This window comes from Pygocentrus nattereri, chromosome 1 (assembly GCF_015220715.1).
Source record: "Pygocentrus nattereri isolate fPygNat1 chromosome 1, fPygNat1.pri, whole genome shotgun sequence".
Taxonomy (NCBI): domain Eukaryota; kingdom Metazoa; phylum Chordata; class Actinopteri; order Characiformes; family Serrasalmidae; genus Pygocentrus; species Pygocentrus nattereri.
The window spans coordinates 21117242-21189330 of NC_051211.1; the positions used below are offsets into that span (position 1 = coordinate 21117242).

Here is a 72089-nt window from a genome sequence, read left to right on the forward strand (position 1 = left end):
TTTTTCTCCCCATCTCTCTCTGCCACATTCTCTCTCTCTCCCTCTTGTTTCTCTCTCTTTCTCACCATTTCTTGCCCCATCTCTCTCTGCCATTCTCTCTCGCTCCCTCTTCTATTTCTCTCTCTTTCTCACCATTTTTTCTCCCCTTCTCTCTCTGCCATATTCTCTCTCTCCCTCTTCTATTTATCTCTTTCTCATTGTTTCTTTACCCTTCTCTCTCTGCCATATTCTCTCTCTCTCTCTTTGTACTGTGGCATTTAGAGTGGATTTAAAGTTAATGGTTGTTTATGTGCTCCTAAACCAGCCATTAGGGGTGTACTTTGGGTACTTCTGGTGCCAGTCCCAAGCCCGGATAAATGGTGCGGGTTGAGTCAGGAAGGGCATCCAGCGTAAAACTTGTGCCAAAACTATCATGCGGATCACAAATATGATTGCCATACCGGATCAGTCGAGGTTAACAACGACCGCCTCCGGTGCTGTTGACCAGCAGGGTGCCGGAGGAAATTGGACTACTGTAGGTCGAAGACCATCAAAGAGGAGAGGAGGAAGGTGGGTTAGAAGGCAGCGAGAGAGAAGGAAAGGCAGGAGTGTGGAGGTTAGAGTAGGGACTCTGGGACAATGATTAGGGACAATGACTGGTAAAGGCAGAGAGCTTGCAGACATGATGGAGAGAAGGAAGGTAGATATTCTGTGTCCAGGAGACCAGATGGAAAGGACGCAAGGCCAGGAACATTGGAGGTGGATTCAAACTGTTCTATCATGGTGTAGAGAGGAAGAGAAATGGAGTAGGGATAATCCTAAAGGAACAGCTTGTGAAAAGTGTTCTGGATGTAAAGAAAGTGTCAGACAGGATCATGAGCCTGAAGTTGGAGGTTGATGGTGTAATTTTGAATGTGGTCAGTTCATATGTACCACAGGTTGGTTGTCAGTTAGAGGAGAATACATGTGTGTGAATGAGAAAGAGGCAGGTGGAAAGGTGAAGATGCAAGGAGTAGAGGTCGTAAAGGTGGATGACTTCAAATATCTTGGGTCAACCATCCAGAGCAATGGACAGTGTAGAAAAGAGGTGAAGAAGAGGGTGCAGGCAGGATGGAGTGGGTGGAGATGGGTGTCAGGGCTGATGTGTGACAGAAGGATAGCAGCAAGAGTGAAAGGGAAGGTTTACAAGACAGTAGTGCGTCCTGCTTTGATGTATGGTTTGGAGACTGTGGATCTGTCTAAAAGACAGGAGGCTGAGCTGGATGTGGCGGAGATGAAGATGCTGAGATCCCTGGCACTGATCAAGATTCTTGTTTCCTCTAATATCTTTACCCTCCATCAGCTAGTGGAAGTTGCAGGACATGGTATGGACTGTGCAAAGAACCTGGCGGTGTGCTTGAGAGTAAGGTCCTTGTGTGTTGTGGCCAAACTCTTACAGTGCTGGAGGTCATTGCTGTCCTCTGAGGAACATGCACTGATAAAGTACTATGGTGCAGGGCTGCTCAGCCCTGATGAGTATGACCCCTTCCCCAAGGTTACCATTGACCCTGACCTGCAGGACTGTCAGGGCCACCTCCTGGACTGTAAAGAGGAGCTGAGCATGGACCTGAGTTCAGTCTCTGGCAAGCTGCTTTACACAGCCTCTGTAAAAGTTTTCAGTAGAATGAGACTGGAGAACAGAACTGATACACCATGGCGTGATGCTCTGTTTCTCACTGACTGTAAAGCCACAATGGAGAGCACTGTATAAACCACCATTAACCAAAAAAGTGCCAGATCTGCAGTGGAGAATTTTACATGGCATTGTTTCTGTTAACTCTTTTATTTCTATTTTAAACCCAGAGGTTACTCCAGAATGTCCTTTTTGTTTTAAGAGGGAAACAGTGTTTCACGGTTTTAGGCTGCATTCCCTTTCTAATATTTTAAAGACGTGTTTCTGTCTTTTAATGTTATTTTACAGCTCATACTTTTATCCTTATCCAGAGAGAGAGGGTCAAAGGGCAGTTGCTTAATTTTATTCTTGGTCAGGCCAAACTGGCAGTGTACGTGAGTCAGAAAAATTGTGTAGCTCAGGCAGCTGACTCCAACATAATAAGAGCCTCCTCTATGCTGATAAAATCAAGGATTCTAATTGATTTTAACTATTGTAAGTGTATGTCTGATCTGGAAAAAAAGTGGTGTGGTGCTGCGGGGATGATGCTCGGTTTAAGATGATGAACTTTGCTTTGCACCTAAATTTTACTTAATGCAAAGTGAATTGTACTTTTATGAAGCTTCTCTGTGGGGGGGGAATTCTCAAACACAAGACATGTTTTTGTGATTTTGGTAAATAATTCTGTTCTAATGTGAGTAAATTTGGTACATTTAGTCAGAAAGTGCAGCTCTGTCTCAGGCCTATTCTGTTAGCACTGCTGGCACAGTCTTGGATCCTTGGGTAGTCAAGACTTCCTGTGTCTGTCCGTGTCTATGGCCAGACGGTGCTGAATGAGTGTATACTTCATCAAGGTGGACCTCAGTTTAGGGTCAGTCAGTGTGGTCAGGTAATCTGCTACGCTGTACTGAACGATTTAGGGTCAAATAACACTGCATTTTGCTCTGTGAGTTTGACACAGTTTCCTAATAGGTGAGGTAATTCAGTCTGAGCTGTTTTGTAATTTGGTTCACTCTAATTAGGTTTCCTGGTGTGTTCTGGTCCTGAGCCCGTGAAGTGTTAGTGTGTATTTGTGGGCTGTTAGTGTGTCTTAGTGAGGTGTTAGTGTGTGTTTGTGTTGAACTGTGCTTCAGGACCAGCTGAGTGAGGGGGCTGTTGTCTTTGCTCAACTCTCGGTACTGCAGGGCTTTATAATGACATGAGTGGGGGTCACTGTCTTTTAAATGTGTCCAAAATTTGATCGTCCTTTTTTGTATTTTTTGTATTGTCTAATTCTGCCCTGTTTGCATTGTTAGTGGTGTTTCTGTGCACCTTTAAAATAATTTCACACATCTCTGCATGCAGGGTCCCAATTGGATGTTTGCCCCACTTGTGAAATTCCTGATTAGTAAGCGGGCCCCACACTTCACTGCCATAAATGGCAATTGGTTCAACTACTGATTCAAATATTTTGCCAGTTCATCATAGTCTCTTTTTTTTAAGCTTGTTCCAGTTCTCCTAGAGCTGATTGGTTCTGATTGACTCCTCGATTAGTGTCAGCTGTTTGTGAGTGTACTTTTTTGGCTCTGAGTGTACATTTATATTGTTTTAGTGCTTCACAGTAATGAAGGCGTATGTTAGTGTTGTTTGGATCTCTGTGCTTTTGATTTGACATTTTCCTGAGTTTGTTTTGCATATTTTTGCAGTCTTGATCAAACCACTCACACTTTTTCAGTGTAGGTTTTTATATAAATTTTCAGTTTTGCCTTTTTTTGCTGTTTTTTTAAAGATTGTATTTAGGTTCTTTACTGCCAGATTAACACCTTCTTTACTGTGAGTGTATGATGTGTCCAGAAAGCTGTCTAAAAGTGTCTGAATTTGTGGTCTCTGATTGCTTTCTGGAACTCCTCTGTGCTGTTTTGGGCCCATCTATATGTTCTCCTGATGTTGTACAGCTTACTGGGCTGAGTGTGTGCAGTGTTGTTCATACAATCTACTGTGCTGTTCCCAAGAGGTGAGCAAAATGTGTATCTTCCCAAAGAGTCCCCTCGTGTCCTACCATTGACGATGTACAGACCCAGACTCTTACAGAGCTGCAGAAGTTCTTTTCCGTTCCTGTTTGTTACGTTGTTCGTGATTGTTTCTGGGGGGATAAAGGGAAATGTTGTTAATAAAGGACATTTTCTTTGTATTAAGCTAATCTTGTGCATGTAAGAATCAGATCAACACATTTCCCTAGGCCTGGAAATGGCACGCCTCTCTCTCCAGTTCAGAAAACGTGTTCAGAGTAGTAGGGGGATTCTGAGGCAGGGATGTATGCAGCACAGAGGAACAGGTCCTTGTGTGAAAACACTATGTTTTTTTTATTTTAAGCCAAAGAAGGTATTTTTCTGTTTTTACAATGTCTATGTACTGATGTAGATTTGATCTATACCAAATAATTAGTCCTCCTGAGCATCTGCCATGGTGTACTGTACTCAGCTTTTGGGACGGTACTATAATTTCTCTGTATTCTTTGGGGCAGTGAGTGACCATGTCAGCCTTGCACCACGTCTCCTGCAGGATGATGTCAAGCTCTTTGATAAAGTTTTTAAAATCATAATTAATTTATAAAATCAAAGGCTGATGAGCTCATGCCTTGGATATTCCACAAATTTACTGAAAGTGAGGCTATTTTAATTGAATTCTTTTCTATTTAAAATTAGATGAACTCTGAAAAACAACCAACATCCTATGAATCTAAATAACTTATACAACATTTGCCAGTCTTAATACAAAAGAGTAATGCACAATGTACAATGAATATTGTGGCTTTTTTGTCTTTTCTTGGAGCTCCTGTGCAGTTTTTATATGAGTTTAGTGAAGGTGTACTGCAATAATTGCTTGATCTTACCCATGTCTTGAGTGGCAGGTGCTCTTCTGAGGGCATCAGCATAGCTGCGGTGCGGCTGTGGGCTGTGTTCCTGTAGTCGGGTGTTCGTACCTCTGCTGTCTGGCTGGTTTTAAAGTGTCGGTGACCTTTCTGGGTGACGAAGTGCTGCTCTGTGTTGTGAAGGGTTGTGCTGTTGTGCTGGCATAGTTGCTGTCCTGGCTGGGATCTTTGGGGGAATTTGTGTACTGTTGCTGTGTGCTCTCCTCTGTATTTGATGGTCATGTGAGTTTGCTCAGTGCTACACCCTTCAGTGTTTTAGCAAACTCTTTGACTATATGCCTGTTTAAGTGCACAAGGTCGTAGAGGGTTATGCTGGAATGGTGAGCCAGGTGTACATTGGAGAGGAGGGCACGTCCTCTGGAGAAATTTGCATTAACTCTGCGAATGGTGGAGGGATGGAAGTCCTTTCAGGGCAGGATGGTGGAGACTATGATTCTGGTGCTGGAAAAAGTCTCTGCAGCTCTCTGTGCTACTCTGTAGACCAGTCAACCAACTCTCTCCTGCTCTGCTCTAAGGTCGTTTGTGCCTGTGTGGAAGATGATGCAGGTAGGCTTGTCAAGGATGTTGTCAGAGAGGATTTGATGGGCATCTTTCATTCTTGGGCACTTTATCTTCAGAGTTTTCTGGTTTGGGAAGAACTTCTTTTCTTGTAGGAATCTTCCATTTGAATAAATGAGGACTGCAACATCAGTGTCTTTTTGCAGTGCACCTGTCCTGCTGGTCTCTGAGTCTTGGATTTGAGTGATGGGAGTTTTGTCTGTTTGTTAATGGTTTGCAGGTCCACACAGGAGGCAAGAGGAGGAAAATGGTAATGCTGGGTCTGATGTAGGTGCTGCTGTGAGTGCAAATGTTGGTTGGGGGAGGCCACTGGGCCTTCTCAGGTGGGCCATGCTGGAGCTCTGATGAAGCTGCCTGCAGTGTCTGAGCTAGAGAGCCAGAGTGTGGACAGTGCAGTGCCCAGTACAACATAGAGATGAGTGATATGAATGAGAGGACAGCTGAGTCTAGCACTGCTGGTTTGAATGATATTGAATCCAGGTTGGATGAATCCTTTTCTGATGAAGGGGGTGCTTGTTCGCAGGAGAGTCCTGGTGAACTTAGGGCTTTCCAATAGTGGCTCTGCAGTGGTTTAGAAGTTAGTTCTCAGGGAGCTTCACAGGTGGAGCAGTCAGTTTACACTCTGTGGATGAAGTTAACAGTTTTTTAGATGACACCTATGGAAACAGGTTAATGTGAATTTTTTTTCCTGATATGGAGAAGTTTGTCAGGTAAGTTTCACTGCTCCTGAAGACTGTGGGTCTTGATCTTTTGAATGAGAAAAGGCGCTTTAAAGAAACTAAAGAAATATGTTACACACATACGTAAGTGTGTTTGATTGGTGAAGAAAAAGTCTTCCAGTCACCTCTGATACTAATGATCATGTGTCACATTCTGTCCTTCCCTTCTAAGTTACTGTTCTTTCTCTTGGTTCTCCTCGTTTTTTTATGGTTTATTTATGGAAGTTTTAAGAGTAGGTTCTTTTAACATAAATGGGGGTAGAGATAAACTGAAACATGCTTTAATATCACATGCTTTTAGAATCACTGAGGCTTTCATTTCTCCTGTGGGATTTTCTGATCACCACTTGGTTTCTATAATGGTGAGCTTGTCACGCATTTCCAGTACACCTTCATATTGGCATATTAATGTGAAGCTGTTGCATGATGAAGTTTTTTTTGTGCAAGGTTCATGTGCTTTTGGGAACAGTGGAACACCTAAAAGGTTAATTTTGAAAGTTTGAGACAGTGGTGGGAAATGGGCAAGGCACAGATAAGAATGTTTTGTCAACAGTACACAGCCAATTCAAGTAAAAAGCAAGAATGACTTCACAGGCTCTTGAGAGGGAGATATGTTCTCTGGAGCTTGGATTGACTACTACTCGTGACCCTGTTATGTTGGGAAAGTTGCAGCAGAAGAGGAAGGAGCTCAGTGTCTTCTTGAATGAGAGGGTGCAGGGGGCCTTGGTGAGATCCCGTTTTACAACACTTGCAGGCATGGGTGCTCCGAGTGTCTTCTTCTTTAATTTGGAATGTTCAGTAGCACAGCATAAGCAGATGGTCTGTCTTTGCCTTCCAGATGGACCAGTCTCTACTGATGTCAAAGACATGCGTAAACAAGCAGTGGATTTTTATTCTGCTCTTTACACTGCAGAACCCTGTGCCTTCACTGTGTTGCACAGCTTCTTCAAGGACTCAAATGACTGGACTCTGAATCCAGAGCTGAGCTAGACTCTCATCATCTCTGCAAGACCTCACTGTTGTCACTGACAGCTCAACACAGGATGGTCTCCAAGCATTGATGGCCTGCCTTCTGACTTTTATAAGCATTTCTGTGACTGTATTGGGGATGATTTTTATGAAGTAATCTGTGAATGTATCAGGGAAGGGGTTTTATCTTGTTCATGTCAGCATGCTGTGCTGTCTTTATTGGCAAAAAGGGGGAGCTCTCTCTTTTAAAGAATTGGAGACCAGTTGCTCTTTTAACCACTGATCATAAAATTCTTTCCAACCTGGAAAGAATAAAATTATTTGCTCATGTGAGATGTCTTGGATCTCTGTAAGGGTTCTGATAAAAGTGTTGGGCTGGTTTCTCTTGATTAAGAGAATGCTTTTGACTGTGTTGATCACTAGTACCTTTTTAATATGCTTAAGGCTTTTGGTATTGGGGATTGTTTTTTAAGTTTGGTGCAGTTACTATATTCTGGTGCTGCATGTTTGGTTAAGGTGGGGGTAGGTTGAGCAGACCAATTCCAGTCACAAGAGGTATTAGGCAAGGCTGTCCTTTATCAGGTCAACTATACAGTCTAGCTATTGAACTGCTAATCATCTGTCTAAGGAAGAGATTAGTTGGCTGTCATGCTGCACAAAGATTTAGGGGTCCAGGGGTAGCACTTTCTGTCTATGCTGATGATGTAATGGTTTTTATCAAGAATAGTCAAGATGTTCAGGTTTTAGTTGAGTCCCTCAACTTGTATGAGAAGGCTTCTTCTGCCAAAGTTAACTGGGAAAAGAGTGAAGCTCTTTGGGTAGACCAGGGACAGATGGAAGAGCTACCATGTCTGCCTAGGACCTTGAGGTGTTGTAGACAAGGGCTGATAGTTTTGGGGGTCTTCTTGGGGACAGATGATTTTCAGAAGCAAAACTGGGAGGGTTTAATGGAGAGAGTGTGCACCAAATTGTCTCATTGGAAATGGTTGATACCCCAGTTGTCGTACAGGGGGAGGGTATTGGTGGCAAATAACTTGGTTTCCTCCACCCTGTGGCACAGATTCAGTGTTTTACAGCTGCATGCAGGACTAGAACAGGAGGTGCAGAGGATTTTGATGACTTTCTTCTGGTCAGGCCAACACTGGGTTTGATCAGCTGTTCTATACCTGTCAGTACAAGAAGGAGTACAAAGACTGGTGGATATCAGGTCCAGGATCATGGTGCTTCATCTACATGCTGCCTGGCAACTACTGTTCCATGTAACAATGGCTTGGAAGAATACTGCCACTGTGCTTTTAAGACGAGCTGGGGGAATGGGGTTTGATAAACACCTGTTCTTTATGACAGCACCAGAGGTTGTGTTGGCAGGACTTATACGTTTCTATAAATCGATGGTGGAAGCATGGAAGGTATTTTTTGCCTAAAGGACTGCTGAAACGACTGCTGGTATGTGGTTGTTGGAGGAGCCATTGTTCTGTAACTCCTTTTTACCATCGGCTCTTTTCTCTTCAGCAGGTTTGTGCTCCTGTTTGGTGGCCGCAAGATACATGAAGCTGGGCCACCTTATGAGTACTGGAACAGCAGCTATGAGTGAGAGGACTGCGATCAGGTTTGGTTGTCTGCTGGATCAGGTGATGGCAGAGGTACAGAGGTCACTACCAGGTGACTACCTGGGCTTCCTGAATGACCCATCTGTCATCGCGCAGTAGAGGGAAGGCTGTCAGTATAATTTTCTTGAACTGACTGTTAGCACTGTTAGCCCTAAAAAATAAAAGTTTTTTAGGGAACACTTTGCTTTACAAAATCCTGCATGTCAATCTCCACCATGAATGGATTTCAATGATAAAATAAATTTTCATCAAAAATGTATAACAATAACTCAGGCGCCAGGCAAGCATGTCACTGCTGTCTGAAGAAAACCTCCAAAATGGTAACTTCACAGGAGAAGGAAAAAACTTACTTTACTTTTGATGTAATTTAATGGAACCAGACTGCTTTCCAAGTCATTTTGGGCTATTTCTTTTGGTTCATTTATCATGAAATTTACATACAACGTAAAGAGAAACAGGCATTTTCAAATAATGTGAAAACATGAAAAATTACAAAAATGGAGATTCCGACAGCAGTGATATTCAAAATCATTTTCACATGGTAATCTTCTGTGAGGAAGTTTTTAGAGTTATTACATGCTTCAGACATCTGGTTCCTATTAGCAGCATTGTGAACAATTCTGTCTACTATTCAGCTACTCTGAATAACTTTGTTTACATCTTAATGATTTATTTATGCAGACAGATTCAGTGGGAAAATTCCTCTTCATGCAACACTGAAAATGACTGCTTGAAATTGTTGTGCACATCAGAATTATAAGCACGTTTGTGCTTTATTAAACCTAGAGCTACTGCTGACATTCTGTTATGAATACCTGCTGGCTAGCTAGTTAATTTAGCTAATCTGGGCTAAGCCAATAGGCAGTAAAAGTTTGTGCCTCAGATATGAAACAGAAATATGTATAACTAATGTACTAGCAGAATATACTGTGATTGATCTTAGCTCTCAGACTTTCTCCTTCAGGATTAATGAAAGATTTTAATTTATTTTTCTTTGGGTGTTTTATTTTCGGTGATATAGCTAGCTAACCGGGGGATGTTTTCACAAATAAAATATGAGTCAATAAAAAACTTAATTACTCTTACTTTTTTCTCAATTAAAAAAAAAAAAATAAATTATTACTTTTTGTAATACAGTACATCATTTCTTTAGGGTTTTTTCTAATGTAGTTCAATTTATAATACTGTTCCAGATCATCATTACCTCCTACTTCTTTAATAGAGAGTTACCATGTGTTTCACATTATAATACTGTTCCACATCATCATTAACTCCTAGTTCATGAATAGTGAGTTATCATGTGTTTCACTTTGTAATATTGTTCCAGATCATCATTAACTGCTAGTTCATGAATAGTGATTTAGCATGTGTTTCATTTTATAATACTGTTCCTTATCAACATTAACTCTTAGTTCATTAAGGGAGTTACCATGTTTCACTTTGTAATGCTGTTCCTGATCATCATTAACTCCTAGTTCATTAACAGTGAGTTACCATGTGTTTCACTTTATAATACTGTTCCTGATCATCATTAACTCCTAGTTCATTAACAGTGAGTTACCATGTGTTTCACTTTATAATACTGTTCCTGATCATCATTAACTCCTAGTTCATTAACAGTGAGTTACCATGTGTTTCACGTTATAATACTGTTCCTGATCATCATTAACTCCTAGTTCATTAACAGTGAGTTACCATGTGCTTCACTTTATAATGTTGTTCCTGATCATCATTAACTCCTAATGAAGAACAGCAACACCTCATTCAAACAGACAGTAATTACATAATCACTTGGTAATATCTAGAGCCAAGTCAATTTGAAGGCAGGTCACATACACATTCAGATATTTCTGTGAGCCCTCTCTTCAATTGACCCTGCCCTCAAAAGGACATTAAAGGAGAACTACTGTTCAGAAGAAACACTGGCACATGCGCTCCTGCAGAAAAGGATGATGTTTTCATTTCTGATGAGAGGTAAGCAGACTGGTCTACTGAATACTGAAGTATTTCAGCATTTGTCCCATTTGTAGGCTGATGCGCAAACTGCTTCACACAGCCAAATATGAAGATGTACATTATACTTTTAAAGTTTCTGATCAGAACAAACACATAAGAGACACCAGTCATTACAGTGTGGTGTGATTTCCCAGCTTTCTCTGAGGATACGTGTTTCTGTGAATAGAAATGGAGAGTATAATTAATTATATTGTAGAGACTGTACACTGTGTGTAGTGTATTTCACTACTGTTGGAAGGGTTGGAATACACTACATCAGTTAATAGTTCAAAAGGAACCTTGTCAGACTCAGCTATTGAGCAATTAATGTAGAAATGATCAGTAATTTATCAGTAGTGAGTCTAAGAAACCATAGTTACTAAGTATTTCTCTATGAGACTCAGTATTTATGGTTTAGCTAATAGTGAACTACCTTGATCATTAGTTCACTATTACCCACTGAGTAGTTAACTAGTAGTTCTTGGTAGTCAAGAGCAGTAACTTAAGCACTAATGCAGAACTACTTATTTGTTCCTGCTTATTTCCTGATTAGTTACTTATTAACTATAAAACAGTATTGTAAAGTGTTACCAAATAAATTACATCAACACAGCTCACTTCTTTTTACAAGAATTCACATAACATGCTATTCAAGCACAACCTCTTTTAAATTTTAACAATGTTGCCTCTGGCGGATTGAACTGACACTACATTACTCTACTTACACAGCATAATGTACAAATACAGTAGAGACCAAAATTAACATCACAAGCCAAAGAGAAGAATTTTTCAAGTGTTTCAGTGCAAGTATGTACAACAGATGTATAAAAAAAATCCAACACTGTAAACCCCGTACAGCACCAAGGACACAGACCTCTCTCTCTCTCTGTCTTTCCCTCTCGCTCTCTCTCTCTCTGTCTCTCTCTCCCTCTCTCTCTCTGTCTCTCTCTCTCTCTCTCTCTCTCTCTCTCTCTCTCTCTCTCTGTCTCTCTCTCCCTCTCTCTCTGTCTCTCTCTCTCATTCTCTCCCTATCTCTCTCTCTCTGTCTCTCTCTCCCTCCCTCTCTCTCTTTCTCGCTCTGTCTCTCTCTCTCTCTCTCTCTGTCTCTGTCTCTCTCTCTCTCTCTGTCTCTGTCTCTCTCTCTCTCTCTCTCTGTCTCTCTCTCTCTCTCTGTCTCTGTCTCTCTCTCTCTCTCTCTCTCTCTCTGTCTCTCTCTCTCTCTCTCTGTCTCTGTCTCTCTCTCTCTCTCTCTGTCTCTCTCTCCCTCCCTCTCTCTCTTTCTCGCTCTGTCTCTCTCTCTCTCTCTCTCTCTCTCTCTCTCTGTCTCTCTCTCTCTCTCTCTGTCTCTGTCTCTCTCTCTCTCTCTGTCTCTCTCTCTCTGTCTCTCCCTCTCTCTCTCTCTCTGTCTCTCTCTCCCTCTCTCTCTGTCTCTCTCTCTCTCATTCTCTCCCTATCTCTCTCTCTCTGTCTCTCTCTCCCTCCCTCTCTCTCTTTCTCGCTCTGTCTCTCTCTCTCTCTCTCTCTGTCTCTCTCTCCCTCCCTCTCTCTCTGTCTCTCTCTCTCTCTCTGTCTCTCTCTCTCTCTCTCTCTCTGTCTCTGTCACTCTCTCTCTCTCTCTCTCTCTCTGTCTATGTCACTGTGTGTGTTTCACTTTATGAGCTCTGCTAATGCAACACTTTTAAATTTGTCCGTAGCAAATTCGTCCAGATGTCCGCTAAAACAGGTCTGCATGAATCACACGGCTGAGACGGACACGAGCTTAAACACGAGCTTAAACCACGCTTTAGACTCTGACCTAATTGAGCCTCATCAGTGTGGCGGGTAGACTACAGTAATAACGTCTCTCTCTCTCTCTCTCTCTCTCTCTGTCTCTCTCTCTCTCCTCCTCCTCCTCCTCCTCTTCTCTTCCTTCTTCTTCACTGCTCTACTGAGCTCGCGCTTCCCGCGCTTTTCTCGTTCCCTGTTTGTCCATTCAGCCGCTTCTTTCTCCGCAGTGCCGAGAGGAGCGAGCGAATGAGTGAGTGAGACGAGGGCGACGTGAGTGGAGAGAGAGAGCGAGAGAGAGAGAGAGAGAAAGAGAGAGAGAGAGAAAGAGAGAGAGTGAGAGAGAGAGAGAGAGAGAGAGAGAGAGAGAGAGAGAGAGAGAGAGAGAGAGAGAGAGAAAGAGAGCGAGAGAGAGAAAGATAGAGAGAGAGAGAGAGAGAGAAAGAGGGAGAGAGGGGGAGAGCGAGAGAGAAAGAGAGAGAGAGAGAGAGAGAGAGAGAGAGAGAGAGAGAGAGAGAGAGAGGAAGAGAGCAAGAGAGAGAGAGATAGATAGAAAGAGAGAGAAAGAGAGAGAGAGACAGAGAGAGAGAGAAAGACAGAGAGTCGGGGAGAGAGAGAGAGAGAGAGAGAGAGAGAGAGAGAGAGAAAGACAGAGAGTCGGGGAGAGAGAGAGAGAGAGAGAGAGAGAGAGAGAGAGAGAGAGAGAGAGAGAGAGAGAGAGAGAGAAAGACAGCGAGTCGGGGAGAGAGAGAGAGAGAGAGAGAGAGAAAGACAGAGAGAGAAAGAGGGAGAGAGGGGAGAGCGAGAGAGAAAGAGAGAGAGAGACAGAGAGAGAGAGAGAGAAAGACAGAGAGTCGGGGAGAGAGAGAGAGAGAGAGAGAGAGAGAGAGAGAGAAAGACAGCGAGTCGGGGAGAGAGAGAGAGAGAGAGAGAGAGAAAGACAGAGAGAGAAAGAGGGAGAGAGGGGAGAGCGAGAGAGAAAGAGAGAGAGAGACAGAGAGAGAGAGAGAAAGACAGAGAGTCGGGGAGAGAGAGAGAGAGAGAGAGAGAGAAAGACAGAGAGTCGGGGGGAGAGAGAGAGAGAGAGAGAGAGAGAGAGAGAGAGAGAGAGAGAGAGAAGGGAAGCGGCGAAATCGACCGAGGGTTCCTGAGCTCCGGAGCTCTCTCTGCGCCTCAGAGGGTGAGTGTGTGTGTCCGGCTGTGTGAGTGTGTGTGTGTCCGGCTGTGTGAGTGTGTGTGTGTCCGGCTGGGTGAGTGTGTGTGTGTCCGGCTGTGTGAGTGTGTGTGTCCGGCTGGGTGAGTGTGTGTGTCCGGGCTTTGTGCTCGGAGTTGTGGAGTCGGAGTTGAGGCGGATGGTGGATCATGTTGACTCAGTGCGTGTGTGGCCGTGTCGGAGTGTGTTAGAGAGCGCAGTGTGTGTGTGAGCGGAGTCACAGCGGAGAACAGGCTGAGTTTAAAACAGCGCGATGGTAACGGAGAATGACGCCGATATGACGGCGGGAAATGCTTTAAAGGTATGTGACCAAACTCGAGCAGCCTCTCTCTCTCTCTCTCTCTCTCTCTCTCTCTCTCTCTCTCTCTCTCTCTCTCTCTCTCTCTCTCTCTCTCTCTCCCCCTAAAATAGTCTCACTCTCGGCTTCTCTGTGACATCGTGCCGCAGTTGTCTCGCTGTGCTGGTCTGAGCCTGGCGGCTGTGTGCTGAGCTGAGGCTGGGCGGCACTGCTGTGTTCTTAGCGTGTGTTTGAGGGAAAGTCAGCGTGTTTCTTGCTGCTAGAGTCTCATTGGGCTGCCAGTGCTGCAGGAGCGAAGTGCGGATGTGTGTGTGTGTGTGTGTGTGTTTTAACTCTTTAAGTTCGTTATAATATTGAGGAGGTTGCAGAATTCCCATATCCTGCCAGGCTGTACTGGATTTCAGCACTGAACAGCTCCTTGAAATGACATTCTTCTATGAATTGAATCTCAGTATGCGAGCGTGTGCCGTGTGTGTGTGGATGTGTGCGTGGTGTGTGTGTGTGTGTGTGTGGGGGGGGGGGGGGGGGGTTACGATAGTGGGGGGCAGTCTGAGGGAAAGTGACGTGGAGAGTGGCCGAATTAGAGGCTCGCGATGGTGATATATGTGTAGGGTATTAAGTGAGTGCGAGGCTTTTCTCACACTCGCTCTCATGAATGAAGGCTGTGTGAACGGCGAATGCCTGAATGTGCGCGCACATGTGATTGCATGTGCGCGTGCATTTCTCTCTCTCTCTTTCTCTATCTCTCTTTCTCTCTCTCTCCTCTCCTTGTCTCTTTTTATCTTCTCTTTCTGTGAATCTCTCTCTAAGACCTCACACTCTCTCTTTCTCCAATTCCCTTTCTCTCTCTCTCTCTCTATCTATCTATCTATCTATCTATCTATCTATCTATCTATCTATCTATCTATCTATCTATCTATCTATCTATTTATTTCAATTTAATTCTGTTAAATTTCAACTATACATATTTTATTTCTATTTCTCTCTCTGTCTGCACTCTTTCTCTTTTTACTCTCTCCTCTCTTTTCTTCTCCTCTCCTTGTCTCTTTTTGTCTTTCTTCTCTTTCTGTGAATCTTTCTCTCAGATCTCATATTCTCTGTGATTCCTCTCTCTCTCTCTGTCTCTCTCTCTCTCTCTCTCTCTCTCTCTCTCTCTCTCCCTCTCTCTCCCTCTCCCTCTCTTTCTTTCTTTTTTCTCACTCTCTCTCAGACCTTACGCTCTCTTTCTCTCATTCTCCCTTTCTCTCTCTCTCTCTCTCTCTCTCTCTCTCTCTCTGCAGTATGTGTGTATGCACATGTGCATGAGAGAGTGAGAGAGAGAAAGAAACTGTCCTCTTAGATATTTTTGGGCCAAGGTCTTTCCCCCCCACCCCCCAATCTACACACACACACACACGCACACACACACACACACACACACACACACACACACACACACACACACACACACACACACACACACACACACACACACACACACACACACACACAGACAAATGCACAGACACACAGACTGAGTGTGTCAGTCCCTCTCCATCATTCTTTTCCACCTCAGATCTGATGCAGACTCTTCTGTCCATTTCTTGGTCATGTTTCACTCTCCTTGCCATTTCAAACTCTGCTCATGCCAGTTGGCCTAACCTGCTGACAGGAGAACATATTGCCTTCTCAACAGAAAACTACACCCCCCTGGGCCCTTGCTCCCCACTCAATTGCACACGCCATCTGTGGAGTCTCCAGTGCACCACGGGTGCTGTAGTTTTTAGACCAAGTGTGTTTGCAGCCCATCTTCACCATGCTTTAATCTCCATGCTCTTTGCCAGCAGTGCATTCAGAGATTCAGTGAACCGTAGCAGTAACTCTGAGAAATGAGGTGTTCCAGTCCAGTTACACTTAACAGTAACATTATAGCTGCAATTTTAGTATAAAAATTGCTGTATTGCGCAATGCTACAGTGAAGTTCAGCACTGGACAGCTCCTCAAACTGATTTTCCCCATTCTCTCTCTATCTCCCTTTCTCCCTCTCTCTCTTTTTAGTTAGCCTTTAACCCTTAAATCCCTTTTTACATACTAAAGCTTAATATTCAGTAACTACAGAAACTTCAGTACAAACTGCCTGAGCTACTCCTAGGTTATAGAAGTGCATAATACAGTTTTTCACCTGCCAGTAGATCCTGCCCATTTAAAGGGTTAAGAAGGCTGCATTCAGAATCCACATTTTATAATGAAATTCCTTATTGTGGAGACTAGATATGTCTAGGAATTAATAAACAAGGTCATGTTCATTATTTGCATACTACATACATCAAACAGATTATATACTATATATTATATACTATATATATATTACAAGACAGTAGTGCATCCTGCTATGATTACAAGACAGTAGTGCGTCCTGCTATGATGTATGGTTTGGCGACTGTGGCTCTGTCTAAAAGACAGGAGGCTGAGCTGGAGGTGGCGGAGATGAAGATGCTGAGATTTTTGTTGGGAGTGACAAGGATGGACAAGATTAGAAATGAGCAGATCAGAGGGACAGTGAAGGTGGAGCAGTTTGGAGATAAAGCCAGAAGAAGAAAAAACTTACTTTACTTTTATTGTAAATCAATGGAACCAGACTGCTTTCCAAGTCATGTTGTGGTATTTCATTTGGTTCATTTATCATGAAATTTACATACAATTTAAAGAGAAACAGGCATTTTCAAATAATGTGAAAACCTGAAAAACGACAAAAATGGAGATTCCGACAGCAGTGATATTCAAAATCATTTTCACATGGTAATCTTCTGTGAGGAAGCTTTTAGAGTTATTACATGCTTCAGACATCTGGTTCCTATTAGCAGCATTGTGAACAATTCTGTCTGTGTAAGTTTTAGAATGGAGCATTTCACATCAAGCTACTCTGAATAACTTTGTTTACATCTTAATGATTTATTTATGCAGAAATATTGCAACACTGAAAATGACTGCTTGAAATTGTTGTGCACACAAATAAAATAAATTATTCTGGCACAGCTCCTTTCTTTCTGCAAGAATTCACATAACATGCTATTCATCTCCAACTCCTTTTAAAACATGTAAATTAGGCACTATTTTCTGTAGCTAGCTGGGCATCATGATGAATTGATATGTAGTTTGTTTAATTGACCTAAAATATGTGACATAAAACTATTCTATAAAGTATAATACAAATCTGCATCATTTTTTATTCTGCAAAAAATCCAACACTGTAAACCCCGTACAGCACCAAGGACACAGACTTTGCTGTGGTAGGATCCTGGGCTTCAGCACCACAGTGATGGACAGCTCCCTAAACCCTCATTGTCACCCTTATCTCTCTCTTCCCCCTCTTTGTGTAGCTGTTTCTCGTCTGTCTTTGTCCTCACTCTCTTTGAAATAGGCACCTGTTCATACCTCCTATATATAGCCTGTACTTAATGGGAATTGAGCCACTAGAATTGCTGAAAATCCATAAAACCATAAGGCACTTTACCTGAGCTAGTTTTCAAAATAAATTGAATGTGATGAATTTTGAATCTATCACTGATAACCAGCGATTTGGTGCTTGTGACTGAACATTCACAAAAATGTGACTTCACAGAGTTGAGACTTGTTGGTGTTGGTCCTATTAAGGCTTAGTATTCAATAACTACTCACTTAAAAAGACAGCTCTTCAGGGCTTCTTTGGTAAAGAGAATTTGTCTATTTAGAGCCATGAGTTTTCTATAGAACCATTTCATGCTTAAATGGTTCTTTACATGGTGGAATAGTTTTGTGTAGCAATGGTTCTTCTAATGTTACAAGTTTATATATATATATTCAAAAAAGTTGGGACACTGTGCAAAATGTAAATAAAAAAATGCAATGATGTGCAAATCATTTAAACCCTATATTTAATTGAAAATAGTACAAAGACAAAACAACATGTTGAATCAAAATCAAATCAAATTTATTTGTAACGCTTTTTACAATGAATGTTGTCACAACATTGGGGGGACCCATCCTCCTCTGGTCAAACTACAAACAAATGATTATACTACTAATATTAATAGCAGTAGTATTAGTAGAAGTAATAGCTCGGAGTCTATGGGGTGTAGGGTGGGCAGCTAGTCCAAGGTAGGTGGCGGTAGCTGAGGCGTGGGCAGCTGGTCTGAAGTGGGTAGCAGGAGAGCTTGACAGTCGTCCTTCAGTGTCCAGCCAGACACGTGGGCAGTTGTATACTCGGAAAAAAGGCAGGGAGAGGGAATTAGTTTTAACATGTTCCAAAAAAGTTGGGATGGGGACAACAAAAGGCTGGTAAAGTTGCCTAATGGTAAAAAAAACAAAAAACAAAGGTTGATTGGCAACAGGTCAATAACATGATTGGGTATAAAAAAACAAAGTCTTTCAGAAGTAAAAATGAGGAGGGGTTCACCACTCTGTGAAAGACTGTTCAGGCAGATAGTGCAAAAATTCAAGAATAATGTTTCTCAGTATAAAATATCAAAGAACATTTACTTCTTATCATCTTCAGTACATAATAACGTTAATCGATTCAAAGAATCTGGAGAAATCTGTATGCAAGGGATGAGGCCAAAAACCTGTATTTGCTGGCTGTGATCTTTGGGCCATCAGGTGACACTGCATTACAAACAGATGTAATTCTGTAGAGGAAATCACTGCATGGGCTCAGAAACACTTCTGAAAACGACTGTAGGTGAAAGCAGTTCATCACTGCATCCTTGTAAATGCAAGTTAAAAATGCAAAGAAGAAACCATATATAAACAGAATCCAGAGCTCATTTAAAATGGACTGAGGTGAAGTGGGAAAATGTCCTGTGGTCTGACGAACCAACATTTGATGTTCTTTCATGAAATCATGGACACTGGGTTCTCCAGGCTAAAGGCCACCCAGCTTATTGTAAGTGGCAAGTTCAAAAGCCAGTATTCATGATAGTTTAGGGGTGCCTTAGTGCACATGGCATGGGTGGCGTGCACATCTGTGAAGGCGCCATTAATGCTGAACGATAGCTGTTAAGATGTTATATAAAATTAAAGACCCATTTTACAATCTACAGTGCCAATAATATATTCTCTTCAATTCTACACATTTTAATGCCCAATTCTATCTATCTATCTATCTATCTATCTATCTATCTATCTATCTATCTATCTATCTATCTATCTATCTATCTATCTATATATCTATCTATCTATCTATCTATCTATCTATCTATCTATCTATCTATCTATCTATCTATCCAAAAGTATTCGCTCATCTGCCTTCATATGCATATGAACTTGATTGACATCCCATCCTTAATCCATAGGGTTTAATATGATGTCGGCCCACCCGTTGCAGCTATAACAGCTTCAACTCTTCTGGGAAGGCTTTCCACAAGGGTTAGGAGTGTGTTTATGGGAATTCTTGACCATTCTTCCAGAAGCACATTTGTGAGATCAGACACTGATGTTGGACGAGAAGGCCTGGCTCACAGTCTCCGCTCTAATTCATCCCAAAGGTGTTCTATCGGGTTGAGGTCAGGACTCTGTGCAGGCCAGTCATGTTCTTCCACACCAAACTGGCTCATCTATGTCTTTATGGACCTGCTTTGTGCACTGGTGTGCAGTCATGTTGGAACAGGAAGGGGCCATCTCCAAACTGTTCTCTTGTTCTCTTGGTGCTGAAGTGCCCAAGTTGGTGCCCAACTCCTGAACAACAGCCCCACACCATAATCCCCACTCTACCAAACTTTACACTTGGAACATTGCAGCGAGACAAGTACCATTCTCCTGGCAACCGCCAAACCCAGACTCGTCCATTGAATTTCCAGATGGAGAAGTTTGATTCCTCACTCCAGAGAACACGTTGCCACTGCTCTAGAGTCCAGCGGTGATGTTTTACACCACTGCATTCAATGCTTTGCAATAGCTCTCTACGTTGTTCTTGAGCTGATCTGAAGGCCACATAAAGTTTGGAGGTCTGCAGCGATTGACTCTACAGAAAGTTGATGACCTCTGCATACTATGTGCCTCAGCATCCGCTGACCCCAATCTGTCATTTTACATGGCTGACCACTTCGTGGCTGAGTTGCTGTCGTTCCCAATCGCTTCCACTTTCTTATAATACCACTGACAGTTGACTGTGGAATATTTAGTAGTGAGGAAATTTCATGACTGGACTTGTTGCACAGGTGGTGTCCGATCACGGTACCACACTGGAATTCACTGAGCTCCTGAGAGCGACTCATTCTCTCACAAATGTCTGTAGAAGCAGAAGCTTCAGGCCTAGGTGCTTGATTTTGTATACTTGTGTCCATGAAAGTCATTGGAACACCTGAATGCAATGATTTGCATGGGTGAGTGAATACTTTTGGAAATATAGTGTATCTATCTACCTATGTCATTTCTGTGTGTACTGTCTGCAACTGCTCTCTGTTCTTGACCACATTGCTTCTCTCACCATTTGTCAGTTATTCCATTCATTCTTTCCAGAGTGCCATTCTTCAACACTTTCTGTCTCTAAGTTTTGTGGGCATTGTTGTTTATTTTACAGGTGTCATAAATGTCATAGTAAGGGTGCTTCCCTGAGTCCAGCACCAAAAGATGTCATGTTTCCACAAGTGTCTGACTCACTGGCCACATACTGCCTATCAATGAATCATGGGAATAGTAGTTTTCTCCATGGCTGTCAATCTGCTGTTCAGCCTGGCATTTCAGAGTGTGAATGTGGAACATGTAGGCCTGGCTCCCTCTTTCTCTCTCTCTCTCTCTCTCTCTCTCTCTTGCTTTCTCTTTTAAACAATTTGGTAATTTTGTAGCAAGCAATTCATATATATCCACACTGCATCATCACATAATTGGGCAAAAATAACCAAAATGGTTTGTTTCCATTCTACTGTGTATTTACAGCAAATAAACAGAGAACTTGGCCTCACCTGCGCCTGAGATCCTGTCATGTTGAAGGTGTTTCTTTAGGATGTGTTAAAATAAATTAAAATCTGTGCAGATGTGCCTAATTTTCATTATCCCATTGCTTACTTTCCTGACGTCACTGTGATAATCCTTTTAGTAACACACCTCTGTCAAGGACACTTTTCTCTGCTTTCTTTTTCTTTCCTGTGTTCCTTCATCAGTGAGTCATACAGGAGCTGTGAGTTGTATTCTAGCCAAAACTGTGAAAGACTGTTAGAAAGCTCTACATGTGCCAATCTGTATTTGAGCAAAACAGATAAAAATGGCAAAATTTCATAATTTGAGTCACATCTAACAGTGCCATTTGATATTGTACTGTACTGTGTACTGCATTCTACTGCACGGAAAAAGTGATGCAATGAATGTGTTCCTTATGAACCTATGACACAAATTTCCATTTATCCCACACATTATCAGTCAGCTAAGACATGTCTGTTTCTTAGGTTTTAAACTAGAACCATGAGGCAATCTTTGCTCACAAACACTGGAAGTCAATAATCACCCAAATCTTTTCTGTAAATATATCTGTAAAACGTCTTTCAACATGTCCAAACCACATTCAGCTCTTTGTTAAGGTCATAGCTGTAGGCTTGTAAAAGTGTTTTAGGCCACAGTATGACTTACTGAGTATGTGTATAGCTTTATCATGTAGCTGAATGCAACAGGCAGCCACTTTGAACACAATGATTTGGGTGACCATTAATTACTATTAATATTAATTAGTGTTTGTTAGCAATGTTAGCTTCACAGCTCCAGCACTTAAAATAAAGAAGCAAGAAAAGGGCTTGGCTGATTGACAACTACTGAGAATAAGTGCAAAATTATGTAAATGTAATTTGTAATATAAATGTAACCATTACATGAACACGTCTATTGCCAATAGTGAGTAAACCAAAATATGTAGCATGAAAAATTATGTACACAGTTCAAGTTAATTCAATTCAGTCGAATAACTGTTTGTCAAATGCTGAAAAACTTTCACCTGATGGAGTTTGTGTAGCAATGGCCTGACAAACTGCATTCTTAGAAATTCAAACAAGAACCATTTTTTTCGTCTCATGAAGGACGTTTCAATGCCGTTCTGTAAATTAGATCTGCAAGTGTAAAGAGCCTTCTTAAAGCCATGTTGTTTATTGTTTATTTTTTAAAGTGTAAGATGCCAAAAGATATCTTTGGAGTGATTCAATAGAGCAGGGGTGTCAGTCCTGGTCCTGGAGATCTACCATGCTGCAGAGTTTATCTCCAGCCCTAATCTCCTAGACCTGATCCAGTTAATGAAACCCTTCAGGGGTGTCTGAATATCAGAGCCAGGTGTGTTGGATCTGAACTTTCCAGGATTATAGATCTCCAGGACCAGGACTGGGCACCCCTGCAATAGAGGAACCACTTTTTCTCCCTAAGGAACCATTCAGTGGTTGCTTCTTCCAAGAACCATTTTGTTAAATCTGTATAATGTGAATATACACATATATACACATATACAAATATACATTCTATAAAAATAAAGGTTCATGGCTTAGAAGCATGGTTCTAGGACAAACTTTTACTTGATATACAACCTTCATATAAGGTGGAGTTTTACAAAAGTTCATACTCACACATCTCATTTATACAAAATCATCTTAATATCCATTTAAAGATCTGATCCCACTTTATTTGGATAGCTTTCCATAGATTATCTGCAGATTTGTGTTCAGATTATCAGCAATATATGTCATGCTTCCCGGTTCTCAGTCCAACTCTCATTCCATTGCAAACTCCACTTCCCAGAATACCTCAACTTGTCATGTGACTCAACTAACCAATCATACACCAACCACCTGAGTATTGATTATCAATACCTGTGTGGTTGTGTGTATAAACCTGTCTGTTTGCATTCTTACCTTGTGAAGTATTGCTTCTGCTCTGTCAGACCAAACCAGGCTGTTCTCTTATTTTCTAGCTATCCTGTTTATGACCTTGCTCTGTTTCTCGTTGCTGATTCTTGGACTTGTCCCTTTGTCTACCTGTGTATTTATCTATTTGTTGCAACTCTTGCTTGTTTATCTCATTCTGTGTAGTGTGTTTTGTTCATCTGGTTTCTGAACTGGTCTTGTGTTAAACCTGTAATTTCAGCTAATCCTCTTTTTAATAAACCCTAGAGTTTATCTTTTGTCTGTGAATGTCTGATTTGCCAACCCAGCATTACAATGTATGTTTTAAGTTGGATTTAAGGTTGGAGTTAGGATTAAGGCTTAAAGGCTTAAGTTTAAAGTTGGGAAAAGGGGAAATTATTTGATTTTAATAGATATTTACAGTTGCGAAAAAACTGACAATCAGTGAGAGTCATATTACATTTTGTTGATTTTGTAAGTGAAAATATGTTGACGACTCAGTAAATGAACAGAAATTGTGCACTGGAGTCCATATTTAAGTTCCTTGTAGACCGTGTGTTAACATATTTTAACTTGGAAAATCTACAAAATGTAATTTGACTGCTGGAATTTAAATGTAGCTAAATGTGAGTCAAATGCAAGGTAAGTATCTATGAAGCATCTATAGCACAGGGTGGTTCTTCTATGGCGTTCCTCTACTCTTTTGGCACCTTTATATTCCAGAGCTTCTGGTCTTGATTATCCTGCTGTCCATTTTGTCCTTGTGTCTGCGTAGATGAGCTCATTCAGCACACGGGCCCTGACGCTCCTCTCCTCCGTGTTCGGGGCATGCGGGCTGCTCCTGGTGGGTGTTGCTGTGTCGACGGACTACTGGCTGCTGATGGAGGAGGGCATTGTTCTGCAGCAGAACCAGACCACAGAGGTGAAGATGGCACTGCACTCCGGCCTCTGGAGGGTCTGCTTTGTGGCTGGTATGCTGTTTGTCCTACATCTCATAATGCACCAGGCTTGTTCTCCATCAATACTCGGTTTGACTGATGTCGTTTTCCAGCTTTATAGCATTATAAAAAGGCAACTCACTAACAAGCCTAGAGTTTGAGACATTAAGCCTTAAAAATCTACTCATTACTGTTGCTTTGCTGTGCTACTAAAACGTAATTATGTAATTACATAATTAATTACATAGTTATGTGACGTCCTATATTTGCAATCAATTCAAATTCTGTACCAACAGATTTAATTCTGCACTTCTAACATTTCCATTTGTTTTGAGGTCAAGAAATGTCTGTCTCCCTGTCTCTAACTCACTAAAGAAGATTGCATAGTTCGTAAGCTGTAGCGAAGGTGGATGTCTGCCTCATCAAAACACCTGTTTGCAAAATGGTCACAACCTTTCTTTTATTTAAAAACGAAATACAATATTGTTGATATATTGAACTACATAGGTGCATTGCTGTACAGCTCTCCTATGAAAACTGAAAGTGTCATAATGTTTGTGTGGTGTAGTTTAGCCCAGCAATCTAGCTAAAAATGGGAAACATTAGCTTACATATTGACTTTTCCCCCATGATTATAGTGTGGCTCAGCAACAGTAAACTGGGTCCAGTGATGCTCCCTGAAATACAGCAGCAGTAAAACCTGCAGTGAACAGATAGCTTTTATTAAAGTACTTTATTAAGGTTGAAATGCTACACAAGCTGAAACCCATTGTATTGCAAGCTGTGTAAGACTGCACTGATATACAGGCTCATAAGCCAGATCAAGTATGTTTAGAGAACTGCCATCTCTAATAGGAAAGGGCCTTTTGACTGACATGCAAAATAATATGTCATAGAATGTTTAGGCCAATGTGTGAACAACGAAAACTTGGGTTAAATAAAGAGGAGCATTGGTTGGAAAATCACAGAATATCCCTATTTTTGGTACCAACAGTTTGATATAAATCCAAGAACAACTTTTGTGAATGATTTCTGGATCAGCGACTAGGCCTATATCTCAATCTGAAAGGCTTCTTGGTGTATAGAGGTATAATGGTTAATTAGCATGCAAGTATTTAGCTTAATGAACACTCATTCTTATCAGACTTATAAAACTAGTGCACAGAAGTGCAGATAGCCAGTTCTCCAAATTCTTTCTGAGAGGTGAGATTCTGAGACCAGTGATTTCAACCCAAGTACCTCAGGCTGAAACTTACAGAAATAGAACAAAATTTTTCTGCAGTGCACATCTCACACCTTAGATTACGACATATGCCGCTAGAACCAGCCACTACTAGCAAGTCACTGACAAAATGCTCAAAAATGGTGTAAAAATGAATAGTCATGCAATCCCTCATACATGCTATAACTGTACCATCACTTTTTTCACCTCACATTTTGTCCCAGATCTCATTAATTTCTAAATTCTACATTGAGTATGTCCCATATCTCATGTTTTATGCCCGGTTAGCCGCCTATTCAGTGTGTGCCTCCTGCCAAATCCCATTTTATTTGTGTTGCTGGTAGGTCCCATGGCTCCGGTGTGGCATCATAATTCTATTGGCTGCTCAATTTAAACCAGAAGGATACTGTGGGCAAATTGGTGCAAAACTCCATTACCATTCCATTAAAGGAAATTATAAAATGGCCATTGTCTTGGTCTGTTGGGGAGGAGATGGCTGATTTCCATATGAATAGTCAGATTTGAAAATGCTGCATAAATGAGTTCCTTTTGTGTTGCATGCTGGTTTGTTTTCACAACATGAGCAGGAAGTGCTGAGGTGGACTGAAGCGGTGCCACACCAGTTGGCAGGGAATGGCTGACTAGGAGAAGTGTGAGGATGATGTCACCTTGTTTTAGTGCTTTGCCACTGCTGTCAATGCTGGCTGGTTCTTTTCCTACTAGGGGACTGGGGGAGAGGTGTCAGTTACATTAATAAGTCTATAGGGTTTTTTGTATTTATTGTATTATATTCATTTTACACTGGACTATCCAGTTTTGAGGTCCATTGTCTGATTAAGCTGATTTGGATATTAAAATGTCCAAACAAGTCTCAGTCGAAGTGCATTCCATCAGGTAAAGTAAATAAAGTGGCATTCTACCCCTGTCATCACACCACTGTTTCGCTCTTGCTTGCTCTTTCTGACAGATGCTCACAAGCTCGCACACAGAGGTTTTTGACTGTGGGGCAGGCGTGTTCTATGGTGGTGTTAAAAACCACATACACTTTACAAAATAACTTCAAATTAGTACCGGTCAATGGTGCCATTGCTATAATGAATATACCCTTTAGTGTGGTAGTATTCAGATTGAGACACATCCTGTTTGTAGGCATACAGGCAAAGTTAGGCTGCATCACTGCCAGGTTCAGTTGAAACCTATTGTTTCTAGAAAAACAATTACATATTCATCTACGTATGGATCTTTGTCTTATGCATCAGTTATGCATAGCTAACATGCAAAAGACTGAACAAATAATGGGTTGTTTTCTCATGGGTTTTTTTTGCATTACGCTGTGACAGAACAAACAGTAGACTGCAACAATTCATTTGTATAGAAAAGAAACCAAACAAGTATCAGACCTTTTTAAAACAGAGACTTTTTTTGAAAAAAGAGATGAAAAGATGCAATAACATATAGCCAATCACAAGGGCTGAGCTGCTTTGACACAACTGAAATCTGGCAATCCTACATCTGAAGAGTCGAAAGCTTATAAAAGCTAACAGAAAGATATTACAAGAAATGGTAGTGAGTGGTGCCTGGTGCATGACATACTGTTTTATGATAGTTTTTGTGATAAAGTTTTGGCCTAAAACATACATTTAATGTTGATTCATGATGGAGAGGTACAAATAGGGTGCAAGACAAAATAGCCCGAAAGAAAACAAATCCAAACTTTCTTTTGCATGTACCACTATATTACTATTATCATTTCATATAAAAACAATGAAGATATATATAAGTTCAATGACCATTTTATATAGCAAATAATATGCCTGTATTTGCAGTTGTAGATTTTATCATCCCTGATTCACCACCACTGTAAACAAAGTTTGTTTGTTTGTTTGTTTTTGCTCTATAATGCACCATTTCACATCAAATCATTTTTGACCACAACCTTGTTCATAGCTTAGCCACTGAACTATGCAGACATTCTGAAAAACTGGAGGAGTTCCCCTTTAAATAGGCCATAGGATAACCACTTTGATTGCCTTAAGAACCTGCCTATATATAACGTTTTAAACAATCATGTTCACAATGGGATGGGCAAGTGTAGGGAACATATCTAAAAAACCTTATAATGATTCTATTCCAATTCATGTTTTTTCCCTAAAGTTAAGTATCCAGGCCAAGAACCATTGAGGAAGCAACTCATAGATCTGGCTTTATCTCTCTCACTCACTCACTCACTCACTCACTCACTCACTCACTCACTCACTCACTCACTCACTCACTCACTCACTCACTCACTCATGTTAAGCTGGCTAAAAATTCTCCACAAAGGGGAGTCACACAGCTTTAGACGCTGACATCACTAACATGTGGCTTATTGTTAAAAGGATAATAGGAACTAGATGTCTGAATTGTGTTACTAGGTGTCCAGTTTTGCACTGGGCAGTGTGGGTTTGAGGTCTGTTTTCCAGTTACTCTGGACTGAACAACAAAATGTCGGATCAGGTCTCACTCTAAATGCATTACATTGGTGTATGCTGCACAAAACCACCAATCAAGGCCATATTTATAGATATATAATGTTAATAATAAATGATTCAACTGTATGTGTATGTACAGAAATGCAAGTGAACACTTTATTCTGACTGAATATCATGACTGTTTTTATTCATAAAATGCTTAGAACTACTGACTTCTCCAGTGTCCTAAATGTTCATCTCTCATCTCTCTGTTCCCCTTTAAACCATCTCTGTCTCTCTCACTGTCCGTCTCAGTGTCTCTGTGTCACTGTCAATCTTTGTCCGTCTCTTTCCCTTGGCCGCTTTTTGGCGCCCCTCATTTCTTGTTCCTCTCTGCCTTTTTATTCCTCTGCCTTGTCGGCTCTCTGTCCCCTCGGTTACCTTTCTCACTCTCTCTTATGCTGTCTCTCTCTCCCTTCCTTCTCTCTGCCTCTATATCTCTCTCTAAGGACCAGAGAAGGGGAGATGTGTGGCGTCAGAATATTTCACTGAGCCAGAAATCGAGATCACGACAGAGAACACAGCAAATATACTGAGTAAGGACCATCGCAGTGGACAGTGGAACACTAACCTAAAAAAGAAGTAACTCCATGGAGTGTACTGAGCATGCCCCAGAAAAAGTCCAGCTCCCTGTAATACTTTTGTCAAATACAGAGTTGGGATGCACAATGACACTGGAACCATATCAGTATCAGCAGACAATTGCTGACGACAAATGTTTAGATGTAACTATTATATTAAGATGATGTATCTGAGGAACTCCAGCAGAGCAGAATATTGCAGAGTGGAATAAGTCGGTTACTGCACTAAAGTATCTACATTTTATTCACTTTACTACTTTTTTGTAACCCTCTACAAATAAATGTTATAATTCTCCATAATGATAATGCAGGCAGAATATTTTATAAATGTTTATTAAACAGCATCTGCAGATATATAGATATTGGCATTGGCCCACAGTTCCCAATATTCATAGTCTGTGTATCTAAACCTGAATTAATCATAGTCTGATTATCTAAACCTGGATTAAATCACAGCCTGAGTATCTAAACCTGAATTAATCACAGCCTGAGTATCTAAACCTGGATTAAGTCAAAGCCTGAGCATCTGAACCTGGACTAATCACAGCCTGAGTATCTAAACCTGAATTAATCACAGCCTGAGTATCTAAACCTGGATTAAGTCAAAGCCTGAGCATCTGAACCTGGACTAATCACAGTCTGAGTAACTAAACCTGGATTAATAACAGCCTAAGTATTTAAACCTAGATTGATCACAGTTGGAGTATCTAAACCTGAATTGTTCACAGCTACAGTGTCTAAACCTGTATTAATCACAGCCAGAGTATCTAAACTTGGATTAATCACAATCTGAGTTTCTAAATCTGGATTAATCATAGCCTGGATATCCTAATTTAATTTAATCACAGCCCATGTATCTAAACTTGGATTAATCACAGTCAGTGTACCTAAACCTGGTTTAATCACAGCCTGAGTTTCTAAACCTGAATTAATCACAGTCTGAGTGTCTAAACCTGGAGTTTTTGGGCTGTACATTCTTTTTTTTAATATGATTAATCACTTGCCTTTTTTCCCCTCACTTGAGCGTCATAGATAGCATAAAGGTACAGTAATAACCCAGTAATATGGGGCCCCCTGCTGGCTGTGGGGCCCTCAGCAGCTGCTTATGTTGCTTAGTAGGTAGAGCTCACACTTAGTTCAGTTCTTCATTTCACTGTATAGAGACTGCTGAGTAGGCCGAAAAACCTACACCTCCCTTTACTGTATGGTTAACTTAATACACAGTGCTTATTTCATATACTAAAAGCTCCCTCTGGTGTATTGTAGTATATGGAGGAATATTTCACATATTCAAAAAAGCATGTGTACAGCTCTACTGTCTGAACAATCTCCTGGAAATGAGACCCATATTAGTCATTCACACACAATAAGCAAGGCTGTAATAAAAGAGTGATTGAGAAGGCTGCGTGGTGAAAATGGAATGGGATATTCAAGGCAGTGTGATAGTCTTTGTTATTATTATTCAGCTGGAGCTTTTATTCATTAATTCATCATTTTATTCATCATCCCGTCTTCTGATGTGCATGTTTAAATGCATCTTGATTCCATTATAATTTCACTTTCTCTCTCCTTCTCTAAGAAATGGTGAGGACAGCAACCCCCTTCCCCATGGTTTCCCTCCTCTTTGTCTTCACGGCCTTTGTCATCAGCAACATCGGCCACATCCGGCCACAGCGCACCATCCTAGCATTCGTCTCGGGAATATTCTTCATTCTGTCAGGTGATATTTCCACTAAACCAACAGCATCATGCTTTTGCATTAATTTATTGCAATACACACACAAAAAAGGGTATTGTTTGATTTACGAATTGAAATTTTGTTGTCAGTAATTGCAGTCGCATCTTATTTTGAAGTAACAAAGTTTGTAGATACCGACTCTTTATGGAAAACTCACAACAATATGTTGTGAGTTGTCCAAAGAGAATTTGACTGGCACTGGGTACAAGAAATATATAGATGTTTTAATTTAAACCTGGAAAACCTGAAATATTTCAGATTTTTAAGTTAAAACAAAGAAATAGTGGGTCACTAAATTTTACCACAAATTCTGTATAATTCCATGTGTGTGATTTGTGAGGGATTTGATACAGCAAATTCAAATATAGCCATTTTATGTACTAGTCAAAACTATCGGTAACTTATGTGAGTTTTATATGTAAAGTTGAATGCAAAATAGTGGAAAATCTGAAAAAAATATGTTTTCTTTGGGAATCTATTTTGCCACACAATGCCCTGGATCTCTGCATTGAATAAAGAAAAAATATTTATATTTTAGGTTTAAACAGTGAAGGCTCTGGAGGGGAAATAGGTACTTTGCTATTGCTTTTGTTAGTTTGCTGCTTGTTGATTTTACCTGCACTGTCCAGTGTAGTCTGCTGAAGGTACTGTTTCAAACACCATTCAAAAGTTGCATTTAACTGAGAGGACTACAATCACACAATATCAGGTTTTTCGCATTGAACAGTGCTACATTATGATATATTCATTATTACATGGCAAGGAAGAAGCACATGAAGTGATTGCAGTACATGATGGGTGACAGAACATTCTTTTTTATTCAGCAGTCCGTGGATGCTTGACTACAATACCATATTCTAAAGAAACTACATTTCTTTGTGGAATATTTGCTTGACTACTGTTAAAAATAACTTTAATAATAAGATTATTTACAGAAAAGTTGTGTATTTTGTCACAGTTTATCCTGTCCTTGGTTTTGTCCCCAGATGTGTATTCTAGTTACAAGATCATAGGTGGTGATTTTTAGGCACTAAGCTTTGCATTGTGCCTAACAACACTCTTATCTGTGACAAAATCACTTTAATGCACATCCTTTCATGGCTTATTGCTTTAATCTATCATAGCGTCTGTTTTTTTAGCCTGCGCTACTACGAATGTTTCAAAGGATCAAACTAGGAAAAATGTATTAACAGCATTAAAAAGTTTGTGGCAGGACAGAATAAATGTACTGATAATAATAGAGAATAACAGAAGAAGGGCTACAAAATTGATGTTATCTACTTAGGGCGTATTAGCCAGTTTTATTAGCTTAATGATGAAGAATTTGATAGCTGGATTCCATTGCTAGCAATCCCAGCACCTTCTCTCTTTTAAACTGTATCTAAACCAGGCCAGAGCCATTTGGGAGGCATTGGCTCACCAAGACCTTTGCATTTTAATGAACTGTGCTCTTGATTTCCCTCTATGATGATTCACTATAGACAATAACCACTCAACGTTTATCCATCTCCACAGAGTGAACAGAAACCTCCTGATGGACTCAGTTATTTTCTGCTGACTTTGATTGCTGTTAAATGTTTGAAATAAGAGCAGGCCACTGAGAATATGTGAGCTGAGTTTGATTGAGAACACTGACTCTAATTATTATGTGGATGGGCCTAGAGCCAAAATGCTAAACCTAAGTGGGGTTTTTTTAAAGTTTCTTTAGTGCAAAGAGAAAATACAGGCCGGGGTTCAGATGAGGGAGTGAGACGATGAGTCATGAACTCTTTATGCTATCGTTGAAGTCTTTGCTATTCCATGCTCATTCAATAAAACCACTTTTCAAGTAAAGTCTAAAGGACCTCTGTGATTGGCACATTGAAGAGGCTCTGCTTATAGTCAGAGGTGTGTTGTGTCGTGGCTCCAGCAAAGAGAGTTCAGAGGAGTTTCCTTTGTTTTAGAAGGAGCACTCATGGATGTAAATCTGTCCTCTCTTGTCATGCTTTTGGTGCACTGATGTTTTACACAAAGCTCTCTGTAGCAGAGCCTCTGTTGGCTTGTGCAGTCAGCGTGGATATAAAAGCTCAAAGGAGTTTTTACAAATCTGAATGAAAAATGATGATAGAGATTTACAGTCTTTCCAAGAGTCTTATTAGAAACTTGAATTTATTTTAATTTTAACAAGTATAGAGCAGACTTGCTCTTCTTCATAGTACTTGTTAGGGGTGCAATGATATGCAAATTTCACTGCTATCTAAGGATACATCTCAATATTAAACCAAGTGAGCTTTACAGTCTGATCTTGTTATTTTATATAAACTGTTGCTCTCGTCTTCTACCTGAAATGAGTCTAAAGCTACGTTCACACAGCAGTTAAAAGTTCTCACCAAGTCCGATTATTTTGTTTGGCTGTTCACATTATCTTGTAAATATGACCTTAATGCAACATTTGTCTGAACAGATCAGCTCCTAAACTGACCTGACAAAAGAACAATGCTTCATGTGGCTCATCCAGAGGTAAACAATCATGACTTCCATCAATGGCAGTCGCTTCAGTTTCTTGTCCGCCAGCATCACAGGAGCGATCATGAAGCTTCACTGACTGACAGCTGGGCTTGTCCTGCAGAATGTGTTCAAGATTGTCGTAAAAAGGGGATGTTATTTGGCCACAACCACTTGTTTGATTTGCATCCTCTGAAAATATGTAAAATTTGCTTTCAGACTTTTGATGTTGCAGCCTTGTTCTTGGATGGCCACGTTCAGCCGTTTGTTCGAAATCTCTTCGGACATAGAGCGGTTGCGATAAGTGCCTTTTAATTTTTTGGTAAAGAAACATGACTCTAAATGTTTATGAGATCTCAGCAGCATGAAATTATGGCGAATGTCAAATTGGATTGACGTAAAAGCCGCATGAATTCTGATCTGGCGGTTCAGACTTAGTCGTATTGTGCATGTTGGATATGTATCAGATTTTGCAGGTGTCTCAAATTGGAATTGAAAATGTCAGATTAAATTTTTTAAAAGATTTTTGTTTTTAACACTGCCGCACAGATAACACATCTGTGTCACATATGAAGGAAAAAATCGGAATAGGGACTTATGGTTTTCTATCATGGCCCAGTCAATCCTAGCAAACTAGAAGAGTTTTTAGATGTTAGTTTTTAGAGTTATTAGTTAGAAGAACCTGTAGCAGAACCTGTATTTATGCAATTTTGACACAATGTCTCTGTTCTGTCTCTGTTCCATTTCTTTGTCTATCATCACTTGGGAAACCGAAGTGTTTCCAAACAGTAGATAAATGCTTAGTTCGCTCGCTCCAGGTAAAGTCTTCTCTCTCTGCTCCCCATTTCCATCAGCTTAATGGGTTAATTATGCCTCCAAAGTAGTCAAACTTAGCTTCTTATTTGAATTGTCATCAGTGTAACTGCTGCACCATTTAAGATGGAAATTTGTGTAAGAAGCTGTTGAATAAGAAGCTAATTTCAGCTTTGTCCTAGGAAGCCTAACCAAACAGGCTTCCCCCCATTCCAAGAGCTGTGCAGCAGTGCTTTTTACATTCATGGTTACATTTTTAAGCAATAGCATGATCAATTGACACCTCTACACTCTCAGAAATTAAGGTACTAAACTATCACTGGGGTGGGACCCTCAAGGGTACATCTCAGGAACTTCACTCACCTATAACTGAACTATAATCCAATGAAATTATATTTTGTAAGTTGTATTGACTCCACATATACCATCTGATCTCCAGGCTTTTTATTTTTTTGTTGTTTTAAAACATCTACATGTACTTTTCACCTGGAAAAAATCTTAATTTGGAACTTAAAACCACTGTTGTACCTTTGAGGGAACATTTACATTTTTTGTTCCTTGATGATCAAAAAAATACCTGCACAGTACTTTTATTTCTAACAGTGTAGTAGAAATAAAATGCAATTTCCTTCTATTAATTTTTTTTTCAATTTTTAAATTAGTTTTCTTCAATGATGAAATTGAGTATTATTTACAATTCTGGAAGTGAACAGTTTTTTTTCGAATATGAGCAAGCAACTCTCTGTGAAGTTTTTAATGCATCTAAATATTGCTTTTATTGTGGCAGTTTTTGTACCTTTTGTACCCTGTTTTTGATATAAAGAAAGCTGATCATGGTGTCTGTTTTATCTCAGCATAGTCATCTTTATGGAACGATGTGAATTGTTTTCACAGCTTGAGGTTCTCACCTCTGATTGCTTGCTAGCAACTCAACACAGAGTCACAACATTTCACACACAGAGCGACCACAATGTCCTACGTATTGTGTTACAGGGAGCTGTGTTTTATTTGATTATGAATTAAACATTTCTGCCCACAGAATGGCCACTAGGTGGCCTGCAGGACGAGGCTATGCTTCTACATAGAACTACACAGGAAACAATGCCAATGTTTGAGTTATTGTTCAATTCTAAGAGTGAGGAATGGGAATTTGGATGAGTGAACCAAACCCTTGCATGCTGTACAGTAGCTCTATTTTAAAAAGACCTCATAGACTCCACTATACATATGACACTGACATCTGTGATCAACTGTGCACTGCTATTTGAAATCAATCTTCCTTTTATCAGACAAGAAGGATGCTACTACATAGGACAGCTTGATATAATCTCCTTTAAAAGATTGGTGCACAGATTGTAAATCCAGACATAATAGTTTAATAAAAGTCTCGGCCATGCTTATCAATATGACGTTGACCTACATATTAATTTACAGGCCAATCTATTTGACCAAAGTATGTCATTCACAGACTATATACATAATGATCCAAAATCACTCAAATGGCAAAACGTGCCCAGAATTTTGACAGCGCAGATGCAGTTGTCCTTGAACACAAATAAGCCACACAGTATTCCTTTCTGCCCAAGTTGAAAAGCCGCTGGCAGGCCTCACAGCAAGCTGCAGGCAGCACTGGGAGTTTTCGAGATTTAGCAAGCCCTCCAGCATTCCCGGCTTCCCCCCCCCACTGTTTTTCGCTTGGAGCGAGGTCAACATGTCCCGCGAGGACTTCCTGTTGTTGTTTTCATTTTGGTTGCAGCTGGTCCGGAATGCTTAGGCAGCTGCTGCAGTGCTGCTTTTGCCAGGCAATACTGCAGCTCTACTATACCGTCATACCAGAGCAGGTACCGCTGCAGTTTTACAAACCTGCACTTAACAGCCAAACAGCTCTGCAGAGCAGTGGCCACACAAAGCATCAGAGGAGTAGATCTGTGCTGTTGTATAATCTGAAGAAATGAACACATTTACAGCTTAATATTTTCCCCCTGAAACCTTTGAGTGTATTTACAAATTAAATAGTAGCAATTTTGCTTTTATGACTATTGAAGTATTTAATTTTAAATTTTCATTTTGACAGAACTGCTTGTAACAACACAGCTTACAACCTGAAGAAATAAGTAGCTGGTTGGCTAGCTGATCTTAGCTTAACAGCTAATGTTTTTGGTTTTTCTTTTTCTTTTTCTTTTTTAGATTAGCAAGCATTACAGCTTTTGCTTATTTGTTCTATTGCAAGTATCTGTTAACTAGCTACTTTGTCATTTAAGCTAATGTTCAAAATAATTTGTTTACTCTTGATTAATTTTAAAAAATAACTTTGATATTTTGTTAACGTTAATAGGCTGATATCTCTAATTTTGTTAGCTAGGCATACAGCATAAGCTAGCTGACATACACTGTAAATATGTACATCCGTTTATGGGTTATTCCTACAATCTCAATATATTTTTTCCATTTCTGAATTTCACTGTAACTTTTCAATTTCAATTCAGTTTCCAAGAGTGAGTTGCATGCTGGTTAGTTTACCTATCTCCCCACTACCTACAGTGATATGATAATGTTTGATAGTATTAACTTTGATATGTGGCTACAGTATTGAATATTAGCTGAAGTTAGAATAATCGAAGAAGCTGTTAAGTTAGCCAACAAGCTAACATAAGGTTGGCTATGTATTTTTTTATTCTTTTCCTGTGACTTTTACCTAAAATGTTAACTAACATAATTTGTGTCATTGTGCATTACAGTTTACCAGAAATGTGAATGTCTTGCCCATAAACTAGACATGAAAGGTAATCAAGTGTATGAAAGCCAGCTGGCTAAGCTGTTTAGCAGTGGCTAGCTTAAGTTATATATTTTTAAATCCACAAACGGGGAAATTCCACCTTTGCATTTAACCCATCCGTGAAGTGAAACACCACATACACATTAGTGAATACACACACACACTAGGGGGCAGTGAGCACACTTGCCTGGAACAGTGGGCAGCCTTATACCTGGGGAACAATTGGGGGTTAGGTGTCTTGCTCAAGGACACCTCAGTCATGGACTGGGGATCGAACCGGTGACCTTCTGGTCACAGAGCCAGTTCCCTAAACTCCAGCCCACCACTACCCATAACTGGCTTTCATGCACTTGATCATGGCCTCATAAAAAATGTAATATTACTTAGTAAAGGAGTAGAATGCCTTATAAAACATGGCAGATGCTGAAACAAGAAAATAAAGATTAATTTAAAGTGGATCTGTTTTAATGAATATGATATTTCATGAGTAATGATGGAGATTTTCCTCATGTAATCTGTTGTTATTGTACCACTGAGGGTGGGATTACCCAGAATCCTGTGAGGTATTGATATCCCTTAATTATCTCTTGTTTTCTTATTTTTCAGCAGTTTTCATAGAAAACATTTTTTTTGTGTGTGTGTTTCAACATTTTATTCCTATGCTAATGTGTAGGACTGGATACATTAAACACATCAAGGTCTTGTGCTCTTGCTCTGACAGAAGGAAACAGGTGGTGTCAGTAGGTAATCTTTTTATTGTGCTATCTGGATGTCACATGTTTAAAGCCTGGTGAAGCCACAGCCTGAAAAAAAAAATCATTATTTATAGTCACTTTATCAATTATATTTTTGTTCATCCGGCTAACCCTGCAGGTGGTTAGTAATGGCTGATATTATCAGTTGTACTAGTGGAGAATACAGAAGATTTTTCCCTTTAGAGATGAATTTTTTTTTGCAGATAAAACTGTAAATTTATGGAAGTCAAGGGGTTATCTTATACACAGAATATGTACTGTAATTTAACAGACTTTTTTATTAAAGGAGTGATGGAGTTGTCTGTTAAATTTACAGTAAAATGAACGTGAATGTGTTACAGAAAATGAAAACCTGATGGTTTTTCAGTCAGTATGTTTTCAGTTGCTTTACAAACGTTTTTACAGTGCAGTTCATGGGCTGCTACAGTAGCCCGCTACATCTGCTGCACAACTTAAAATGAAATGTGCTTTGCAAAATAATGAATTGCCTAGAGCAGAGCCTAGAGCAAGGCCATGCCCTTCAATTCCCTTAATTCCCTCCAGCATTGGAAAGTCACATCAATGTTCACTCTTGGCTCTTTAGATTTGTCATATTCCTTACTTTTCAGAGTTTTTTTTCTGGTTTGTCTGGCACTGTACATCATCAAATGCAGTGGCATATTGGGCATTTTTACCAATTGACATCATTTCTCATATTATGTCTGTAAAGGACTAACCAGGCATCACAATGCGTCTCTGTTGCTTGCTAGTAGGCTTGTCACAATTATTACATAATCACCAAATCGCAATTCTTTGAGATGATCGCAATTATTTCATCTGACTGCAGATATTTTCCACAGTCATTCCATTTCACAATCATATTTTGCTGCAACAAGCTGAATGTGGGTGGAGGCAAAAATGTAAGTAAATACATTCGTTGAGATGCATATTATAAAGACAAAAATCTTCCAACATGAAGTCCAAACAGCAGCATGAAGGCTTGTTTATTTGTTAGCTATGTATTCGAATGTATGTAGCATGTATACTAGCAGAAGATGTTTTTACACTAAACATAAAATTTTTCATTTATTTGTGGCCCACATATCACATGGAATGATGGCACAAAAGATGGCCTAATGCAGTTGCCAGAACTCAGCCTGTGTATTGATATTGGAGCGCATCTCTGCCACCTTTCAACCACCACTGCCAGAACAGAACCACAAGTACAAAAACCAGGCCATTACAACAATACCTACCTAGTACTGATGCAGACTGAAAAAATTGACATTTTAACCCAACATTATTCTCTGTTCAAACAACAAACAAAATGCCACACCAAAACATTTTACTTTGGATTTTTTACATGCCATATACTGGGATCTCAATTTAAACTCTCTTCTCCTACAATCCTGTTAATCCCTGTTTAAAACATAAATGATTGTCAAACAGTTCATGTCAGCACTGGCAAATTTGTTTTGAGACATTGTTTTTGGCCATACAAGCAGTTTTAATATGTGGTCTACTTTTGGCTCAGTTTTCCAGTGTCAGTGGTAGACAGCACTGCCACCTTTCTGCCGGAAGTGGCCCAGATCTATTTTGGCACATGTAGGCCAAGTAAACTTATGGGCCACTTTTGGCTCACATGTAGTTTGACAGTGCCAATCATTGGCCAGCAGTGCTATATCTTTGCCATAAGTGGCCCACATTCGCATGAGTTTAGATGGGTGACAAATTAAAGGGAAAAAACCAACATAAAGTGTCTCAGTAATGCAGCGTTTACACTGCTCTGGCACAGTCAATGACCATAAACACAGGTTCTCCCTACATTTGGCTAAATGTGAGTTTCATGAGGGAGTTTTCTGAGATATCCATTTGAAATGTAGTCCTGTTAGTCTACATTCATGCAAGCTTGAATAGTCAGAAAGTCAATGTAGTATGCATCATTAAACTGATACTTTACAAATGTTGATAAGGCTACTCTGTTAGGATATACGTCATTTTCCGTGTCCATGTTCATATCGTGCGGGAACATTTGAAGGGCAGAACCAAAGTTTCATACATTATATGGCCAAAAGTTTGTGGACCCCTGCTCATACAATGTTTCTTCAACTCATCCAAAGGTATTTGATGGAGCTCTGTCACTACAGAGAACTCAGATCCAGTGCTCCACAGCCCAGAGCTGGTGAGCTTTATACCCCTTTATCCACTTATACACTTGGCATTAGGCATGATGACTTCAGGCTCATGTGTGGCTGTTTCAGTGTGTCTCATTCTATTGGTTTATGCTTTTCTATGGAGTTCATACAAGCTGTGTGTGTATTTGAACTTCTGTGTCAGCAGTGTGTGCACCTCAATGCAACTGAATTCATTCATAAGAAGAGGTGTCCACAAACCTTTGGACATATAGCGTACCTTGAGCTGCAGACGTGAATCACGCAGACACCGGCTGATGACTGGGAAGGCCATATGATTTATATCACTATATCACTCAGAAAACCATTCAGTGACCCCTCATACCCTGTGGATGGGGACATTGTCATTCTGGAGAAGACCACTGATGGTAGAAATGTTTCATTATAGGACAAAGGTGATCAGTCAGAATGACTTTGCGTTGATTTGCAGTGAACCTTCCCTCTTGGTGTATGCCGCACATGCACTCGTCCAATTGTGAAGAACATGGCCATCTGACCATATCAGTTTTATCTCCATAGACCAATCCTGATGGTTTTCCACCACTGAAATTTCAAATGTGCATTTGTCTTTGTAATGAGGGGTTTATGTACTGTAAACCTATTACAATATCCCTCTCTATGTAATTATTGATGGACCGTTCTTGCTGACACCATCTGTTCACATCCTGCATTGATATTCTCAGTCACTTGAGCAGCTCTTGTTTCCTTACATATCACACTAATCTACAAGCACTATAGTCATTAAATGTGTGCTTTTGAGGACAATCCCAAACCCTATTAACTGAGGTCTTTCCTATAGTTCTAAATGCAATGTCACTTTAGTCACTGATCTTATTAAAACATTAGTCAGTTGTACTCAAGCCAGTTGGCTTAAAAATCCCTGACCTCAGCTTTTGTGCGGGATTTTCAGTGCTCCTTTCACCCCAGGCTATAATACATAGATTTGTAAGCTAAGCATTAGTACTACTGCTGCTTCATTTGTCTCAGGTAAGTGCTGCTGTTTCATGCTGCTTAAGATTCCAGATAACAGTATCCACATGAGTGCCCATTATTAAAGGAATGACTTGACAAAAATGTAGTTTACACAGTTTTCCACTTATCCCAGATGTAGTTGATCAGCTGAGACATGTTTGGAGAATACATTTTGCTTCTTTAGTTTAGAACTGGAATGGTGAGGCTAACATTACTGACATACACAAGAACCCAATAGTCACCCAATTCGCCCAAATCATTTGTGTAAAAATACATCACCAAAAACGTCTTTTAAGCCCCTCACACTGCATCCAGGTCTTCACTAAAGTCAGACAATTCCAGTGACTTCCAGTCAACTATAAACGTGAATAAAACTGTGAACAACCACTTTAGACAGCAGTGTCTGAACTTATAAACCAGAGTGCTGATCTCGAATCAGTATTTTTGACAATGACTGCCATAAATACGAGGAATCTGGTCCATGATCAGTCTTACTTTGTTAAAACCGGTCCTAGCTGCCTGTAGCGTTTTTAGTTCATTTCTAAACCTCATAGTAAGTCATACTGTGTTGTAAACCACCTGCAAATCTGTGCCCCCTTAATTAAGATCTGGATGCAGGCTGTGTGGCTTGAGAGAAATTTTTAGGGATATGTTTTTACAGGAATGATTAAGGCTATTTGGGTGACTATTGAATTCTAGTGTTTGTTAGCTACAAACTTGTGTCTCTGGCTTGCAATTAAAAAAGCTAAATTTGGACTCCAAACATGTCTTGGTTGAACAATTACATCTAGGGTAATAGCAAAAGGGGGAAAATTAGATCTTTTACCAAATTGTTCCACTAAACATCGCTCAGTACTTCAATAAAGCAACAGCATTGTAATGTGTAGGGCTGCAATTTTTTTTCCAGATTGAATCTGAAGTTGGACCCTTGCCCTTGAGCTTGCAGAGCAAAAGCGTAGAGCAGCTGAAACAAATGGAAAGTAAATGCAAAGATGTAAGAGGCACTTCTCTGTGCGGCACCTTCTATCTGTCATTTGATTACTGCCAGTTGATTTATACCAGGGCTGCAAATTTTCGGCACCGTCATTGAACACTTCATTGAATATGACTTCATTGCTTTTGACAGGAGAACAGAAGCTATTATTGTTTCGCATCAGGGAAAGTTCACGGCACGACACGAGTGCCGGAAGAGTGCGATTGAGCACCGCACGTCTTGGGATGTGAAATGGAAATATGTAAAGGCACGCCTTGTTGGTATTCCTGATGTAGACAGCTGGCTGCGACAGACTGTGTTAATGTGTTTGGTTATGCCAGAGGCTTTTCCTTCCTCCCCTCACTTTCCTCTCTCTCCCTCTCTCTCCGTCTCCCTCTCTCGCTCTGCAATTACTGCAGAGCCTTTCCCCATCATAACAAAAGCAACATTTGAACAGTCATTCAATGCTAATGTATCATGATATGACATGCTCGATGCTCTGCTGTTCTGATTTAGCTCTCCCTCGCCTTGTCGTCCGTAATTACTGTCAAGGCATTTCTTCGACATTGGAGGAAAAACAGTATCACTCAATCACAAACTAGGCAGTTAAGGGGAGCTGCTGAGACAGTTTCAGAGGGCCACTGCACATTGTAGGCTAGTATAAGATGTTCATGTTCCATATTATGTTTATGTAATGTGTTTTATTCAAGTGGATGGACACAAATCACTTCAGTGCATCACTTTTTCGGTTAAGGTGCCCTACCATGCAAAAGTGTGCAATCATTTGTCATATTAATAATTGTTATTTAATAGTAATTCATACTGTGTTAAATGCCATAAAATAGCCATGAATGGCCATTTAACCAGCAAAACTTGGTACAAATAGTTTGAAACCTGTACAGTATTATCATTATATTAGATTTTTTTTTATTCATGTACTAACATTAATCAATTATTGTAGCATATGCATGTATAAAATGTGATGCTAACATTCTACAGGTTTCAAAAACTGTGTAGGAAGCTGTAAAAATGAATACAATTTAAATAAAGAATGGAGCTGTAAATGATCCCATAATGATTACTGTAGCAGGAACTTTTGGGTGGCTCCCCATCGTGCTAGCTGATTTACAGTAAAATTATAGTCTAAGTAATAACAGTGACTATCAAAAACTGTCGTAATTATACACTGTCAGACAAATAAGGTACTGTGCAGGTGCATTTTTCGTTCATCAAGGCACAGACAATGTAAATGTACCCTCACAGGTACAGCAATGATTTTAAGGTTCAACTGTGGACCTTTACATTTTTAATTTTTTTTCCAGAAGGTTTATAGTACCTTTTCATAACCTAATGTTTTAAAACAGAATAATACATAAAAAGCCTGTAGTCAAAACAGGGTGTGTGGAGACAATAAAACTTGGTACAATAATCTTGGTACAATAATCTTCCCTAATTAAAGGTACTGAACATGTACCCTTGAGGATAGCACCCCATGTTTACATTTATAACTGGCTAGTTTTGTAACTCTAAATTATATACGAAAGTACAGATGACCTTCCCAGCATTCTAGATCTGGAGCTCTGTCTCAAGACACTCTATTTCTTGCTAATTCAGCTAGCTTTGTTTCGTTAACCCTGATGGCAATGGCAACAGCGTTGCTTTTCTAAATATTTGTTTAATTTAATTTCTTTTTCCTTCTTTTTCCTCATGTTATGCATGATTGGCTGTTTATCATAAACGTCATGCTTTCACATGCATGCATACAAGGAATAATCAGAGCCTGAGTATCTAAACCTGGATTAATCACAATCTGAGTATCTAAACCTTTATTAATCAAAGTCTGAGTATCTAAACCTGGATTAATCAAAGTCTGAGTATCTAAACCTTTATTAATCAAAGTCTGAGTATCTAAACCTTTATTAATCACAATCTGAGTATCTAAACCTGGATTAATCACAATCTGAGTATCTAAACCTGGATTAATCAAAGTCTGAGTATCTAAACCTTTATTAATCACAATCTGAGTATCTAAACCTGGATTAATCAAAGTCTGAGTATCTGAAACTTTATTAATCACAATCTGAGTATCTAAACCTGGATTAATCAAAGTCTGAGTATCTAAACCTTTATTAATCACAATCTGAGTATCTAAAACTTTATTAATCACAATCTGAGTATCTAAACCTTTATTAATCACAATCTGAGTATCTAAACCTGGATTAATCAAAGTCTGAGTATCTAAAACTTTATTAATCACAATCTGAGTATCTAAACCTGGATTAATCAAAGTCTGAGTATCTAAACCTTTATTAATCACAATCTGAGTATCTAAAACTTTATTAATCACAATCTGAGTATCTAAACATTTATTAATCAAAGTCTGGGTATCTAAACCTTTATTAATCACAATCTGAGTATCTAAACCTTTATTAATCACACTCTGAGTATGTAAACCTGGATTAATCAAAGTCTGATTATCTAAACTTTCGTTAATCACAGAAAATCATTAAGCACTGCTGTAAAATATCTGTGTTTGTTAGGTTTAGTGAAGCTGAAACTAAGTCAGACAGCCTAAGTCATGTCTGATTCATTAGACAGACCCCAGATACAAGCCAAAACAAATGGCACAATATTAACATCACAAAAAAGCCAAACAAAACATATGTTTATCTTTTAGCTTTTTCTTTTCTTCTTGTCTTTTTCTTCTATATTTCCACATGCGTACGTCCTTGTTTTTAGACTGATTATCAAAGTTTAAGGTTTTATAAGATTTTGCGATGTCAGAGCCCCAAGATAATTCCCAAAATTGTTTAAATTGTGAATAAACCATTTGTTTCCTTTTTGCCGTTCAGTTTGCAACATTTTAGTCTACACTGTATTAGATATTATTGAATATGAATTATTAATATGGCATGTGATTCCAAACCTTTCAACAGCAGTGTGTCTACAACATAACTGATTTTATTTTATTGTAACCAGTGATTCCAAACTTTTGAACAGAAACGTATAGTCACTCTGCACTCTCTCGCTTCCTTGCTTTTCCAGGTTTGAGTCTGGTGGTGGGTCTGGTGCTGTACATTTCCAGTATAAATGATGAGGTGATGAACAGGCCGAGGGAGCCGGAGCAGTTTTTCCACTACCACTATGGCTGGTCCTTCGCCTTTGCTGCCAGTTCTTTCCTGCTCAAAGAGGTGAGCCACACTCACTACACTTACCGCAACTTAGTGCAAACCCTCATCCTGAAACTCTACACATTCTTATCACTGGACGCTCCTTATTAAAATGCAGCGATATTACCAGCATTTGCCGCTAGCTGCTAAACTCACAGGGCCTCTTTCATCAATATGCATTAAAGTTGGCCCTAATTTCTTCCGCAAAAAGGCTAAGTGCTTGCACCACCACTGAACATATGCATATTCACTGAATTCACTTCATCCATATTTAAATGGTAGCAGTATCTGCCACACATCCCTGAGCTGGCACGCTTTTCCCTTATCAAAATGCATTCATATTAGCTACTAGTACATTTAACAGCCAAAAAAAACTGCAGCACAAACACTTCCATAGTTTTCAGTGGATTCTCGTCCATATGGGTCCTACAGCCTATATTTTTCTTGTGTTTTATTTCCCCTGAAGTCCACTTATGACGTTTGTGTTGTTTTGTCTGCACCAAATACAGTCATAATTCATATTTATATGTTTTCAACCTCTCTTTATCCCATAGAACTAAACAGTCTAATAAATGTAAATGAGCTCAGTTAGGACTGCTGCTTTGTATTGTGCCTTAATTTCAAAAAGCATTCTGGACTGCAACACTACTTATAACTTCAGCATGAATGGGCGGAGCTAAACTACATCAGAATAATATATGTAAAATAGTTTTTGTGAACAGTAAATTCAAAGTGGGCTGATTTTGGAGCTTGTACATATGAATTAGACAGTGAACTGTATGTTTTGAAACGTTCACAGTGTTTCCATTACATCAATCTTTTTTATTAAGAAATTCCTTGGTTATCCATGATATGGGCCCTTTGAAACAAATACATTGCAAACAAATGTTAGCATTACGCATTGCTACACTACTAAGTAGTAGAAAATGACTCCCAAATGAAATGCACAGCTGTATGTTATTATTATCTCTAGCTAACTGCTTACACCAGCATAAGATTTCATAAACAGCTCTATCCTCCATCAATGTTGTATTTGGTTGATATCTTGTACATACTTTGGCATCAAGATTTCCTTCCATACAAAATCGTAGAACCTAGAGATATAAGAGATCAGAAGCTTGCTGTTCTTCTTTCTCTGAAGTTTAAACAGAAAACTCAGCACTGGGAAAACATTCACCTTCAAACTGGACTCTTTAGTCATTTGAAAGTGTTCATGCAGAGAACAAAGAGCACCTTTGACCTAAAAAATATTTTATTTAATTAAATTCTGTACATTGAACTTTTAATACTTTAAATTATTATTTTTTTTTTTGCTTTGTTTTGTTTTTTGTCTTATTTTATTGCAGAAGAATGACAGCCAGCTAACGTTATTGCTAGGAAGTCAAATGTCTTATTGCAGCTGTATAACTTCATACTGTCTCCAAATCATCACTACAGTGGAGAGAATGGATTACTCAAATGATAGAAAAAGGTTGTCAGGTGAGGAGGGCAACTAGCTAAAAGCAAAATTGACCACCTTACAGGGCTGCCAACTTTTAGATTTTTTGTTAGAATCAAATGTCAGTGGGCTGGGCTGGGGGGTTATGGAGGTTGAAGGCTTTGAGGGTTGAAGGGGGGTCAGGGGTTGGATGATGTTGGGTTGAAGGGTAGAATATGTTTGACATCAAACATATTCAATTTTGTTGGCTGTTATTACCGCTGTGTGCAAAGTAATAGATACAAGATCATTTTTTTATTATGAGCTCCAAATTTCGGTCAACTGTTGAGCCAGATTTCGAAGCTAACAGCTACACTGTGAAAATAGGTAAGGATAGCTTGCTTATTGTTTAGCTTGTAAGTGAAACACAGCTGTGTTCATGAACGTTGCTCTGGTTACTTATCATGTTTAGTTTACTGACCAAGTCAGAATACGTTTTCATTTTCCTTCGGTTCTCGTCTGTTTGGTGTTTCTCTATTGTCTGACCCATGGGTGCACTGCAGTTAGTTCACTCATTGCACTGCTCTCATTGGATCCCTGTTGCTATGGAGACTAGCCCCGCCCTACTGATCTACAAAACACACTGACTGGCAGTGACTCTCTAGCTGACGTGATCTTTCTCTTGTATTCAAGTAAATTGTGTTTTTAATCAGAGAAAAATATGAGCTGTGAACTGAACTGCATTAGTCTCACGGCTGGGTTAGCTGTCTATCTAGGTAGTTTATCTGCTGAGGGTAAAAATTTTATGATGAAAAAAGATTGAATAAAAATTGGTGACTGAGGTAATCGGGGCCGATGACCGCTGGATAGCCACCAGCAACCCCCATGACCCAAAAGGAGAAGTTTTAGAAGGTGTGTGTGTGTGTGTGTGTGTGTGTGTGTGTGTGTGTGACTGAACTAAGAGTTACACAGTTTATAAGCCAGCAATGAGGACTGGTTGGCACCACAGGGATTCCCACTGATTGTATCAGGCATTTGAGTATTGCAGTGAGAGTACATGAAACATGAAGCATGAATAGAATATTACAAGACATGACATAAATGCCCTGTTATTAGAACTCATGTTTTTTTAATGATGAAAGTGGAGGTGATGAACAGGGGAAAATGATTTATGATACGTTTATACATTTTCTGATCTTGCTCTTCTCAACTTCTCTCACTTGTTCTTTTCCTATTCTTTTGCAATCGCCAGGGTGCTGGCGTGATGTCGGTCTACCTCTTCATGAAGCGTTACGCTGAGGAAGAGATGTACCGGCCCCACCCGGCTCTCTATCGCCCCCGCCTTTCAGAGTGCAGTGACTACAGTGGCCAGTACCTGCACCCTGAGTCCTGGCCCCCTCCTCAGCGCGGCCGCAGCGCGTCTGAGGTGTCCAGTGACATCTCCATCCAGCTCAACCAGACCTCCCCACCGTCAGGGCCCAAAAGCGGCCTGACCTCCAACCCCCCGTCCTCGTCAGGCCCGTCCTCCGCGGCCAGCTACCACCTCCAGCCCGCAAGCTCCTCCTCCTCTTCTTCCTACCCACACACCCTTCACTCCTCACATTCCGGAGGCCCCGTCCCCCAGTCCCTCCCGATGGCCACGCCCCCATCGGCTGTGCCGCCTCCTCACTACCACACACACATGAGGATGAGCGCTTCGCCCTGCTAGATGGAGGGGAGCGCAGCACACATACACACACATTGATGCACACATACAGTACACAGCAGAGGAGGTGGGAGGTCAAAGAAAGGGCAAAGGGAGGGCTTTTCTCAAGGCTCAAGTGTGAAAAAAACATGGGCAAGAAAGGGGAGGGGTGGTGAAATAAGCTAAAGGAAAAAGAGAGGAAGGTTAGGCCAAAAAAAGATGTGAGACATAGCAGGAAGTGGGGGGAGGGGGGTTCATTTTTAACTTTGTGCCTGAGATTGACTGCAACTGACATTTCAACACATTATCTGAACTAGACAAAGCGACAGGGGGAATGAGCCAAGGTTAGCGTGACAGTAACATTGTAGGGGGAGAGAAAAAGAAAAGATGCAAAGCAATCAAAACATTAAAAACAAATGAAATAATAATTGAATAATGACTGATAACCTTATGAATCGTTGTACCTTTTAGCAACATTTTTCTCTCCTCCCTGATATCTCGAGGACTTGTTTCCCATCCTCGTCATTATTATTTGTATTACCTATTTCTTGTTTGTATTGAAAGCAAGGGGATATATGAATGTAGCCATGACAAAAACAGCACTGACAAACAAAATCCCACGGACAAGGCCTATTTAACCACAACTGCTAAAAACTGTATATAATGTATCATAGCAGACCCATTCCAGAGGGGGGCCAGCCATTTAAATGACATATCCAGGTCTCCAGATCTCTGCCACTGTTTTATTCTTTGTGCCTTGGCACACTGAGTCCACCAGTGAGCTCCTGGTTTCACTTTTATCTCTAATTTGCAACAGATTGAGTGCTCAGAAGAGCTGGCTGGTAATTGCCCCATTCGGAATCATTATGCTCAGCTCCTTGGTGTTGCTGCGTTCAGTATGCTTGGTGTTTTCTTGTGCTGTCACCTTCATATGCAAAGGCGCCCAGGATGCGTCTCAAAATGTTTACTTTTATCTGTAGCAGGGGCTGCCCTTTCAGTTGGGACTGAGTTTACAGGTTCATGTGCAGCATTGAATGATGCAATGACTTCTGCTGTTCTGCTATTAATATCGGTCCTATTCTTACTATTCTTGCTATTACTTATAGTGCTATTCTACTACCACTAGTATTATTAAATCTTATCTATTGTGTCATATTATTATGTAAGTAATACAGTATGGGATTTGTGGAGAATAAGCATGATAGACTGAGGGGAAAAGATTTAGTGGACTGAATTAGTTTTTAGACTGAGCATCATGGATAGAAATTCCAACAGAATTTTCACAGCACAATGCAATTGCAATGCAGCATTGCCCCCTTTATAGCTCCTCTACTGTGGCACACAGGGAGAAAGGATTATATACGGCTCTATGATTGCCCCCTGGTGGCCATTAAGTGTTTACTACCACAAAACATGCTACATCTTCCATGTAAGGTCAACCAATGGATTTCTGAATTCACTTTATTACATGATCCTTGAAGAGGGTGAAGAAATACGAAAGAATAACAAAGCTCCAAATAAGATGCACTTGTTTTCAATTTTGAACAAATGGTACGCAGGAAGTATTTATAGGGATGAATACTATTTTCTTGACTGTAGTAGTTTGTAGTGTAAATTATAGAGCTAAAACATGAACGAGTATTAATCAACACCAGGACTGGCTCCTGCTGGAAGGTACATAATTACACTGAAGATTATTAATAGGATAGGTAGTAGTGTAGTTAACTATATATATTCATAAAATAGACCTATCTGTGGAGAGAACCTGAGAGAGGACTTTTGCATATTATTTGAAACTGAACTGTTGGATATCCAGTGTTTTCCCTTTTGAGCTACTATAATATTCGTTTGTTTGGTTTCGTGCTCACTTTCATCTAAGAAGTCTGCTCAGTAAGTAAAGGTAGAACGCATAAGCTTGTGCTTTCGGATTTGCTGGTGAAGATACCAAATGATATTTTTTATGTCTTCACTTCTCATTCTTGAACATACAAAGAGTTTCATTCCAAAATGCTTTATATAGGCGATTCTATGGAACTGAATCAAATTCAGAATAAAAAAAAATAAAAATTTAATTTCAGACTAAAATCTTTTCGCTTTGAGTGACCCTATAGCTTATTTATGTTTTTTTAAAATGAAAATAAATGATTGAACATTAACTTTATTCACTACAGAAACTTTACCAAGTATTAGCTGATTTTGAGCAGAACTGAAACCCAAAATCTTACTACTTTTTATTAAAACATTTCTGGATATTTTGCAGAAAATGTGTTTCAGTAGTGACGATTCTTAATGTAATGATTCTTAATGACTTTGGGAGCCAATTACTTCAAAACAAAAAGATCTAATGTTGCCTGCTCTAAAATGCAGGAGTGTGGCTAAACTAAGTCCTGCCTGTGGACAAAAACTGTTTGTGTTTCATTAATGATATGAAGACATGGGATAGCATTTTTAAAATAAAGTTTCTTTTCATTTAAAATAAATCAAATCAAATTCAGAATTAGAACAAAAAAATTGTATACTTTAATTTTTCATTTCAGACTGAAATCCTTTTGCTTTGAATAACCTTACAGCTTACTCATGTTTATTTCATTAAAATAAATGACCGAGCATTACATTTTGTCAGTACCGAAACAATCACAACACTACTGAAAACTGACCAAATGTTAGCTAATTTTGAGCAGAGCTAAAACATGCAAAACAATATATACATTTTTTCATTAAAAACATACTTTTTCCAGAAAATATGTGTTTCGGTAGTGACAGTACTTAATGTCACACATTGATTTTCAGACTTTGGGACACATTTACTTCAAAGCAATGGAATCTAATGTTGCCATGAGGAATGCGGTCTCCCATTTTTTTAATAAATAAAGAATAAAATAATAAAGTTTCTTTTAATTTAAATAATAATCTTTCAACTTTAAAAGAAATCAAAATGATCTTTAAAAACAGAAAAAAATACAAAAAGATTTAAGTATTATTACAGGTTGAAATGTGGGGGTTTGGGACAGCCACCTCCCAATTTTGTATATATTTATCTTGTTACTATGTCAATTAATTAATTTATTAATCATAATATACCATCATTGACCTTTATTTGAAGTCCACTCCCAACAACATATATGATATCATAAAAAATACAATTCTTGAAAGTGGTCTATAATGACCTTTGTAATGAAACTCTTTATATTCTCTCTCTCTCTCTCTCTCTCTTTCTCTCTCCAAACCTTCTCTTATCATTCTGCTTCTTGTTTGCTTACCTTATTATCTCAGGTGCCTATTATTATTATTATTATTGTTATTATTATATAATTACATTGTTATTACATATGATTATTATACATTGTTATATTACTATACCTTTATTTGGCCCTGTACCAGAGATTGTTTATGCTATAGGAAGATAAACACAGGCCATGATTACAGTATGAGTTGTTGTAGCTGGAATGATGAGATTTTGTTCCTGAAAGTGCTCAAAACCATGTCATTCTCTTCAGCTTCTGAATAAAAGAAAAGGATAAATGTTGTCAGTTGGCAGTTGAAATAAAGCCATGGTGCAAGAGCAGAAGGGAAGGAGTGACTGACTGAAAGACTGAAATGAGTGAGTGGGTTGTGGATGTCTTCAGAATGTTCCTGTGCCAGCATGATGGTCTTTGTTAAGTTATGATGGCTGAGACAACCACTAATGCCAATTCACTAATTTGCAGTTGATTTTGAGAAAAATTTCATTCAAAGTTTCACTCCATCAACAACATGAGAAGACAGACTAGACCGTGTTAGATAAGAAACTTTAACATGTTCATACTATGAAAATGGTAGATCAGGGGCCGTATTCACAAAAGCTTTGAAAAGAATACTTAAGAAAAAGGTTATTTTTCACAAAGCATCTGAAAAGGGATTTCCACTGATATTTACGTGTCTGCATGGTTAAACATATGAAGAGCTAAACAAAATAATTCAGAGTGGTTTGGTGTGAATTGTTCCTTCTCAAAAGACAGAGAGTCAGAACTATTAAGTGATACTTTATTAATCCCACAAACAGGGAAATTCCACCTCCGCATTTAACCCATCTGTGAAGTAAAACACCACATACACACTAGTGAATAGACACACACTAGGGGGCAGCGCGCACACTTGCCCAGAGCGGTGGGCACCCCTATCCACGGCACCCAGGGAGAAAATGGGGGTTAGGTGTCTTACTCCAGCCCACGACTGCCCTTAACTTAACAGTTGTGATGATAGGAACCAGATGACCAAGCGTTCAATGGCTCTTTCTCAGAGTTATTCCATGAAATGGTTATGAATACGCTGCCTAGAATAAGGCATTTATTTATAAGATTTTTGAGTCAAGCTTTTGGCATAAAACATTTTTTTTGTGCTGTAAGGCTAATTACTCTCCAAATAAAGCTTATTTCTTCGGATTTACCACTAGCTTATTATCATCAACATTACATGTAACTGAAGAGACACAGATTCATTCACTGGTTTTTTGGCTAGAAATTGAAATGACTATTTGTGCTGTAGGCATCATAGCCCCTGGTTCCTGTCAACACCACTGTGAAGAAATCTGAATATCAGAATACTTGGGAACATCTTTTGATTTACTTAGTTATTTTGTTTTTTTTTTTTGAGAATTGAATCTCGTAAGTTTTTCTCTAAGGAAAGCTTTCATAAATCTGGACCCAGAAACCAGAGGTGGGAAGTAACAAAGTAAGATTTGAAAGATTCTGTATTTTCTGTACAGTTTTCTCTTAAGTCTTATCACATTTAATTGCTACATCACAAGGTGATTTTCACATCAGATACCTTCTAGCAGTTTAGAAAAAACCCACAAATCACTAGAACAGAACAACAGGAGCAGAGAGGTGGATGATTCCTAGATACATTTATTTGCAAATTTCTCCACCCAGAATTGATTGTATGCTAAAGTCTTGGTTTGATTTAGACTCAACTACTAAAATTCTCTGTCTTCACTCATGCGTAACTAATTAAAGCCTCAATCTTGACTTGGGCTCAACTACTACAAGCCTCTGTTTGGACTTTGACTCGACTACTGACAGTCTTGGTCTCGACTCGGACACAACTACCAAAGGTTTCAGTCTTGATTCAGACTCAGCTACTAAAAGTCTGTTCTTGATTTGGACTGGACACTAGCAGTCTTGACGACAACATTCTCTACAACAGAGGCCTTTGAATTTGAAAGTCTCTTTGTTTTCTGATTTTGTAATCACTGGTAGTTAACTGAACTGTTGATGTCACTGAGATGCATGGTTTATCTGCTCTACTCCTGTGGACTCACTGCCCTGCACAGTTTCAGATTATTCCAGCTCTTGTGCACCTTGTCCAACTTCTTGAGAATGGTGGAGGTGAGTTGAGTTATCACTCTCATCATGAACTTCATGATTAGATATTCTAGAGTAGTGTGCAGGACTTGATTGAAGACCACTGTCCTAGTGTCATATCCACCATTGATTACACAAAATACAGGAAGGTTTGGATTGGAAGACCTCTGGTCTATGACCATCACTACAGTGTTCAGCTTATTGGTGGCTACTCATCATCCCACCTCTTCCTATCTTAGAGGACGGGCAGGTAGTACTAGATGAAATTTGAGCAGAGGTAATTAGATAGACTCCATTAGTGGCAACTCAGGCCCACTGACTTTGGATATATGACCGGGGATAAAAAAAAACATCTAACAGCCTCACCAGGAGGAAACTAGATAATAATAATAATAAATGTATTATATATTATATATATATATATTATATTATAATAATTGACACTCAAGGCCACTGTACAAAATGTAGGGTTATACATATATTAAAAAAAAAAAAACATCAACAGAGAGAGTAGGCAAATTTGAACAGGTGAGTTTTAAGACTTGATTTGAAAAGAGGAAAACAGTCAATGTTACGGATGTCAGGTGAGAGGGAGTTCCAGAGTTTGGGAGCAGAGCGGCTGAAAGCTCTGCACCCCATGGTAGTCAGACGAGCAGAAGGTACAGAGAGATGAATGGAAGAGGAGGATCTGAGTGAGTGAGTAGAAGTTGCGATTTGGAGAAGATAGAGAGGGCATCTTTCACATTGCATGAAATGTACCCAACAGTAGGGGTTGGGATAGTACCCATTTTTGGTCTCCCTGGCTAGAGCTGTCCCCATAAATGTCCTCGTTTTTCACTGCGATTTAGCAGAGCAGCTGAGAGAGCAGCAGAGCAGATGTGCTTGCTTTGGCCAACAGAGGGGGCTGGCTGCTACTGTCTACTCACCACTTCTACCACTTGCGCACCTAGTTTTAGAAAATATTGCTGTATAAAACTTGACTAGAAGCTAGCATGTGTCACTTGAGTCCACAACATCGCCACAAACATCTTTTCAAGACATGAGGCAGCCCAGGGATTTAAAGTAGGGATGGGGTTTTGGGGCTTGATTTATACCACCATGTGATAGGTAAGCTATCTGATTTGTATAGGCATCTACTTGAATGTACCATGTGATCTACAAATAGTGCATTATTTTTAAACTGCATCACTTTGTCAATCATCTATATATGACATACTGTCCATGCTAACAGCAGCTGTCTCTGTCTCTCCAGAGCTGATGCTAGCCCAGAGGTGTGTTTAGGGACTGGCTGTTGGGCTGTAGCCATCGGTCTCTTTTTACTGCCAAAATACCTAACATGAATATGAGTTAATATGAATTTAATGTGAGTAAGAGGATAAGACAACCTATGAATCTTTTGTGGAAATGTATCCCTGTCTTTCCTGGCCAAACTGAGATCTTTTTTACTGAGCAACTTTATTTCTTTATGTCATGAAAGGGAAAGCAAGACATAGAAATCTTTTATAGGACTATTTTAATTTATTTCCATGCATGCGGAGCACTTTCTTTATTGAGTGTTCTATAATCAGCCATAGCTTCACTCACCATGGCACACTACAGCATGATTCTCTGACACAGTTCACAAAGTTACTTAGTACCCATTTTTATCAGTCAGCCTTCACCATAGTTTATTACAGCACCAAACACACCATGGTCAAAATACATGAAACTGGAGCCGATCCTTCTTTTTTTTATTTCAGACATAAAAACATTGGATATTTTCATGACGCATTCACTGCTGAACTGAAAATGTTCTGGTTTTCATTTCAGACTTCTGGTCATCTTAACCAACAGCTGAGAGTTGAGTATACTCTTAACCTCAAGTAACACTGTTCTCAGCAGCTCCTCTGAGATAGACTGAGCACCGACTGTAGTGGTCATCTTGAGCGACTTGACTTCTCTCTCCTACAACCTTCAGAAGTGCAGTGCTCCAGGGGACTAAAGTGGAGGGCTGTTTCCTGCTTAGCGAGCCTCTGCTGCAGCTCTGGTGCTGTGGTAGCAAAGTCTTAAGAAAGCTGCTTGTCACCCCAAAAAGGTCCTAATCAAATGCTGTTTTGATGTGTGTATGTAGAGGTTAGAGCCTATTAAAACTGTTAGTAATAAGTATTCGACTTGGCTCATTACAAAGACAAAAGTCGATATCCTTAGTAATAAACAGCCTTGGACACAGAAGTTGAGACAAGCACTACCAATGAGACAGATCTGCTTCATCCACTTACATCTCTGTTTATGGAAAAATATAGAGACCTCACTTACAGAGACCCTAAAGGCACGTGGTGTGATGTTGTTTTAGATAAAAAGGCTAACGTGCTATCACGTGAGCACCAGATACTGTGTAGGGGTTACTTAATGCTATCAGGTTCACACTACATATTATGTGATGAGCATTAGATGCTCTTAGATGCGCACCCAATACTATGTGTTGAGCACTATGTGGTAACCACATTGTATCTGACGCACACCTGATATTATTTTGGGCTCACTTAAAAGTATTTGGTATTTTTACCTAAAAAATAGTCCTTCAGGGGCACTGTGCTCTCTCAAGCAAAGGGTTCATTACATGATGCCACTGGCTCCATAAAAAAAAAAAAAAAATCAATAGATGGTTCTTTAGAGAACCTTTTGATATAGAATGTTTACATCATGTGAAGGTTCTTTAAAAGGTTCTTCAGACTAACAAATCTTATTTTCAGACACGGTTCTTTAGGGATCCAAAAGTCATTGTTCTGTGCCATCACACAACATTTTTTGACAACTTTACATTTGAGAATGTGAGCTACAACACGAGCAAAGTCAAAAGGCGAACTGTAATTTGTGGCAGGGACAATAAAAAACATGCCAGCCAGTCATTTGTGCTATTTGGGGGTGTTAATTATTGTGAAATGGCTGTTGGCCTTTTGTAAATCCTAACTCTGGCTAGCTCGGATGGTATCATACATTGCTTGTCCTCCCTCAGTTTTGGAAATCAAAATAATGCAACGGTGTTCGTTAGTGAAGTGGTGGTAAACAAAGACTTTTAGATGCCGTTCTGGAGCTGGAGAAGAATCTTGTGTGCAGGGACTAATGGCACCATGTAATTTAACAGCAGCTTATTTTAATAGAATAGAATTTACAACCATTTGTCACTGTGTTTGCACACACTGTGAAATTAGACCTCTGCATTTAACCCATCCATGCAGTGAAACACCCACATACATGCTAGTGAACACACACACACTAGGGGGCAGTGAGCCCGGAGCAGTGGGCAGCACTATCCACGGCACCCGGGGAGCAATTGGGGGTTAGGTGCCTTGCTCAAGGGCACTTCAGTCAGGGTCTGTCAGCCAAGGGGATTGAACCGGCAACCTTCCGGTCACAGGGCTGGTTCCCTAACCTCCAGCAATTATCTCTCCTTTATCTCTACTGTATCTCATGTCCCCTTTTCAATTTAATTTCAAAGGAGTTTCAGGAGAATCACCATTAAGTTTCCTGAGCTATCAAATTTTAAGATTTAAGCAATGGCATTTTTATCTGGGGCACTTTGTGTGACACAGTATACTGCATGTGATGATGTTTGGCATCTGTAATATGTTAGTTTGAGGACTCATCCCACTGGTTCTTGGCTGTCAACAGTGAGGATATTACTTCTTCTCTTGTCTGTCCAGATGTGCTGTAGGTAGATTAGTAATCAACAGGTTATGTGAAATGAAAATCGTGTAGAATTCCATTACCACCTTCTAATGTTGTAGTCTAAACCAACAGTTCCCAACCCACTTCAACTCAGGAAGGGCTTGTTAATTACCAGTTTAGCTGGATAAGATGTGTTGAGAGCAGGGAAAATACTAACACTATGCAAACCCCAGGGTTGGTAACCACTGGTCTGATCAACCACAGGTGAGTACGACTCAAGACAGAGACCAGGACACATTGAGACTGAGTCAAGACCAAAGCTTTTTAGTTGTTGAGTAAAGACCAAGAACATTTGCAATTACATGTAAAGCTACGAAATAACTTTCTCATCTTTTCTCATCTTTCTCATCATGGGATGCTAGAATTTTGGAACCAGTGATCAACAAGCAAATAATATCCAGTTAAGAGATCACAGAAACCAACAGTGGACAGATATTATTTAAACAAGTTTAAAAGTTTTTTTGATGTTCAATAATGAAAGAAAAATGTTCAGTTTTCAATTACCTCAGACAGGGACACTGCACTTGACTCATCTCAAGAACAATTTCCAAAGCCAACCTCCCCCAAGATAGAGACAAAAGAAGTTGAAACCATTCATTTACAGAGAGAGGGACTCAAGTACACTGTCTACTCCAGATGTGTCTTATTCTGGTCCTGGAGGAACATAGCCTAGAACAATTTGATGATTTTCCTCCTCTACCACATCTGATAAACTGTGTAATTAACCGATGAGTTGAATTGTCAGGTTAAAGGACCCTAAAGTGTTCTTATACTTTATTTTATTTTTCTGAGGTTCACTTAGTATGATTGTATGGTTTTATGGCCCCTAAACATTTATAATTCAAGATTACCACTTTTCAAGCTCTCTTTATCCCTTAGAGTTTTCATTACTGTGCCTTTAAGACTTATATATGTATATGGAAATGATCTCTGTTCTCATGGGCTGCTCTGTATTGTGTCTCATTCAAAAAGTGAAAAAAGCAGTCTGGACTGAAACACTCCTTCATTGTGACTGCTTGGGGCTAAACTGCTGTAGGCTGTAATACACTGAATTCAAAACACGCTGCTTTTATAGTATTATTTGCATACATCAACTTCATTGGCTGGCTAATTGAAAGTGGTACATTCAGAATATGTACATACATACACACACACACACATTTATATATATATATATATATATATATATATATATATATATATATATATATTTGCAGCTTTGTGAGTGTCTCCTGACAGGCTGCCAGGCTGCAAAGCTCCTTCCAGAATTCATATCACATATCTCAGGCTCAAGGGCCAAGTTTCATTGGCCATTCTTGGGCCATGCAGGAGGAACTCATTGAGGCACTGCAAGCTCCTTCAGTGTCTTACTGCTTTTATTTTTATAAAAAATGCGCTAAGTTGTGTTTGCTGGTCATGTACTGGCTAGTGTTAACCTCAAAATTAGCTAGAATTATCATTACTGAAACACACATTTTCTAGCGCCGCTTATCCTTCTTGGATCATAGTGGGAGTAGGAGCCTATCTCAGCGGCCGTTGGGAAGCAAACCCAGGCATTCCTTGCTGTGAGGCAATGGTGCTCAGCATGCCATCCACTACCACAGAAACAGTCACGAATGAAGTTTTGATGGTGTTATGATTGTCCTGTTAGTGATCAAATGCACACACACACTTTTTAAATTGCTTTCTTTCTGAATCACGGGGGGTGCTGGAACCCATCCCCGTGGTCATTGGGCAGAAGGCAGGAAACACCCTGGATAGGTTGCCAGTCGCAGGGCAGACAGACGGACAGACATATATATTCACATATATATTCACATTCACACCTAGGGGCAATTCTGTGTGTCCAATTGGCTTGACTTCATGTCTTTGGACTATGGGTGGAAACAGAAGGACCTGGAAGAAATCCACACAGACACAGAAAGGACTAGTGACTAAATGCAATGTTCTATTATTTATTTTAATAAATCCATCCATCCATCCATCCATCCATTTTCTAATCCGCTTCTCCGTCAGGGTCGCGGGGGGATACTGGAGGATCTCAGCAGTCTTCGGGCGGAAGGCAGGATACACCCTGGACAGGTAGCCAGTCCATCGCAGGGCAGGCAGACAGACACAGACAGTCACTCACACATTCACACCTAGGGGTAATTTAGCATGTCCAATCAACCTGACTGCATGTCTTTGGACTGTGGGAGGAAACCGGAGAACCCAGAGGAAACACACGCAGACACAGGGAGAACATGCAAACTCCACACAGAGAGGACCCCGGTCACCCGGTCGGGGAATCGAACCCAGGCCCTCTTTGCTGTGCGGTGACAGCGCTACCCACCACGCCACCGTGCCGCTATTTTAATAAATAAACACAATTAAGGCAAAAGCTCACTCAAAGCAAAAGGATATGAGTCTAAAGTCTAAATCGGTTAAAAGTCCAAATGTGTTTTGATCTCTGACTATGAGCCAGTTTGGTAGAGGAAATGTGTGTTTTAAATGCACTGTGTGTAATTCATATTGTTCTTTTAACACAAAAAAGAACAGGAATAACACAAGTAACTAACTCTTATAAAGACAGAAACTGCAAGGTGTTCCATGTAATTACATTTTTGTAACACATTACATTGTACCATGTCTCCACCAACACTGTTGCTGAGTAATAATCCATTTAGGCTCATAGAATAAATCCACATCAGCACCCGAATGGTGTTGCGACTTCACTAACACTCAGAGGCAGCATCAATATCCATTCTGCTGAGCTTAATATGATATTTCCTTCAAAGGAAGTGGTGAGGTGATCTGAGGTGCAAGGCAGACATTGACATTCAGTGCAGCCAAGTAGGAGAATAAACTCTTCAAAGAAGGATTATACCTTCCCACGGCAAATATCTCCGTAATTAGTGCATGCTTTGTAAGGGCAGGTTTTCTATCATGTTTGTTTAGTTGTGTATTTGAAACTATATTGAAGCCTGGTGGTAGGAGGACCAGTCTGAATTAGACCCAGACACAAGAATTGGTGGCTGTAGTCCCTCAAAAAAAAAAAAAAAAAAAAACTCAAATAGGCTATGGAATTCAACGTAATCACTTTGTAAACACTGTCTCACAGTGTTAGGAGTTGCATTGTGAACACTGCCTCAAAAGGAGACACAAAAAACAGCAAGGCCTATAAGCTCTGATGCCTGTGCCCTTCCTCTGTGCTCTGGGTGTTAGACCGTTGAATAAAGCACAGTTCCCTAACTTGCTGGGATCATAGGGTTACATAATAGTTCCCCTTGGGGTCTGTTAAGTGGCAGTTAAATCTCATACATACAGATAGATGGTCTTTTAAAGAAACCGGGGAAAGCGGGGGAAAAACAAAATGATTAGACTTGACATACAGTAGCTGTAGATTATGCAATGATCAAAAGGGTAATGTCTCCAACAATATGAAAGACTGATCTACCAAACTTTGACCAATAATTTTGATCTGTAATAGTGTATACACGTGGTTAAGACAAGAGTCTGGCAAAATTGGTCAGTTTGTGTCACTGTGCCTCCCCTCTGGCAAGGCTGCACATGGCTTATCCCTTTTATGACTGACTCATATGGACCACCTTGGCTCCGTTTAGTCGTTATCACATATATCTCTGGCTAGTTTTGGACTCCATAAAGGGGAATTCCGCAGTTCTGCATTATTCAGCGGTATAGATGTAAACAAAGTCATTCAGTGTTTTGATGTGGAAAGGACTATCAGAGAGAACCAAAATTCTTTGGTAAAGATGCTTTCAACTTTTCATCAAGAAACAAAATTCTTTATCAAAAAAAAGTTTTTGCTGTACAAGAAAGATATGTAAAAAAAGAATCAAATTATATCATCTCAAAAATTCAACTTTTAATTGTAGGAATTATATTTTAGCTTGAAAGATTTAATTCCTCAATCAAACAATCAAAAATTATTTTAAAAGCCCTTTTCAAATTCCATACAATTACAGTAATACTTTTTACAAACATAAATTAGAGCTTAACCTTTGGTATTTCTCATTATAATTCAAATGAAATTGACATGCACAAATTGTAATTACCTTGGTGAGCTGTGTTAGCTTTTAGTTCCTATTTATTAAAACGGAGAAGCGGTTTAGAAAATGGATGGATGGATGGATTAGAACTAAAATTAAATTTGAACGAGTAAATATTTAATTCCTGATATCAGGAATTTGATTTGTATACAATGAAATTTTAAAATAAAATACTGATTATTAAAAATTCAATGTTATTTTTTTTATTGTGTATATATGTACATTTTGCTGAAATGTATTTTCACATGTAAATATTATTCTTTGTAAAATCAACTGTAAATTTAAACATAGTACTAAAAATTGTATTAAAATAGTAGAAGTAATTATTTCCAGGCCCACTTACCACACACAGGAGGAGAGTCAACAAACATGGAATGTGACACATGAGGAAGAGCCTGTTTTAAACACAGCACCAGTTAAACCTGTCAACCTGACATCTGTCTCAGGCAAATCTTCTGTCTGTTGCTGCATTTCATGATTCTGGCCCACTGATTTTTTTTACTGATAAGTTGTGTCATGACACTTTCTGAAATGACATACATCATACATATGCATCATTATATCACTTTGATGTACTCTAAGCTAAAGAATCAGTTGTAGTATATACACTCACCAGCCACTTTATTAGGTACACCTGTTCAGTTGCTTGTTAACACAAATAGCTAATCAGCCAATCACACGGCCACAGCTCAGTGCATTTAGGCATGTAGAGGTGGTCAAGACAACGTGCTGAGGTGCAGACAGAGCATCAGAATGAGGAAGAAAGGGGATTTAAATGACTTTGAACGTGGTGTGGTTGTTGGTGCCGGGCTGGTCTGACTATTTCAGAAACTGCTGATCAACTGGGATTTTCACACACAACCATCTCTAGGGTTTACAGAGGACGCTCCGAAAAGGAGAAAATATCCAGTGAGCGGTCAGTTGTGTGGACGAAAATGCCTGATGTGAGAGGTCAGAGGAGAATGGGCAGACTGGTTCAAGATGATAGAAAGGCAACAGTAACTCAAATAACCAACCAAAATATCTGAGGAATGTTTCCAACATCTTGTTGAAAGTCTGCCACGAAGAATTGCAGAACTGCAGTGCCTACACTAAAGTAGAGAAAGGGTGAACAGTGTGGTAAGAACTCTTCAGTAAGCTTGAGGTAGGATGAATAGGGTAGTATGAACTCTTAGTAGTACTTAGGAAGCGTTAACATGAAAAGGGTGGTAGGACCTCCTCAGCAGGGTTGAGGAACGGTGAATATGGTGGTAGGAACTCCTCAGTAGGGTTGAAGAATGGTGAATATGGTGGTAGGAACTCCTCAGTAGGGTTGAGGAATGATGAATATGGTGGTAGGAACTCCTCAGTAGGATTGAGGAATGGTAAATATGGTGGTAGGAACTCCTCAGTAGAGTTGAGACAGGGTGAATATGAATAGGGTGGTACGAAATCCTCAGTAGGGTTGAGGAATGGTGAATATGGTGGTAGGAACTCTTCAGTAGAATTGAGGTAGGGTAATATGAATAGAGTAGTATGAACTCTTCAGTAGGCTTGAGGAAGGGTGATATGAATAAGGTAGCATAAACTCACCAGTAGGCTTGAGGAAAGGTGATATGAATAGGGTAGTAGGAACTCCTCAGTTGGGTTGAGGAATGGTGAATATTGTGGTAGGAACTGTTCAGTAGAATGGAGGAAGGGTAATATGAATAGGGTAGAAGGAACTCCTCAGTTGGGTTGAGGAATGGGGAATAGTGTGGTAGGAACTGTTCAGTAGAATGGAGGAAGGGTAATATGAATAGGGTAGCAGGAACTCCTCAGTTGGGTTGAGGAATGGTGAATATGGTGGTAGGAACTGTTCAGTAGAATGGAGGAAGGGTAATATGAATAGGGTAGCAGGAACTCCTCAGTTGGGTTGAGGAATGGTGAATATGGTGGTAGGAACTGTTCAGTAGAATGGAAGAAGGGTAATATGAATAGGGTAGCAGGAACTCCTCAGTTGGGTTGAGGAATGGTGAATATGGTGGTAGGAACTCTTCAGTAGGATGGAGGAAGGGTAATATAAATAGAGTAGTATGAACTCTTCAGGATTTCCAAAAAGATAACTTTACAGGACAAAGAAAAACATTCTTAACTTTTAATGGTATATAGATGAATAATTTTTAAACCATTTCTGTTGGTTCATTCATTATGACATTTTGACACATCAAGGGCAACTGTACTTTTCAAATTATGTCAAAAAATGAAAATAGCAATAAATGGAGATAAAAGGTTTTGTCCCAACAAAATAATATGAAATAGGTAGTACGAACCCTTTCATGCGGTTGAGAAAAGCTAAACATGATAGATAGTATGAACTCCTCTGTAGGACTAAGAAAGTGATAAGATGATAAGATGTGTATATTATTCTTTGCACAGTGTACAACGAAATTGAGCAGCAATCCTTCCTACATACAAAACAATTTAAACATAAGGCTAAAATATATAAAGTGCAGATTTAAGGAAAAAATATATATATAAATTTATTTAAATATAAAGAAAAAGGACTATAAAACTATATATTCTAAAACAGTCAATAGACAAAAGACAGGTGAGGTAGCAGTTGTTGTTGCACATTGGACAGCTTATAGCGTTACATAATATTGCACATCTAAGAATTATTGCACAGAAAGAATGCAGATTATAGATTGCACTCTCGAGAACAAATGAATAATAAATAGAACAGAGGAGGAGTGGAACACTGGAACAGTGTGAAGTGTTCTATGAAATCAGTGCCAGTAAAGAGCTGTAGTGATGTTCAGTCGGTTCTACTGAGCACAGTGTTCTATAGAAAGTCCTTGTCAGTGTGTGTGTTTGGAAGTGTTCAGTTCCCGTACGGCTCTGGGGTAAAAGCTGTTTTTGAGTCTGTTTGTCTGGGATGGAATGGACTTAAAGCATTTACCAGAGGGCAGCAGGTCGAACAGATGATGTCCTGGGTGAAATGTGTCCTTCAGGATGTTGGCTGCCCGGCTGAGGCAGCGGGAGCTGAACAGGTCCTCCATGCAGGGCAGTGGGCAGCCGATCATCTTCTGGGCTATGTTTATGACTCCCTGCAGTGCTCCCCTCTCTGCCACTGAGCAGCTGCTGTACCACGTTGAGATGCAGTATGTCAGCATGCTCTCAATGGTGGAGCGGTAGTAGGACACCAGCAGCTCCTCCTGAAGGTTGTTTTTCCTGAGAATTCTCAGGAAGTAGAGCCTCTGCTGTGCCTTCTTGACCACTGCCATGGTGTTGGTGGTCCAGGAAAGATCCTCAGAAATGTGTGTGCCCAGGAATCTGAAGGAAGGGACTCTTTCAACACAGTCCCCATTGATGTACATTGGTGTGGGGACTGCTCCTTGCCGCCGGAAGTCTATAATGAGTTCTTTTTTTTGAGTTCAGGGTGAGGTTATTTCCTGAACACCACTCAGCCAGTCTCTGGACTTCATCCCTGTAGGCGCTCCAACCACTGTCGTGTCATCCGCAAACCTTACTATAGAGAAGCGGGCTAAGCACGCACCCCAGTGGTGCTCCGGTGCTGAGTTTGAGGTTGGAGGATTGATGAAGACCCAATCTTACAGACTGGGTGCGGTCAGTCAGAAAGTCTCTGATCCAGAGGCAGGTGGGTTGTGAAAGTCCCATAGCATGAGCTCCTCAATAAGGTTGGGGAAGAATGTTTATCAGAATATTAGGACCATGCCCAGACATTTCTCAGATCAGTTTTATAAGACATTTTATGCTCTGTTTCATTGTACTTGCATCTTTTTTCAGTCTAACCTTGCTGGATGTTTATACAACTCAAAATTTAGGATCACACATGGTTTTAATGTTTGATACTGTTCTCTGTGACTTAAATGCTGAGCAGTTTTTAAGCACAATTTAGAGAATGAGAAGAGTTTCTGAAGTGCATCTAAACCTTTGAGAGTGACTATAAATTTAACATTAAATTCACTCCACAATTCACTGCACATTTTACTCACCCCTGTGTGTCTAGCCCAGTATTTCATCCTTGTCACACCTGATAGTCTGCTTTACTAAAAAAAAAGTTATTATTCTTCTTCTTATTTATTTATTTATTTATTTTGTACAACCTAACCACCTCATACATGTTTCACAAGCATCATTCAGTCCATCCAGAAAAGACATGTGGTCAGCAGGCTGATGTGCACTCATCTCCATGCTGAAAAGAACATCTCAGTGGGATTGAGATTGTAAGGTAAGGTGGGAGGAGCGATACAGTGAAAGCTAACATTGTCCCAAACTACTGTGTAATTTGGTAAGTCATTCTTGTCTGTGTTGTGTGACAGGTTGTGAGGCCCAACGATGAGGATGTGTGTAATTATACTCTTCTCAGATGTGACAGCACACACTGTTATGTTACCACCCACGCTTGCATGGCACCTCCACAATGGCTCAGTGACCACTGTGATGTTTCAATCACTTCTTCTCAGGGGCGGATTTAATGATTCAGGGGGCCCTAGGCAAAAGACGGGAATGAGGCCCTCTGGATGCAAATTTTCAGGTTCTGAGTTGCGCAACCATCAGAAAATGATATCCTAGCAAGTGAAATCATCTTCAATCATCTTGGATTATATGTAATGTTTATTATTTAAACATGGTTGTAAGAATGCAGTTAGTTTATTAAGTGAAATGATCTCACCATATTGGTAGATAATTTTGCTTGCTTTAATAAATAATGCTTGAAGCAACCTAAATTGCCAGTACAGTGAAATTATTTAGTACAAAGTGATGTAATGAGTAATGACATTACTGTCTACAGTAAGTAATATGTTACATCCCGTTACACAAAATTATACCTTATTTCTCTTGGCCTTACCTGGCAACCCCATTCCAGAAGTTCCAGCTACACTACACTGTGGTGACTTTGCGTACTCCTTATTTCTTTAGTATGGAGCCCTGCTGGTGACGTATAAATAAGAATAATGCATGGCCAGAGTATATTAACACATGGGAATGAGATCCTAATGCATGGCCACAATTTAGTAAGGTGTGGGAATGAGATAATTAAGTCATAGGAACGGGATAATACCTTACTAAGTTGGGGCCAAACATTAGGATCTCGTTCCAATGCCTTACTAAGTCTTGGCCACAACCTCAGTTAATTGTGGGAACGAGATCGTCATACTAAGTCGTAGCCACACATTAGGATCTTATTCCCACACCTTACTAAGTCATTGCCACACATTAGGATCTCACTCCCACATCTTAAGTCATGGCCATGACTTAATTATCTTGTTCCCATGCCTTACTAAGTCACACATTATTTTTATTTATACAGGATGTCACCAGTGGGGCGCCGTACTTTAATAAAGGAAATGATTCTATTTAGAACCAAGAGTTTTACATAAGACCATTTGCATGCTTAAATGGTTTTTGCATGGGGAAATGGTTCTTTCATAAGTCTGAAGAGGCCATGAGCTGTTTTCTGGATTGCTGAGATAACGAGTTAATTATCTTGTGATCTCAAGAAAACAACTTTGTTATCTCAAGATAACAGGATATCTAGCCTGTTATTTCAAGATAACGATGTTGTTATCTCGAGGTAATAATATAATTAACTTGTTATTTCAAGATAACATCTTTGTTATCTTGAGATGACAATTGTACAGAGCCTCGCTGGTGACATACTGTATAGATTTAAATAATGCGTGGCCATGACTTAGCAAGGCGTGGGAATGAGATCCTAATGCGTAGCCACGACTTAGTAAGCTGTGATCTCGTTCCCATGCCTTACTAAGTCGTGGCTACGCATTAGGATCTCGTTCCCACGCGTTAATAAGGCATGGCCATGCATTATCTTTATTTACACAGGATGTCACCAGCAGGGCTCTGTACAACTGGTTGTCTTGACATCACAAGACAATTAACTTGTTATCTGAGGATAACAACTTTTGTTATCTCAAGATAACAAGATTATTAACTTGTTATCTCAAGATAACAATGCAGAAAGTTATAACTACCTTTCTGGCCTCTCTGGGCTTCCGGCTCTTCATACAGAAGCATTGATGGAGAATGTGTTGTACATGAATATAGAACCTTTTTGAAAGCGGTTCTGTATAGCACCAAAAGGGTTCTTCTTTTGTTACATAGTCAAGCTTGTAACAGTAGAACCATTCCCTCTCCTAAAGAACCCTTAAAGAGCCCATCTTTTTGAAGAGTGGAACTCTTCATGTGTTGTGTCTGTTGCTGTTGAATGAGCCCCGCCCCCTGCTGCTCTCTCACCGCTGCTCTACAGCACAAGGTCTGACGGGAAAAGCAGCCAAGGAGGTAAGAAGACGAAACTCTTAATCTAGATTATGTCTGTTCACGCGTTTTTGTCTCAAACTGTATGTAAAATAATCCCGGTTTAGTGTCAGAAAGCGCTGCACTGGCTTTAATCTCTCAGGCGCCGCGCGAAACTGGCGTTGGAGTCGCGGTGTCGATACAGAGCTTTACAGAAACAACCTGTATTCTCTAGATACAAAACACATTCACGTGAATATAAAACGTTAAGCGTTTTATTACCAGGTATTTTTTGTAAGTTTTTTTGAAGGCTCCATTTCTAATTATGCGTTCCACCTTAAATGGCTACTATCTGGCGCCTGTACAGACATCACAATTTAGCTGCACCGTTTAAGGAGGACCGGAGAATTCTGGCTAATAGGAAGGTTTCAGTGTTTTCACAGAGCGTGTAAAAGAGGCTGTAGATGGAGGACAGACTGGCATTTGCTCAGTTAGTTGAAATATAACTAATATAATACCATTTGTCTCAGTCCCTTTGATGATGACTGGACAGGCTAGATGTGGATGGTCACTGACCACAGTTAAGTAAGGCTGTGATGTACATACATGGTATATTCAAGCTGTTGTTAATGTGTTAAACTGTGGGGTCATTCTGTTGTGGCACCAAAGACCGATGTGGGACGTTTAATGTGACAATGATGTGCAATGTAATGAGTAGTGCTGCCGCTTTAACTGTAACTGCGAATGTGAAATATAGTTTTGGAGTACAGTAAAGCTGGGCAATGTGACAATATTTATCATTATCGGAATAAAATGCTTCACAGTGCTTTCTGGATGTATTGCGGATATCATGAGTATTTAAAAACTCATCCAAACTGCATGTTTGATTACATACTGTATATAGCACAGTTAGTCCTGTTTCATTATATGTATTAAAATGTTAAATCAATTGCCTTATTGTATTGATTATTGTGTAATTGCATATAGTTTTGATGGCGTTTTTTAAATGTGGTGCTTTCCTGTTCCAACTTATTAGATATTAGAAAAAATAAATATTGTATCATATTGTGGGCAGTCGTGGGCCGGAGTTTAGGAAACCAGCCTCATGACCGGAAGATCGCTGGTTTGATCCCCAGAGCCGACAGCACAGGACTGAGGTGTCCTTGAGCAAGACACCCAACCCCCAACTGCTCCCCGGGCGCTGCCGATTGGGCGGCCCACTGCTCCGGGCAAGTGTGCTCACTGCCTCCTAGTGTGTGTGTCCATTCACTAGAGTGTATGTGGTGTTTCACTTCATTTCCCCGTCTTGGGACTACTTAGGGTCACTTAATCTTAATATTATGTATAAGACTGAAAACTCAATACTGTGTGCTGGGATGCACTGATATGTGATTTGTGGGCTGATATTTGATAGTACATACCTGCCTGTGCAAATGGATGAAGTCTTATGAAATGTAGAAAATGGAACCAGCTCTACCTGGATTAGCACTATCGAGAAACAACAGGTATGTCTATGGAGCTGTAAATGCCTTAAAATGAATGAAATGCACAGCAGGCCAGCATCGCCTAAGCATTCCACTTTTCTGGAGAAGAATAAATTGGTTATTAAATATCAGCTTCAAATATTGTCAGATCTATTACTGATGAATAGATTATGGCCAGTAATTACTATCATTACTGTTCTGCTTTAGTGTTTTTCTTATCCTACTTAGTTGTTTTATTTGTTTATTTCTGATCCGCTTTGTTTTGATTTGTTAATCTTATTTGTCTTGAAGCTCCTAATTTTTTATGTCTTTTGTGCTATTTGTCTTTGTTATAATTTTTGGTCTTATTTTCTTTTCTTTGCTATACGTTTACTACCATAAATTTATCTCTTTTCAATCCTATGTTTTTTTTTAATATAATGCTCAGCTACTATGTGAGTGAGGGTGTCCCCTAGTATACTCCAAGTTTAAATGCAGGTTGATTGTCAAACCAAACAGTCTATCTGAAGCTGATAATTTTTTAAAGCAAATATCTATAAATACAAATATGATTCTGATATCACTGTGCATCCCTACTACATTCAGTATGACTACCATTTGAATATAGTGCTCTATCATCTGACATAGGCAGTAGTGTAGTGCCAAGGTTGTTCCCATCCAGCAAGGCCTGTCTGTCAGTCCTGTCAAACATGCCACACAATAACCATACCAACTGGGAACATCCTAGTGCATTACTGTAGAGATTTATGGCAGAGGAAAGACTGTTTGCAAAATTCATCTATAGAGTTACATGATGTATGCTGGCCAGGATGAAAACTGTCACACTGATGTCTGCCATGCTTTGTTACACCTCCACAGTACTGCTTTTACCGTCCTCTCAAGGCTTGGGTAGTTTTCAGGTGATTTTATGGATCAGCAGTGGTTCATATGGTTCAGTATGGTTAATCGATTGCACTGTGAATGGCTGGGATATTCTTAGACACTAAAGGTTTGGACCTGTGCGTCAGGCCTATTGATTTGAGGGGTTAAATGCAATGATAGAGCTGTGTATTTACTTGACATAACTGCTTGTATTCTTGAGGAAAATTTGAGTGTGATAGTACAATAGTAGGTAATAAGGCTGGACGATACAGAAAAAATAGTGTATCACGATACATAAAGATGTTTTCACGATGAAATTTTGTATCATGGCACTAACATAATATTCTAAACTATAGTAAAATGATTGTTATGCAACATTTCACCTACTATGATGCACTAAATCCAATTAAACAGGAAAAATTAGGCTCTTTTCATATTAACATGTGGCACATTGCTGACACTCTGGTTTTGCTGTATTGAAAAACATATCACATCAAGACACCACCATGTCGTATAGAGCCAAAAGATGAATTTTGTTTTGTGAATCATTACACCCCTTTATATTGGTGGTCAGTTTCCTAGGCGCGCATTAAGCCCAGTTCTCGAAGACGCAGCATTTTGAATGGAGAATGGAGATTTCATTTGATGATTAGGCTTAAAATTTACCCCGTATATCAGATATTAAATCTGTCATTAGTATCTGGTAGCCAGGCTTGTCACAGTGAGTAAATGCACAGCTACTGTTGACCGTGCATGCCTTTCTCAAATGGTCATCACCATAATTGAAAGCTTAATGCACACGTCTGTACCTCTGTAGATGAACTTAAATCTAAATTGTGACGATAATGGTTTTCTCATATCAGTAATTGTCTTTTGCTGAATCCAAATCCCCCTTTCAGTCACCAATATCAACTCCCCCACCCCACACTCAGATTCACACACACCATCCTGTTCTGTTCTCGACTTTAGAATGCACTGTTGCCATGGTGACAGAATGGCGCACGCTCCCTTTCGTTCTCCTTTTCCTCTTTTTTTTAATATATCCCTCTCTGTTTTTCTGTGGATCTGTGGAGACATAACCAGTCCTCTCGGCCTGTGAATAAGATGTATTTACTTGATTGTTCCACCGATGTTTAGACAGATCCTCAAGGTGTGTTGCGTTGCCTCTCCTTCACTGTCCCCCTTTAACGTCATATTAACATGTTTTCTTTTTGTTTCTTCTTTTTTTTTTTGGCTTGTTTGACTTTCTCCAGGAGAAACAGTAGATTTGCTGTCATGAAATCCTTCTGAGAGGAGGAAAGAAGCAAAACCTAGAAAATCTACTCCCACCCACAGGCAAGAAAACGGGGGAGAGAGAGGAAGAGAGAGAGAGAGAGAGAGAGAGGGAGGGAGGGAGAGCCAGTGTGCGTGAAGGAGAGAGAGGGAGAGAGAGAGGGAGAACAGTCGATGGATGCTGCTTGGACAGATTGGTCGGTACGTTCTTCTGTGACGGGCACCGGAGAGCCGCAAGAATGGATGGAAAAGGCAGACACATTCCTCCAGGTAAGCGCACACATGCATGCTGATGTCTGACCACCTCAAGCTTTGACCACTGAGCTCTAAGAAGATACTGAAGGGTTAATGAAATGTGATGCATTCTGAAGTGATGCTTGATGTTCTGCCTGCAGACGTTCTTCAATGCAAACGTCTAGATGTTCTGCATGTCCTGTCTTTGATGGTCTATCACCAAATGTATACTGTCTCTTTACTTATTCACGTATGAGGGTGCGTATTTGCATGTACACGTTCTTCAAAGAAAGTCAAGCTTCAGATGTCTGCATATGATCCAGCATCTTCTCTAACCAAGATCTGTTCCTACACATTTTTAATCAGGCCTACTGTGATGTTCTCCAGTGAGAGCTAACATCTGAAATGCAGATGGATGCTTTGCATTGTACTCTGCAAAGCAAGTAAAAACCTTAATGGTGTTTTATGAATGCTGGTAATCTTGGGCCTAGCTTATAGTGCCTAATTCACTTCTGCCTTTTTGCCTTTTGCATTGTTGAGTGATAACAAATATTGATATCAATTGTAGGCCTGACATAATTAGTACATTACTACATGATTATTTGAGTCAATCATATTTATTTAAGCTGACAGTTAGCCTTCACAGTCATGTGTGTTACATTCACATAATGTAAATTGGGAATGTTTTCATCTGTTGGGTTGAGGCAAATACATGCAAATAAAAGAAAACATAACATGTTTATTTACACATCATGGGTCTTATGAAAACACTGAAATGTTCTGACATCTGCCTGGTCCAACACAGCCAGCAGATGGTGCCATGGAGTAAAGTTTGTTTATTTGAACTGTTGGAGTCTTTAATTGGGACCTACTAAGTATCAACAGTTAAGAAGTCAGGCCACCCAAATGTTAAGAAGAGCCATTCTGTTTTTCAACTAAAATCAAACCACCTTGAGAGCCCCAACATTTTATGCCCAATTTGCCATCTTGGCTGTAAATATGTCTCAATATGTGCTAATTTACTAGTACAGGGCTAAAAATATAATATAAATGAAAACGATCACTTACTTTGCTCTGCTTTAAACTTTAGCTTAGATATAATTGCTTTTCTCACATCCCCAGCAAGAAACATTTCCTCAGAAGTAGAATAGCTCCTTGTAAAATGTCTCTCAGCGTTCAACTTTTTAAGAGGCTGAAGTCAGCTTCTCATTCGCCAGCTTCTAGTTCGAATTTTCTCATTCCAACTTAAATGGCAGAGGAGAAGTTTCAAGCTTTTTAGTATTTGACAGTTTTTCGTTGCAGAAATAAGTCTGTTTGTCACCAAACTATTGATGTTTGTCTTAAATCGTTCTTATTTTTACCTAACAATCTAATTCTGCTGTGGAGCCAAAACAGGGCAGTAAATATAGAGCACATGATGCTGACTGCTGAGTTAGGAAGATAGCTATATCTAGATTAGCCTCATACTTAGTAGTAGTATGAGTAGTAATAGTTGGATACAATGACAAAAAAGGACAAAATTTATTAACCATCAGCTTAAATTTCATGATTGTGCCAGGCCTAATAGCTACTTTTATTTGGTCTTTTATATTTGCTCATTCCTTGTCAGGATTTAGACAGAACAGCTACCTGTGAAGATAATTTTCAAAAGCCCTTGGTTTGGGAGACAGAATGCATGACTAGAAATTTTGGTACTCTAATTAGTTAGGGTTGTTTGTGACACCCATCCTTTTGACGTCAATGCGAACAGCTTTCATCAGAGCAGTTTCAGAAGACACTGACGAGACTGAGACTAGTCTTCAAGATGACTTGTCAGGCTTGTGTCAGCAGAAGATTAAAAAAAAGATTACACCGGATGAAGATGACAAATTCTATGCAAATTAGCTCACTTGCATTATGAACCTGAGATTTTAGTGCCGCAAATGTACTGTAAACTGATGATCTATAGGCCTGGCCGCTTGTTTCCATTGAAGAATATCAACACTTCTGCATGGTTGGGTGTTAAATGCGTGCAAAGTAGATTCAGAGTGAAGCCTAATGGCCCATATGGCAATTGTGAGAATGTAGCCTCTGCTTTGCTGCCATTTTTTTAACAGAGTGTAACGGATGACTTTTGAAGTACCACCATCTGAGGCAAAGTGGCATGCCACTAACCACAGCCACTGTGGCCTTACTGTGCAGGCAGGTCTAACTTTTCTAT

The 72089-nt window shown here is 39.7% G+C and overlaps 2 protein-coding genes across 3 annotated transcripts in view; both read left to right on the forward strand.

The window, feature by feature from the left end:
• The first annotated feature begins 13194 nt into the window (after nt 1–13194).
• cacng7a (calcium channel, voltage-dependent, gamma subunit 7a) lies at nt 13195–50272 on the forward strand. Of its 2 annotated transcripts, none has more exons than XM_017718542.2 (6): nt 13195–13336; nt 23271–23466; nt 27615–27701; nt 29326–29466; nt 43474–43619; nt 46268–50272. In XM_017718542.2, exons 2-6 carry the CDS (start codon nt 23271–23273, stop codon nt 46721–46723), a joined length of 1026 nt encoding a protein of 341 aa, XP_017574031.1. In that variant the 5' UTR covers nt 13195–13336; the 3' UTR covers nt 46724–50272. The 2 variants fall into 2 exon arrangements, with proteins under 2 accessions (XP_017574031.1, XP_017574030.1); XM_017718541.2 differs by lacking the exon at nt 13195–13336 and adding an exon at nt 13352–13670.
• A 15698-nt stretch (nt 50273–65970) lies between these two features.
• The window catches only part of cacng8a (calcium channel, voltage-dependent, gamma subunit 8a), a 15791-nt gene continuing 9672 nt past the window's right edge, over nt 65971–72089 (forward strand). The window contains exons 1-2 of the mRNA XM_017718540.2: nt 65971–66083; nt 69637–69925. Coding sequence (XP_017574029.1) covers nt 69895–69925 — 31 coding nt within the window. The 5' untranslated portion in view covers nt 65971–66083; nt 69637–69894. The remainder of the gene's footprint in view (nt 66084–69636; nt 69926–72089) is intronic.

What these genes read in the sequence shown, in the direction of transcription:
- cacng7a (XM_017718541.2), top strand. Translation starts at nt 13,623, where the DNA reads ATGGTAACGGAGAATGACGCCGATATGACGGCGGGAAATGCTTTAAAG. An exon ending in CGGCGGGAAATGCTTTAAAG is followed by an intron (nt 13,671 to 23,270) that starts GTATGTGACCAA and finishes GTGTCTGCGTAG; the next exon opens with ATGAGCTCATTCAGCACACG. An exon ending in GAGGGTCTGCTTTGTGGCTG is followed by an intron (nt 23,467 to 27,614) that starts GTATGCTGTTTG and finishes TCTCTCTCTAAG; the next exon opens with GACCAGAGAAGGGGAGATGT.